This window comes from Tamandua tetradactyla, chromosome 10 (assembly GCF_023851605.1).
Source record: "Tamandua tetradactyla isolate mTamTet1 chromosome 10, mTamTet1.pri, whole genome shotgun sequence".
Taxonomy (NCBI): Eukaryota; Metazoa; Chordata; class Mammalia; order Pilosa; family Myrmecophagidae; genus Tamandua; species Tamandua tetradactyla.
The window spans coordinates 92,190,657-92,262,745 of record NC_135336.1 but is presented as its reverse complement, the minus strand read 5'-3'; the positions used below and the strand labels follow the sequence as shown (position 1 = coordinate 92,262,745).

Below are 72,089 nucleotides of genomic sequence, written 5' to 3'. Positions count from 1 at the left end.
AAAGAGAGATGCCATTTTTCTTCTGTGGTTTATAAATGAATCATTCCTTTTGTATAGTCAGGAGATATTTTCAAAATCAACTTTAATAATACCCCAAATACAAACGTAATTTAAGCGTGGTTTAGGAAAAGAAGAATATGAATGAATTACCACATTTCAGAGTACAAATCAGAATGCTCTGGAAAACCCCTATCAGTGGTCTCATTTATTTTCTTTCTATGGATTGTTCAGTGGGTCCTAAATTGATAAACAGAGAATTTAGCTTAATGCACATTGCAACTTCAACAGTTCTGAATAAGGCAGACTATTTCATAAAGACCAACCACACAGAATGGCAATGTTACCATTTAAATATGCCAAGAAGATTTGTAATAAAAAGTGACAGTGAGAACTGTCCTCAACAAACAGAGCTGTTCTGAAGATTGGGCATCCAAACAGATCTGGAACCCCTTGGAAAATTAAATATACAAAGTGCCTTTAAAGAAAGTAAGTTTAGATTATACTTGGTTTAAAAAAAAAATACTGCTCTAAACTCATGTTTTCTCTGTATAAGAAAACATAACTCACTTTTCTTTTCACATTTACCAATATTTAGTATTTTATCTTTGCCCCCGCATTGAACTGATCCAAGTATGGAGTTCTTTTATTATTATTATTACTGGGTGTTCTAGTTTGCTAGCTGCCGGAATGCAACACACCAGAGACGGATTGGCTTTTAATAAAAGGGGATTTATTTTGTTGGTTCTTCAGAGGAAAGGCAGCTAACTTTCCACTGAGGTTCTTTCTTATGTGGAAGGCACAGGATGGTCTGTGCTGGTCTTCTCTCCAGGCCCCTGGGTTCCAACAACTTTCCCCGGGTGACTTCTTTCTGCATCTCCAAAGGCCTGGGCTGAGCTGCAAGTGCTGAGATGAGGAATGCCAAGCTGCTAGACTGTGCTACATTGCGTTCTCTCATTTAAGCACAAGCCAATTAAGTTAAACGTCACTCATTGCAGCAGACACGCCTCCTAGCCGACTGCGGATGTAATTAGCAACAGATGAGATTCACCTACCATTGGCTCATGTCCACAGCAACAGAACTAGGTGCTTTCACCTGGCCAAGTTGACAACTGAATCTAACTACCACACTGGGCATTCTATTACCTAATAACCATTCTGTTGTTAGGTAGTGGTTAAATAAGGGAACTCTGAACCCAGCACAGCTTCTGAAAAATGCACTGTGAGCAAGGATATGAGAAAAATCCCCTCTTCAAAGTATTATTACCATAAGGGAATTAAACAAAAACATTTTCAAGCCTGAAAGTTTTACAGACTATTATGCCCCTTTAGTTCAAAAGAAATTCAGAATTCAGTTTTGCTGTTGATCAAACCCATACGTATGCACGTACATCCAAGTTTCTGCACACAATTTGATAGTATACTTGTAAAGTACAACTTAAAGTTAACAATTAATCAAATCCACATCCTAATTAACTAGAGCAAACATGTCTGTTTGTAACAACCGAAGAATCTCAAGTTCTAAAAAGCTAAAGACTGGGACAATTGTAGTTATATATTTCCTGTATCCCTTTTTCTTAAAAAATATTTGAAGAAACTTGAGCAAATATCTGAATATAAAACTTCCACTATTTCTTAAATTAAGTCTTAAATTAAGAAAACCTAAAGTTTACAATGTAAACTCAAAATATATAAATAACTTTTAGCATTAAAAAACAGCAAATTTGAATCTTTCACTATAAATTGTATTTTTTTAGTGTAATTATTAATTCAAATTAATGTATGTATTCTTATCCCCTGCTCCCTGGTGGGAGCCATGTCTTCTATACCATATGCAGTTTTCAGAATAGTCAGAGCTTAAGTAAAAAGAACATTTAATGGAGCAAAACCAAAGCCCCCACAAAAAATCAATTTGTCCTAGATGATAAAATCTTGTAGGGGAAGAACCAAAAATTCATACACACATAACCCTCTACCCCATGTCTGTACAAAACTAAGAAACAGTCTTGGTCCTCTAATCATGTCAACTTGCAGTTTCTAAAGACAAAGTGAGGCAGATTAGAATAGGGAGGGCGTCGAAGCTATGGTCCCTGTTTTTCTTATTCAGCTCTGAAAGAATTAATGCACACTGGAAATTCCCTAAAACAAGAGTTTCCCCTAAAGCTCTGAAACCCCCCCTGTGTTAGTTAGAGACTGTTGTGTACCCTAGAAAAGCCATGTTCTTTAATCCTAATTTACTGTTGGATGGAATCTTTTTTATTGTTTCCATGGAAATGTGACCTGCCCAATCGTAGGTGGTACCTTTTGACAGTGGTTTCCATGGAGATGTCTCTCCACCTGTTCAAGATGGGGTTTCTTACTGGAATCCTTTAAGAGGAAATCGTTTTGGAAAAAGCTTTAGAGCTAACAGAGACCACTGGAGATGCAGAAAGAAAACACCCACAGGAAATCTTTATGAAACGAGAAACCAGCAGAGAAAGCTAGCAGATACCAGCCACATGCCTTCCCAGCTGACAGAGGTGTTCCAGATAGCATCAGCCTTTCTTGACTGTAGGTAATTTCTTGTTGGTACCTTAATTTGTATATTTTCATAGCCCTAGAACTATAAACTTGCAACTTAATAAATTCCCTTTTAAAAGCTGTTCCATTTCTGGTATATTGCATTCTGGCAGCTTAACAAACTAAAACACCTCCAAAGCCATAAAGCCTGTAAAACATGGGCCCTAAGTGGACTCTTGATTAATAACAGAGAGCCTGGGGTTATAAAGATTGTTAAACCATGTGCCCAAAACAAACTTTTAGTACATGAGAGAGCTCCATAAGTATCGATAGTTATTTCTTCCTGAAACAAATAAGATACCTGGCATTCAAAGGTGGAAATGCAAAACCTCTCTATAAAACAAGCTAAATCCACACCAGTTGGGGATGTCTCTTGAGCATATTCATGCTAATTCCTCTAAGGAGTACTAACCTTTCAATAAACGTTTCTGTTTACTGCTACTAGCCTTCTTGTTCCTGAGTTCTTTCTCAGCAAGACTCCAAGCCTGGAGTAGAGCTTAACTCTGGTGTTAGCGAAGCTGGTTACAAATGTGGTAACAGATGTAGAGCCCAGAAGGACCATGTCAGAGAACTTAAAGAAGTGTAAATATTTTTATCTGGGGAAAAAATAAATCCCCATTTTTCTAGAAAGTATTATCAATATCAAAGGGGAGTTTTTCCAAAATTTCAATGATGTAAAGTGTTATTAGCCTTCTCTAAATGCATTTTCTTGTTAACATTCATTTTAAAAATTTCAACACACTTTGCAATTTCAATTTTCATTTATAGGGTAAGCTGGGGACCCAAAATATTCAAAAAGAGAAATAAAGACTCTTAATGTACAATGTTTATAGACATTTTATTTAAAAACATTTTTAAACATGTGCCTCAAATGGTAAAGTAAGAAACAGCCCAGAATCAATGGCCAAGTTTAAGCATTGTAGAGAAGAATGTTGAGTGATTTTTACCAGAACCAAAGATATGGTTGCTACACACTTTATTCTGTATGCTTAAGCTTATTTTTTAAGCTTTCTTTCCACTTAAACATGCCAATATGTCTGATATTCCTTCTCCATTACTAGTCATTTTGATTATAGTATCATTGTGCACAGCATTTCCCCCATCAACAAAGTAGCAAACACTCTAGTTTCCCTATTGATTACAAGATACAATTAATTGCTATTTCATTTGTTTCTGTCTCCCTTCACTGGAAGATTGTAGAACAATTGATATACAAGACCTTTGGTTAAAAACAACCTTTGAGAAAATAGGTCGTTTGCACAATAAAGAACTGAAATAGTCACTTAACTGAGCTGAACTCATTGACTTGTGCCTTTATTCAGAAAACAAAGAATTAATCCAGGAAAGCAATTACACTCCAGTTTATTTAAAGAAACCCAATGCTCTTTTGCAAACTGGACTGTTATTTGTTTGGATAGGATATAAAGGTTAAGTGAGTTTAGATTGTTGGCCTTGTAACTACATTAATTTTCAAATAGAAACAATCTTTCTGTGTATGTTGAGGCTGTACTAGACAAAATGATCAGTTCCAGGTTCCTGATATTCCATTTCATCTCTCCTTTAGCACTGCTTTAGCTACAGCCCTTATACCAGTAAGTTTTGGTATTCTGTGTTTTTGTTTTCATTCAATTCAAAGTGTTTTCCAATTTCCTCTGTGATTTTATATTTGATCCATTAATTATTCAGGAGTGTGATTCCCCAAATGTCCTGGTTATTGATTTCTAGCTTCATTCCATTGCGGTTGGTGGAACATACTTTGTATAATTTGGATCATTTTAAATTTACTGATATCTGTCCTATGGCCCAACATATGGTCTATCCTAGAAAATGTTCCATGTGCCCTTGAGAAGAATGTATATTCTGGAGTGTTCTATAGATGTCCATTAAGTCTAGTTAGTTTATAGAGCTGCTCAAGTCTTCTATTTCCTTGTTGATCTCCAACTACTGTTGTTGATTTGTCTTTTTCTCCCTTCATATCTATTCATTTTGTCAGGTTTAGCTTGTATTTTGGGGCTCTATTTTTAGGGGCATGTATGTTTATAATTGTATGATTTTGATGGATTGCCCTTTTGTCATTGAAAAATGCCTCTCTTTATCTCTGGCAACAATTTTTGGCTAAAAGTCTATTTTGTCTGATATTAGTATGGCTACTCCACTCTCTGTTGGTTACTCTTTGTATGTTTGTGTTTTTCCATTCTTTGCTTTCAACCTATTTGTGTCTCTGTACCTAAAGTGTCTCTTGTAGATATCATATAGTTAGATCTTGCTCTTTTTATCCATTTTGCAAAACTGTGTCTTTTGATTGGAGTGTTGATTCACATTTACATATGCTATAATTATTGATAAGTTGGATTTATATTTGACATTTTGCTATTTGGCATTTGTTCCTCTATTCCTCCATTATTGTCTTTTTATGTTAAATGGATTTTTTTTTTAGTGAACTGATCTAATTCTCTTATTGTTTTTTTAATTATACATTTTAAAATTATTTTCTTATTAGTTGCCGTGGGGCTTACTTTAACATCTTAACTTACCCCAACCTATTTCAGATTAATGCCAGTAGTATACCATAACTTTATTTCTATGTAGCTCCATTCCTGTAACCAAGAAATTAGGATTAAGGGATGATTATCATTGCTGGCTCATATATTGGAGTAGACATAGGCAAATACCTGAAATCTTTCAACTGTAATCCAACTGCCTCGATCTTTGATGATTGTATAGTCTTTATCTTGTGCCCTTGTGATGGTAAAACTTTGTGGCTGAACCTCATTTGACCCATTTTATCCAGTTTTGCAGCACTGAATACTTGTGATCACCAAAGGCAGCACCTAATGTTTATTAATGAAGGCCCCAGAACTAACCTACTCCAAGTCCAAAGTTATCTTGATATTGAAGCTGGATCTTACCAAAATGGGCCTGCCTGACATGCGTAGTAGCTTAGATTTTAACCTATAAGTCATCTATGCCTCATTAAAATACTAAAAATCATGCCCATCATTATCTTGAGGCTGCCATTTTCTTCCATATATTCTGTGACTAAGCATGTAGTCAACCTGCACATACTCAGTAATTAGATCACCTCTAATTACATTATCTAAAATCTACCCATCTTTTGATACTATAAAATTATCAAGATTACTGCTGTTCCCATAAGTATATGGATTTTTGAAAAGGACATGAGATTTTGTTGTTTTGTCTAGGTTAGTGTGATGCCCCGATAAATTCCAGAGTGATCTGGGTAGTGAATAAAGAAGTATTTGCAAAATTCCCTTTGGGGGAATGGGAAGAAAGGAGGAAATATTCAACTTCCCCATTTGGAGAATTTCTGATATTCTTGCAAGGAGTGGGGATAACCAAATCAATAGGCTGAACCCTTGATCTTGGGTTTCACCCCTATGAAACTTAATCGTACAAAAGATAGGTTACATCTACTTAAAATGAGACCTAAGAGTCACCCTCAGAGAACCTCTTTCATGGCTCAGGTGTGGCCTCTCTCTCTAAGTCGACATGGCAGGTGAACTCACTGCCCTCCCTCCTACATGGGACATAACTCCCAGGAGTGTAAATCTCCCTGACAATGTGGGACAAGAAGTCCCAGGATGAGCCAGGTCCCAGCATCAAAGAATTGAGACACCCTTCTTGATCAAAAGAGGGGAGAGAGAAATGAGACAAAATAAAGTTTCAGTGTCTGAGAGATTTTAAACAGAGTCAAGAGGTTATCCTAGAGGTTATTCTTGTGCATTATATAGATATCCCTTTTAAGTTCATGGTATATTGGAGTGGCTGGAGAAAAGCATCTGAAACTATTGAGCTGTATTCCAGGAGCCTTGATTCTTGAAGACAAGAGTATAAAGATACAATGTTTAGAGTGTAACTGTGTGTTCTAGTTTGCTAGCTGCTGGAATGCAACACACCAGAGACGGATTGGCTTTTAATAAAAGGGGATTTATTTAGTTAGTTCTTCAGAGGAAAGGCAGCTAACTTTCCACTGAGGTTCTTTCTTACGTGGGAAGGCACAGGATGGTCTCTGCTGGCCTTCTCTCCAGGTCCCTGGGTTCCAACAACTTTCCCTGGGGTGACTTCTTTCTGCATCTCCAAAGGCCTGGGCTGAGCTGCGAGTGCTGAGATGAGGAATGCCGAGCTGCTTACTCTGTGCTACATTGTGCTCTCTCATTTAAGCACCAGCCAATTAAGTCAAATGTCATTCATTGCAGCAGGCATGCCTCCTAACCGACTGTAGATGTAATTAGCAACAGATGAGGTTCAGGTACCATTGGCTCATGTCCGCAGCAACAGAACTAGGTATGTTCACCTGGTCAAGTTGACAACTGAATCTGACTACCTCACTGGGTGATTGTGAAAACCTTGTGTCTGATGCTCCTTTTATCCAGGGTATGGACAGATGAGTAAAAAATTATGGATAAAAAAATAAATAAATAATAGGGAGAGAAAGGGTAAAATTAATTGGGTAGATGGAAATACTAGTGGTCAATGAGGGGAGGGGTATGGGGAATGGTATGTATGAATTTTTTCTTTTTATTTGTTTTTCTGGAGTGATGCAAATGTTCTAAAAAATGATCATGGCAATGAATAGAAAAGAAAAGATTATTGCTGTTTGGGGAGACAGATTTTTAGGCTGATAGGCCATCTGATCTTCTGTTTCATGCCTAGCAATAAGCTTATCTCTCTTTGAAATCCTGGAGTCTCAGGAATTGGTCATTTGAATGTACTGGGAAAAGAATCCACCACCTCTGTCCAATAACATTTCCACCCTCTTTTGTGCTTTTATCGTCCTCTTCATATTATGTGTGCCCATCAGTGCATGCTTATAATTATTGTTTCATGCAGTTGTCTTTTGAATCATGCAGGAGAAAAAGTTACAGATAAATACATTTTACTGTCTTTTATATTTACCTATGAAGTCACTTTTATCAGTGTTCTTTATGTCTTCATGTGGAATTTGAGTTTCTGCCTACTGTTCATTCATTTCAGCCTGAAGGACTACCTTTAGTGTTTCTTATAGGGCAATTTGCTGGCATAGGTCTTTGAGTGCTGTTTATCTAGACTTAATTTTGCCTTCATTTTTTTCATATTTTAACACTTTTATTGTGAAATATATATACAAAAAAAAAGAAAAAGCAATAATTTTCAAAGTACATTTTAACAAGTGTTGCAGAAGAGATTTCAATGTTTGGTTATGAGTTACCGTTCCACAATTTCAGGTTTTTCCTTCTAGCTGCTCCAAAACACTGGAGGCTAAAAGTAATATCAATATAGTGATTCAGCAGTCATACTTATTCGTAAAGTTTTATCTTCTCTGTTATAACTCCTCCTTTTTCTCATTTCATTTTATTTTTTTAATTTTTTAAATTGTGAAATATAACATATATACTAAAAGCAGTAAATTTCCAAGTTCATTTTAACAGGTGGGTATAGGATGGATTTTAAAGTTTGGTATAAGTTATAGTTCCACAATTTTTCTTTCTTTTTTTTTTCTAGCTGCTTCAAGACACTAGAGACCAAAAGAAATATCAATATAATGATTCAGCAGTCACTCATTTGTTAAATCCCATCTCCTCTGTTATACTCCTCCTTCTCTTTTTTCCTTATTTTTTTTTTTGTGAAAAGTAACATATGTACAAAAAAGCAATACGTTTCAAAGCACATTGCAACAATTAATTGTAGAACAGATTCAGAGTTTGATATGGGTTCCACAATTTTAGGTTTTTACTTCTAGCTGCTTTAAGGTACCGGAGACTAAAATAAATAATATAATAATTCAGCAATGATACTCACTTGTTAAACCCTACCTTCCTTTTATAACTCCACTATCACCTTTGATCTTTCTCCCACTCTTTAAGGTTATTTGGGCTATGCCTAGTCTGACCTTTCATGATGGAAGGGGCTGTTGATAATATGGGGTAGGGAGATGGAACTAGCTGATGTTCTGGAGAGGCTGGATCCTCTCGGTTTCAAGACTCATCTGATCCAGGGACTCATCTAGAGGTTATAGGTTTCTGGAAAGTTACCCTAGTGCACAGAACCTTGGTAGAATCTTATATAGTGTCCTAGGTGTTCTTTAGGATTGGCTGGAATAGTTTTAGTTGGGGTTTGACAAATTATAATAGGTAGCAATGTCTAACTGAAGCTTGCTTAAGAGCAACCTCTGGAGTAGCCTCTCGACTCTATTTGAACTTTCTCAGCCCCTGATACCTTATTAGTTACACTTCTTTCCCCCCTTTTGGTCAGGATAGAATTGTTGGTCCCATGGTGCCAGGGCATGACTCATCCCTGTGAGTCATCTCCCGTGCTGTCAGGGAGACTTTCACCCCTGGATGTCATGTGCCACATGGGGGGAAGACAATGATTTCACTTACAGAGTTGGGCTTAGAGAGGAAGAGGCCACATCTGAGCAACAAAAGAGGTCCTCCAGAGGTAACTCTTAGGCATGCCTATATGTAGGCTAAGCTTCTCTGCTACATACATAAGCTTCACAAGAGCAAGCCTCAAGATCAAGGGCTTGGCCTATTGATTTGGATGTCTCTAATGCTTGGCATGATATCTGGGGTTTCCCCAGTGGTAAAGTTTAATAATCCCATATTGTTCTCCCATCCCTCAAAGGATTTTTTTTTTTTATACTTTTTTAAATGCAACTTTATTGAGTCATATTCACACACCATAGAAACCATCTGAAGTATACAATCACAAGGTAACAGAATAATCATAATCACATAACTGTGCATTCATCCCCATTATCAATTTTAGAACATTTTCATTGCTTCAAAAAAGAAATAATAAGAAAAACCCTAATCCTCCCATACCCCTGTACCCCTTATACCCCCTACACACACACACACCATAATTGACTCATTGTATTGGTGTGGTACATTTGTTACTATCAGTAAACGAGTACTGTTAACTATAGTCCATAGTTTACAGCAGGTACATTTTTCCCATATATCCCTCTACTATTAACTCTTTATAATAAATGTGTTGTACGTTGATGTAGTTCATGAAAGAACTATTTTGTATTTGTACAGTTAATCATGAACATTATCCACAACAAGATTCACTGTTATACATTCCTATGTTTTAATCTCCAACATTCCATCAGGTGATCTGAACTTCCCTTTTCCACCATACTAACACACCATTCAGCACTGTTAATTCTTCTCACAATAACGTGCTACCATCACTGCTGTCCATTTCCAGATGTTTAGGTTCACCCCAGTTAAGCATTCTGCACATATTAAGCAACACTATCCATTCGTTAGCCTCATTCTATATACTGGTAACCTGTATTCTGGATTTTGTGTCTATGAGCTTACATATTATAATTAGTTCGTATCAGTGAGACTACAATATTGTCTTTTCTGTCTGACTTATTCCACTTAACATAATGTCCTCAAGGTTCAGCCATGTTGTTGCGTGCTTCAGAATTTCCTTCTTTATCACTGCTGAATAATATTCTATCATACGTAAATACCATATTTTTTTTATCCATTCATTTGTTGATGGACACTTGGATTACTTCCATCTTTCGGCAATTGTGAATAATGTCACTATATACATTGCTGTGCAAATGTCTATTTGTCTCCCTACTTTCAGATCTTCTGGGTATATCCCAAGTAGCAGGATTGCAGAGTCATAAAGGCAACTCTATATTTAGCTTCTTGAGAAACTACCAAACCATGACCATATCATTTTACATTCCCAATGGCAGTAAATTAGTGTTCCAGTTTCTCCACATCCTCTCCAACACTTGCAGTCTCCTGCTTGTTTAATGGTATCCATTGTAGTAGGTGTGAGACAATATCACATTGTGATTTTAATTTACATTTCCCTAAAAGCCAGTGAAGCTGAGCATTTTTTAGATGCTTTTTAGCCATACGTTCCCTCTTTAAAAAAAAAAATGTCTATTCAGGTCCTCTGCCTATTTTTAATTGGTTTGTTCAGCTTTTTATTGTTGAGTTGTATAATCTTTATATATACTAGATATCAAACCCTTATCATATATGTGACTTAAAAATATTTTCTTTCATTTAGTCAGTTGCTTTTTCACTGTTTTGACAAAGTCCTTTGAAGCAATGAAGTATTTATTTTGAGGAGTTCCTAATTACCTATTTTTTTTTCCCATTGCTTCTGCTTTGGTTGTAAAGTCTGAAAAACTACTGCCTATCACTAGATATTAAAGATGTTTACCTACATTTTCTTCTAGGAGTTCTATAACACCGGTTCTTATATTTAAGTCTTTAATCCATTCTGAGTTAATTTTTAAATAGGATTTGAGATAAGGGTCCTCTTTCACTCCTTTGTTTATGGGTATTCAGTTCTTCTAACATCATTTGTTGAAAAAACTGTCCAGTTTATTGGAAGGGGGGGCTTATCAAAAATCATTTTTTTTTAATTTTTTAAATTTTTTTTATTAATTAAAAAAAGAATTAACAAAACAATTAGAAATCATTCCAATCTACATGTACAATCAGTAATTCTTAATAACATCACATAGTTGCATATTCATCATTTCTTAGTACATTTGCATCGATTTAGAAAAAGAAATAAAAAGACAACAGAATAAGAATTAAAACAATAATAGAAAGAAAAAAAAACAAAAACAAAAACAAAAAAAACCTATACCTCACATGCAGCTTCATTCAGTGTTTTAACATAATTGCATTACAATTGGGTAGTATTGTGCTGTCCATTTCTGAGTTTTTATACCCAGTCCCGTTGTACAGTCTGTATCCCTTCAGCTCCAATTATCCCTTCTCTTTTTTTTTTTTTAATTAACAGAAAAAAAGAAATTAACCCAACATTTAGAGATCATACCATTCTACATATGCAATCATTAATTCTTAACATCATCACATAGATGCATGATCATCATTTCTTAGTACATTTGCATTGGTTTAGAAGAACTAGCAACATAACCGAAAAAGATATAGAATGTTAATATAGAGAAAAAAATAAAAGTAATAATAGTAAAATCAAAACAAAACAAAACAAAACAAAACAAAAACCTATAGCTCAGATGCAGCTTCATTCAGTGTTTTAACATGATTACTTTACAATTAGGTATTATTGTGCTGTCCATTTTTGAGTTTTTGTATCTAGTCCTGTTACACCGTCTGTATCCCTTCAACTCCAATTGGCCATTCTCTTACCCTGTTTCTACCTCCTGCTGGACTCTGTTATCAAGGACATATTCCAAATTTATTCTCGAATGTCTGTTCACATCAGTGGGACCATACAGTATTTGTCCTTTAGTTTTTGGCTAGACTCACTCAGCATAATGTTCTCTAGGTCCATCCATGTTATTACATGCTTCATAAGTTTATCCTGTCTTAAAGCTGCATAGTATTCCATCGTATGTATATACCACAGTTTGTTTAGCCACTCTTCTGTTGATGGAGATTTCGGCTGTTTCCATCTCTTTGCAATTGTAAATAACGCTGCTATAAACATTGGTGTGCAAATGTCCGTTTGTGTCTTTGCCCTTAAGTCCTTTGAGTAGATACCCAGCAATGGTATTGCTGGGTCGTATGGCAATTCTATATTCAGCTTTTTGAGGAACCACCAAATTGCCTTCCACAGTGGTTGCACCATTTGACATTCCCACCAACAATGGATAAGTGTGCCTCTTTCTCCACATCCTCTCCAGCACTTGTCATTTTCTGTTTTGTTGATAATGGCCATTCTGGTGGGTGTGAGATGATATCTCATTGTGGTTTTGATTTGCATTTCTCTAATGGCCAGGAACATTGAGCATCTCTTCATGTGCCTTTTGGCCATTTATATTTCCTCTTCTGATAGGTGTCTGTTCAAGTCTTTTTCCCATTTTGTAATTGGGTTGGCTGTCTTTTTGTTGTTGAGATGAACAATCTCTTTATAAATTCTGGATACTAGACCTTTATCTGATATATCATTTCCAAATATTGTCTCCCATTGTGAAGGCTGTCTTTCTACTTTCTTGATGAAGTTCTTTGATGCACAAAAGTGTTTAATTTTGAGGAGTTCCCATTTATTTATTTCCTTCTTCAGTGCTCTTGCTTTAGGTTTAAGGTCCATAAAACCGCCTCCAGTTGTAAGATCCATAAGATATCTCCCAACATTTTCCTCTAACTGTTTTATGGTCTTAGACCTAATGTTTAGATCTTTGATCCATTTTGAGTTAACTTTTGTATAGGGTGTGAGAGATGGGTCTTCTTTCATTCTTTTGCATATGGATCTCCAGTTCTCTAGGCACCATTTATTGAAGAGACTGCTCTGTCCCAGGTGAGTTGGCTTGACTGCCTTATCAAAGATCAAATGTCCATAGATGAGAGGGTCTATATCTGAGCACTCTATTCGATTCCATTGGTTGATATATCTATCTTTATGCCAATACCATGCTGTTTTGACCACTGTGGCTTCATAATATGCCTTAAAGTCAGGCAGCGCGAGACCTCCAGCTTCGTTTTTTTTCCTCAAGATGTTTTTAGCAATTCGGGGCACCCTGCCCTTCCAGATAAATTTGCTTATTGGTTTTTCTAATTCTGAAAAATAAGTTGTTGGGATTTTGATTGGTATTGCATTGAATCTGTAAATCAATTTAGGTAGGATTGACATCTTAACTATATTTAGTCTTCCAATCCATGAACACGGTATGCCCTTCCATCTATTTAGGTCTTCTGTGATTTCTTTTAGCAGTTTTTTGTAGTTTTCTTTATATAGGTTTTTTGTCTCTTTAGTTAAATTTATTCCTAGGTATTTTATTCTTTTAGTTGCAATTGTAAATGGGATTCGTTTCTTGATTTCCCCCTCAGCTTGTTCATTACTAGTGTATAGAAATGCTGCAGATTTTTGAATGTTGATCTTGTAACCTGCTACTTTGCTGTACTCATTTATTAGCTCTAGTAGTTTTGTTGTGGATTTTTCCGGGTTTTTGACGTATAGTATCATATTGTCTGCAAACAGTGATAGTTTTCTTCTTCCTTTCCAATTTTGATGCCTTGTATTTCTTTTTCTTGTCTAATTGCTCTGGCTAGAACCTCCAACACAATGTTGAATAATAGTGGTGATAGTGGACATCCTTGTCTTGTTCCTGATCTTAGGGGGAAAGTTTTCAATTTTTCCCCATTGAGGATGATATTAGCTGTGGGTTTTTCATATATTCCCTCTATCATTTTAAGGAAGTTCCCTTGTATTCCTATCTTTTGAAGTGTTTTCAACAGGAAAGGATGTTGAATCTTGTCGAATGCCTTCTCTGCATCAATTGAGATGATCATGTGATTTTTCTGCTTTGATTTGTTGATATGGTGTATTACATTAATTGATTTTCTTATGTTGAACCATCCTTGCATACCTGGGATGAATCCTACTTGGTCATGATGTATAATTCTTTTAATGTGTTGTTGGATATGATTTGCTAGAATTTTATTGAGGATTTTTGCATCTGTATTCATTAGAGAGATTGGTCTGTAGTTTTCTTTTTTTGTAATATCTTTGCCTGGTTTTGGTATGAGGGTGATGTTGGCTTCATAGAATGAATTAGGTAGTTTTCCCTCCACTTCGATTTTTTTGAAGAGTTTGAAGAGAATTGGTACTAATTCTTTCTGGAACGTTTGGTAGAATTCACATGTGAAGCCATCTGGTCCTGGACTTTTCTTTTTAGGAAGCTTTTGAATGACTAATTCAATTTCTTTACTTGTGATTGGTTTGTTGAGGTCATCTATGTCTTCTTGAGTCCAAGTTGGTTGTTCATGTCTTTCCAGGAACCCGTCCATTTCCTCTAAATTGTTGTATTTATTAGCGTAAAGTTGTTCATAGTATCCTGTTATTACCTCCTTTATTTCTGTGAGGTCAGTAGTTATGTCTCCTCTTCCATTTCTGATCTTATTTATTTGCATCCTCTCTCTTCTTCTTTTTGTCAATCTTGATAAGGGCCCATCAATCTTATTGATTTTCTCATAGAACCAACTTCTGGTCTTATCGATTTTCTCTATTGTTTTCATGTTTTCAATTTCATTTATTTCTGCTCTGATCTTTGTTATTTCTTTCCTTTTGCTTGCTTTGGGATTAGTTTGCTGTTCTTTCTCCAGTTCTTCCAAGTGAACAGTTAATTCCTGCATTTTTGCCTTTTCTTCTTTTCTGATATAGGCATTTAGGGCAATAAATTTCCCTCTTAGCACTGCCTTTGCTGCGTCCCATAAGTTTTGATATGTTGTGTTTTCATTTTCATTCACCTCTAGGTATTTACTAATTTCTCTTGCAATTTCTTCTTTGACCCACTTGTTGTTTAAGAGTGTGTTGTTGAGCCTCCAGGTATTTGTGAATTTTCTGGCATTCCACCTATTATTGATTTCCAACTTCATTCCTTTATGATCCGAGAAAGTGTTGTCTATGATTTCAATCTTTTTAAATTTGTTAAGACTTGCTTTGTGACCCAGCATATGGTCTGTCTTTGAGAATGATCCATGAGCACTTGAGAAAAAGGTGTATCCTGCTGTTGTGGGATGTAATGTCCTATAAATGTCTGTGAAGTCTAGCTCCTTTATAGTAATATTCAGATTCTCTATTTCTTTATTGATCCTCTGTCTAGATGTTCTGTCCATTGATGAGAGTGGTGAATTGAAGTCTCCAACTATTATGGTATTAGTGTCTATTTCCCTTTTCAGTGTTTGCAGTGTACTCCTCACGTATTTTGGGGCATTCTGGTTCGGTGCGTAAATATTTATGATTGTTATGTCTTCTTGTTTAATTGTTCCTTTTATTAGTATATAGTGTCCTTCTTTGTCTCTTTTAACTGTTTTACATTTGAAGTCTAACTTGTTGGATATTAGTACAGCCACTCCTGCTATTTTCTGGTTGTTATTTGCATGAAATATCTTTTCCCAACCTTTCACTTTCAACCTATGTTTATCTTTGGGTCTAAGATGTATTTCCTGTAGACAGCATATAGAAGGATCCTGTTTTTTAATCCATTCTGCCAGTCTATGTTTTTGATTGGGGAATTCAGTCCATTAACATTTAGTGTTATTACTGTTTGGATAATATTTTCCTCTGCCATTTTGCCTTTTGTATTATATATATCATATCTGACTTTCCTTCTTTCTACACTCTTCTCCATACCTCTCTCTTCTGTCTTTTTGGTTCTGACTCTAGTGCTCCCTTTAGTATTTCTTGCAGAGCTGGTCTCTTGGTCACAAATTCTCTCAGTGACTTTTTGTCTGAGAATGTTTTAATTTCTCCCTCATTTTTGAAGGACAATTTTGCTGGATATAGGAGTCTTGGTTGGCAGTTTTTCTCTTTTAGTAATTTAAATATATCATCCCACTGTCTTCTAGCCTCCATGGTTTCTGCTGAGAAATCTACACATAGTCTTATTGGGTTTCCCTTGTATGTGATGGATTGTTTTTCTCTTGCTGCTTTCAAGATCCTCTCTTTCTCTTTGACCTCTGACATTCTAACTAGTAAGTGTCTTGGAGAACGCCTATTTGGGTCTAATCTCTTTGGGGTGCGCTGCACTTCTTGGATCTGTAATTTTAGGTCTTTCATAAGAGTTGGGAAATTTTCAGTGAAAATTTCTTCCATTAGTTTTTCTCCTCCTTTTCCCTTCTCTTCTCCTTCTGGGACACCCACAACACGTATATTTGTGCGGTTCATATTGTCCTTGAGTTCCCTGATACCCTGTTCAAATTTTTCCATTCTTTTCCCGATAGTTTCTGTTTCTTTTTGTAATTCAGATGTTCCATCCTCCAAATCACTAATTCTATCTTCTGTCTCTTTGAATCTATCATTGTAGGTATCCATTGTTTTTTCTATCTTTTCTACTTTGTCCTTCACTTCCATAAGTTCTGTGATTTGCTTTTTCAGTTTTTCTATTTCTTCTTTATGCTCAGCCCATGTCTTCTTCATGTCATCCCTCAATTTATCGATTTCATTTTTGAAGAGGTTTTCCATTTCTGTTCGTATATTCAGCATTAGTTGTCTCAGCTCCTGTATCTCATTTGAACTATTGGTTTGTTCCTTTGACTGGGCCATATTTTCAATTATTTGAGCGTGATCCGTTATCTTCTGTTGGCGTCTGCGCATTTAGACAGATTTCCCTGGGTATTGGATCCAAAAGTTTGGAAGATTTTTCTGTGAAATCTCTGGGTTCTGTTTTTCTTATCCTGCCCAGTAGGTGGCGCTCGTGGCACACGTTTGTCTGCGGGTCCCACCAGTAAAAGGTGCTGTGGGACCTTAAACTTTGCAAAACTCTCGCCGTCCGGGAGGTTCGCTAGCCGAAGCGGCTTGAGCCGGCCTGGGGTCCGAACGCAGGGAGGGTTGCTGGCCGCCGCAGCCTGGGAAAGAGCCCGTCCGAATTTCCTAGTCGGCCCGGGGCGACAAGCGTGGCGGGAGGGCGCCAGCGGCAGCGACCCCCCTGGGAGAGTGCACGTTCCCGGTGAGTCACGGGTTTGGAAGGGGCCTCCCTGACCCGTCACCGTTCTCCGCGGCCTGGGGATTTCCGATCCAATTCTCTCAGTTGGTCCGGGGGACCGCGCGTGTTGTGGGTGCCAGCCGCCTTGGTTTCAGGGGACCGCCTCTCCAATTCTCCCAGCCGGCCCGGGAAGGGGGAAGGGAGTGACTCCGGCTGCTTGCCGCCCCGCCCGGTGAGGCCCGCGCGCCTCGGTGATCTCACCCGAGCTGCTTCTCTCAGCCAGCCAGCTGTTCCAGGATGGGGTGCGCTGTCTTTTTTATCTCTGTTGTGGCTTTGGGCGCTTTCTGTATCGTTTCTACTCCCCTAGTAGCTGTCCTGGAGAAGAAACTAAGATTCGCGCATCTTACTAAGCCGCCATCTTCCAGGAAGTCTCCCTCAAGGGATTTTGCCAATACTTTTTTATTATCTGCTTAATATATTCTAGGATGTATCCTGGCATTACATTAAGCTATACAGGATTAACAGCTCTCATTCTTATTCTGGGCTCCCTGTGTTTGGATTGTTTTAATGATCTATCCAGACAGGTTGAGTTGGATTATGTGCTACAGAAAATTTAAGTTCTGGACAAAAGAAATCTTTCTTCCTATGGTCTCAAAGAGTAGGTTGAGTTCTAAAATACTGACAATGTCTTCCTTACCCCTGTATCTTTTGCCTTCATTTTAGAAGGATAATTTTGGTGGGTAGAGAATTCTTGGTGACAGTCTTTTCCATTCATCCCTTTGAGTATATTATCCAAAGGCCTTTTGGTCTCTGTGGTTTTTGATGAGAAGACAGCTGTTCACTCCTACTGAGGATCCCTTCTGAATCAGGAGTCTCTTCTCTCTTGTTTTCAAAATTCTCTCTTTTCTTTGTCCTTCGAAAGCTTGATTAAGCTATGCCTAGGTGAGGATCACTTTGAATTTATCCCACTTGGAGTTCATTGAGATTCTTGGATATACGGATTCATGTCTTTTAGCAAATTTCATTAAGTTTTCATCATTATTTCTTCAGCTATTCTTCCTGCTCCTTTCTTTCTCCCCTCTCCTTCTGGAACTCATATTACGTGTATGTTAGTATACTTAAAGGTTTCTCACAGGTCTCTCAAGCTCTGCTCATTTTTTTCCCATTATTTTTTCTTTCAGTACCTCAGAATGAGTAATATCAACTTGACATATTTTCAAGTTCATTGATTATTTTTTGTTACCACTCAAATCTGTTAACCCCCTCCAGTGCTGGGAAACTACAATCTTTTCTTTTTGGGAACAGCCAGTGGAAAAACTTGTAACAGTCCGCCTGGAGCCAGGGACATCTCCAAATGTTGTCCCTCAATGTTGCCTCTGTAAGTTTTGGAGGAGGGTAATGATTCAGCTCAGAGAAAGCAAGTGCAGTGAGAGATGCCCTGTTGGGAGGAATTAGAGGGCCATTGGAGCAAACCTGCATGATAGACTGCTGGCTGGCTTTGTTGTGACTCTGCTTTGCCATGTCTTTTTCAGAAGATTTCAAATCACATTAGGTTCTGTTGTCACTGACTTGATGAATAATGTCAGAACTGCCAAGGGCTTTTCTGCTTGGCCTCACCAGGTGGGGTAAAACCACTGGTGTCAAAGCTTATAGGCTCTGGGCACTGCTTGGCCTGTTTCCCTTCCCATGTGCTCCCCACCTGCCTTCCCCAGCTGCCCGCCTGCTGACAGACTTCTAGGTGTTCTTCCTCACCTCCTTGACTTGATACCAGACATGGGGCTGGAGTATTCTCTGCTGGCCGCTAGACCCTATCAAACCGGTGGTCTCAACCCTGGCCTCATCATCTTGGGAACTTTAAAACATACGAAGACCTGAAACCCATTCTGGGATTACTAAATTAGAGACTCTAGGAAGTGGCCTGTGATTTAGCAACCAGGAGACTGAGTCCCTGAGAAGGTATGTGACTTACTCTATTTGCACAGCTAGTGAGTGGCAGTGTTGAGACTGGACTCCAAGCTTCCTGACTGTTAGTGCAGCATCCTTGCACTATTTTTTCTATTGTTGTTGTCACCTCTATTATTTATATATTCAGATTTCCCAACCTAGAGTCTCTGGACTGTCAAGAATTTTATTCTTAAATATGGCAATGGAAGTCTGTGTGCTTCTTTTCAGTATTTTATGTGGCTTAATGGAAATGATGCTTTTTTTTCTGTTCTGAGACCACATGGGTTACTATTTTAATAAATATGAATTGGTTTGAAGACAAAACCAATGGGTTATAAAACCCAAGAGCCTTTGGAAGAAAAATAGTAAGAGATTACTTATATGTGGAATAAATAACTCTGGGAAATGGGCCACTAAACCTGCCTCACTGGGACCTTTCCAAACTTGCCCAAATCCTAACACTCACTCTGACCCTCTACGGTTCCAGCCAACAGACTTTCTGGGCCTGGTCTCATCAACTCTCAAGATGTTGGACTACGAAGGAACTACCAGGTTGGGGAATATGGAGCCTCTCGGGTTCTGACCCAGGATAGAGGTTTCCCAGCAACCATGCTTTAACACTGTGACCCCTCCGCTGGTGGGCTATGTGGATGTCAGGAGCCCACGCATCAGATATTCAACCCCTTTCCTAGAGGGCAAGTGAGGAGCTAAAGGGTTTCCTTCCATCTTCCCTGTGATGGGCTGGATTATGGACTACCAAAGGTGTCCACATCCCAATTTCTGGAACCTGCAAACATGTTACCTTACATGGCAAAAGGGACTTTGCAGATTGACTGATTATGCTAAGAATCTAGAGATGGGGGAGATTATCCTGCACTATCCAGTATAATCAGAAGTGTCCTTATAAGAGGGAGACAGGAGGGTAAGAGTGAGAGAGAAGGAGAGGTGACCAGGGAAGCAGAGGTTAGAGTGATGCAGCCATGAGCCAAGGAAATCTGGCTCCTGATGCCAGAAAAGCAAGGAGACATTGTCTCATAGACAGAACCTCTAAACCTGCCAACACCTTAATTTTTACCCAGTGGCACTGATTTTGGATTTCTGATCTACAGAATGTTAAAGGAGTTCATGGTTATAGACCTCCTAGTGCTTTTTATAACAGAATGTTTTTTTTCCCAGTTTTTATAAAATGAATACTTGAATATGGTCCATACTGTAAAAGTAGAAAAGGGTATGTAAAGCAAATAAACTCTCTTTCCTCTCCTGTTATCCAGCTACCAGCTTCTTCTCCTCCCTTGGGGGAACACAGCATTGATGTATGTAAATATACAGTTTTTATGTGCAAATAGTATCATACTATGTGCAATATTGTGTTCTTTCTTTTTCACTTTATGTTATTGTGAAGCTAATTCTATATCAGAATGTATAACAATGATTTTTTTTCTGGCAGCCTTGATTTCCTTTGAATGTATGTGGCATCATTTATACAATCAGATGTTAGTGGCGGACCTTTGGGTTGTTTATGGTGTCTTTCTTTTCAAACAATACTGTGGTGAACATCCTATTAATACTACATTTTGTACATGTGTAAGCCTATTTATAGAAAAAATTCCTAGACATGGAATGACTCTACCAAAGGGCTTCTGTGGTTTTTGTTTCGATAGACTTTGCCAACTTGCCCACCTTAGAGATTGTCCTAATTCACACTCACAGTAATGATGTCTGAGAGTGTCTGTGCCACTCTCAGAACCCGTGGCAATGGTGCACTTTCACACTTGACCTTCTCTAACAATCTGAGGGGTGAAAAACTTGGAGACCTCTGATCAACCTTGAAAGAGAGGCTGGAGAAGAAGCTGGTCTCTGGGTGAGTCATCTGTCCTGTGTCCTCACACTGCCATATACCTGCAGACCCATGGGGCCTCTGAACTGGGACCTGCACCTACCCCTGCTTGGTCCTTAGCTCCCTTAGGGGTGTGGGTGTAAGAGTCTGATTCTTACCAGGAAGCTCTCCAGCTCCTTCTTAGGCAACAGCATCCTTTTTGACTGGGTAAAATTTAGGGCCTTGCAGTTGGGAAGCTACATCTGGGGTATTCGGGACAGAATGGCAGCTGTGGGCTGCTCCATGTTCCTGCCTCTGCTGAGAAGTAGAAAGTCTAATGCATGACTGCATTTTCAGGACACATAAGTATCATGCTGTCCTCTGGCTCTGCATTTGACACTTATCAAACCTCTCTTAGTAATCTGAATAACAATTTCATATAAGTGGAAGTCATCCAGTTACTCAAATAAATAATGTACCAGCTCACCTTCAATGTTAGCCCTCCCCCTCTGATTTGACTTACCTCTGCCCTGCCTCTCTCTGTAGGTTTATTTCACAAGTAACATATCTAGTCTGCTCATCCTCTGATAGATAGGCTGTATTCATTTTAGACTTTCCCTCTTACCAAAGGCTTCTCATTCACTAAGTAGTTCCTGAAATGCATGCTTTATACTAAAATCAGAATGGGAGAGGAGAAGACAAATGGAATGGGGCCTTGGGGAATTCTCCTTAGAGGTGTGAAGGTTGAGTTTTGGACCTTTACAGATATTTAGTGTCTGAAAAATAAAAAGGGCATCTCTCAATGCGAAGTAGAGGCTCTTTGTTCATAGCATTGGCAAATGGAATGGGAGCTTGGGGAATTCTCCTTAGAGGTATGGAGGTTGAGTTTTGGGCCTGTACAGATATTTAGTGTCTGAAAAATATAAAGAGCATCTCTAAATGCTAAGTAGAGGCTCTTTGTCCATAGTATTGAGGTCATTTTCTTTTCCTTCTAATTTTTGCTATTGCAGTTTGCCTTATTATGACATCCAGCCAGAAGCATCTGGCCTAATGGTCAGCAACAGGAAGGAAATTAGGAGTTGAGAAGTTTCTAATCCATGGTCCCAAATAAATTCTCTGCCAAGGATTTTCCTCAGGTTATGCTTCAAAGGTGTTAGAGGGTGTTGGGCTTACTTACCTCCTGAGCACCTTACAGACAAGGCCCTGAGGAGGTAATAGCTGGCCCCAGAAACAGATCCTGCTATTCAGAAAGATGTCTTTTGGTGAGAAGTATCAGCAAGTGCCTCAAGAATGCAGCTAGAAGGGGGTGCACGTAATTTCCTGGTCAAAATTGTGAAAGAAAAAAGAGAGGTATGATTTGGTGGAACCACTGAACATTTCCTCCTTCTTCAGTTCCCTAATAAAAATCCTCCCCATTGGCTGGATTGAATGAGCTTTCAATTGGCTGGACAAAGAAGTATCAAAACAACCTCCATGCTACAGTGGCTGGAAGACTTAGGGAAGTTTTCTTTTTCTGTGATTCATTGGATTAATGGAAGGGAAGAAAATTGGCCAATGAGGAGGTGAGAATGAACAAACATGCTGCAATTCTGACCCAAAGGGAGACAGGAATGGCAATCCCATAAAGGGGCAGCGGATTTGCACAGGAATTGAAGAGTCATCTTTAAAGGAATAACGGTAAATCTAACCTTTAATTCTCTGTTAAAGATGAATGTGCCATATTTTTCATCTTCATACGAACCACATGGAAACTGTTCAGGCTCCGAGTTATCAGGGGAAACATCTCTGAGCCCCAAACACTGTACCAAGTGAACAATGGACTTATTTTTCAAGACTTATGTGCGCATGACATCATGGTGTCATTGTTCAATGAGCAGATGAGGAAGCGGACGGAGGCACATTAAAACACATTTATTCCATTCAATGGGCAATGTCAGCCTGCAGCCCTTCTTGGCTCTGCATCAAAGATGCACTAGGACACGAAGAGAAAACGCACAAGATTGGTGCAAGTGGCTAATAAAGAAAAAAAGAGTTCCCCTCCCTAGTAATCCAAGCAGTGCAAATCAAAACCACACCAAAAGCCTTTCTGCCTCATAAATTGTCAGAGCTATTTTTAAATGCTAATTCCCAGTATCGGTGAGATGCAGAAATAATAGTTATGTTCATAGTAAAATAATAATAATGACAAACAATAGTGCTTGGTATGAAACAGGACTTTAGAAGACTGTTTTGCAAATGACAGCTCATGCAATTCTCACAGCAGTTCAAGGAGGCAGCTGTTATTATCTGCCCCCCCCCACCCAGCCCCATACTGACACTGAAGTGTGAGGAGGTTAAGGAACTTGGCTGAGGTCGCACAGCCAATTGGGGGCACCCAGATCCCACTGGGTGGCCCTGCCAGCACCTCCCAGGAGAGCCCGTGGAGCAACCCAGCGAGGCTTTACAGAGAGGTCATTTGCTAGAGGGTCGCTGCCAAGGTGACACCTAGACTTGGTCAAAGAATTCTATGTCTGCCACTCCCCATCCTGTGGCTTCACAGGTGGCCTGTAACTTCACTGAGCTTTGATTGTGTTTTTTTTCCTCCTGAAAATTGGGATTGATGAGACATGCCCAGAGAATGGAAAAGATCAAATAATCTGAGCATGTGAAAGTCCTCCGGTAATTCTAGAGTCCCAAGCAAGATGCTAGAGCTACGTTTCAGCCCCCACCTCCCACTTTTCTTGATTTCTTGGCTCTGTGTTTGATGAAGAAAGATCTCAAAGGGTCCATTTAACCTGTCAAGATCACAAGACTAAATAAACTTTGGCAAATTACTCCTAAACTGTTTTAACATATGCTAAGCTTTCTGTGCCAGCAGTTCCCGGCTGCCTCTGGGGTCCCATCCTGCTTCAACATGCTATGATTCTTTTTTTCGGTTTGTTATTATGTAGAGGCTTCCATTAAAAGCAAGAAAATTCTTAAAGCCACACTGCACTAAATGGATTTTCCTTTGAATGAGCTGCCCTTCATAAATAAAGTGGTTTCTTCTAGAAGAAGAGTCACACCAAGAACTTTGCTTTCAAGCACCTGCCCTAGTGCCTGAGAGGACAATCTGCTTGCAGCTGTGCCATTTGCAACCATTTTAAACAAAGGCAGCTTGGTCTCATTTTCTCCATTTGAAAGGGACTCCTGGTGATGAGAAATGTAAGCATATGGCTCAGCCCACAGAATGAGCAAATGATTTAGTTATAATTTACATGCCACCTACTACCAACAAGCTACTGAAGTGACAGAATAAAATATACGTTTATACTGACTTGTTCAAGAGGAGCTAGAAGATCAAAGCTCATGGAAATTTGCGGTTCTTAAACTGTTGGGGGCCACAGAACTTTGGAGAAACTCCAAAGAGCTAAGAAGACTTTTGTCAGGAAAATGCATGTCCACAGAAAAGTTTGCATGCAATTTGGGTGGCTGTCCCCAGATTCAGAATCCTTGATAGAGACAGGGAGGAGAAAATGAATACACTAAACTTGACGGATGGGATGTATATGTTTAAGCTTTACATATAGTCCTAGGCCATTAGGCACATGCAGATAATTTGCAGGACCTAGGACAAAGTGGAAATGCAGGGTACCTTGTTTAAAAATTGTTAAGAATTTTAACACGGTGACAGCAGATCATTCAACCAAGCATTGGGCCCTTCTAAGCTGAGGACCCTGGAAGGCTGCACTGTCATATCCATGAAGCTGGCACTGCATACAGAAGGCAAAGAGCCACAAAGGACCCTTCTGGTCTGCTTTTGAAACCACTGCCTCATAAAATGTAATATCCTGCATTGATAAATGTTGGTTGACTTGGCATTATAATTTCCTTTTAAACTTCAGCACGATGGCCATATTTATGGTAGATAAGCCAAAAAAAAAAGCCAGTCTGTTTCCCTACTTATGCCAATGTTGAACTGTTAGCAAGAAATGCAGAAGCCACTTTATCATAGACAGCTGTGCGCAGATTAGCAGAAAATGCATAATTTGGAAAGGGGTTGCCTCCTGGCACGTGGCTGTACCAGGACCAGCTGCACTGGGGCGTCTGAGGTCCATCATCTTCTAAAGTTTGATGTGTGTGGTGTGAATACAACCACTTTACCAAAGTTTTAGATTTTCAGAGTATCACATGTACATGGTGTAAAAAGAAGAAGAAGACCAATATTTTCTAAAGGCTTACATGAAAAAACAGCTGTCCTTTAACCTGCCACCACCTACCTCCATCCTTCTTCCCAGGACTTTCAACACTTGGGCAGTTATGTCTGGTCTGCAATTTTTGGATTTATCCATTTTAAACATTTGTTGACTTTCTGAAGCTGACATTTGTTATTTGTAGAGGCCCAATATACATATATATTTTTCTATGATGTTTTTTGAACTCTGTCATATTCTGGTAATTTCCTGTATTCCCAAGATGGAAGCCATACAAAATGGCTTCCATCTCCCTGACAACTGGGATAGGTGCAGGATTCAGACTTAGCCCCAGTCAGACACACTTGTCCAGGACTTTGATTCTAAGGTAAGGACATGAAGAAAGGGGTACATAGGGGAAAGAATCTTCTGGCAACCATAGTGGCAGATGGTTGGGCTCTTGCAGTGGGTGGTTGGGCTCTTGAAGTGTAGGTTTGGGCACTTGTGATGCCCAAGAGGGAAAGCTGGTAATGCATTCTCTGGGTCAGTGGTGTGAGCTGTTGGCTGCAGTGTTTCTTGGGTTGGCTGCGACACTGGTGCTGGGCTTGGGCGACCATGGTGTGTTTCCCCTTGCAGCTTGTACTCAGTGTCCTTTGGCATTGCGCCCAAAATTCTGGAGAGCTACCCACTATCCTTTAGCAGCCTGATTTCTTGCTTTAGCAAACCAGAGTGAAGTCCATTTTGGGCAACTAGGAGCCCTGACTGACACTTTTGGTAGACAGAGCTGTGGCTCTCTCACTCTGCTGTTGGCCTCCCATTACGGTCAGTCACCATTTTCGGTTATCTCAAGTCTTCAGCTTGACATTATTATGACCATATAAATGTTGTTTCAAGTCGAGTCAACTTGTATATTATGTGAAATAGGATGTTAAAATGGAACTCTTTTTTTCTTCTCCATTTATGATGAAACTCTAAGACAAGAGATACCAGTGATTTCCACATTCTAAAGTGAGGAGCCCACCTGAGGAAGTCTGGCCATGGAGAACTCAATCACTAGACTTTCCATAGCTGACCACCCATCTCCAGCCTATTAAAAGAGGATGTAGAAGTCTACGGAGGTGGAGATTAGATGAGTATCTTTGGAGAGAGTTGCCCGAGTGCTGGGAATCCCAAGAGCAAGCCTTCCCCTTCCTTAACCCTCACATGGGGGTGATGCTTAGAAATCCTTTGGCCTCACTTTCTTCGTAAGGAAAATGGGTCCCCTCAGAGCTTTTCATGTCTCTAGGAGCTTGGGGGACCTAGTAGGTGATGTCTGAACCACTCCTAAAAAACCTAAAGGTGACAGTCTGTGACTGACAAATTGATCTGGTGATGGAACCAAAAGAGGTTGCAGCACTGGGGATACCCTACCCTCTCAAGAGTTTGTCTGAGCAAACGTTGCGGGAGCATGTGGAGTGAGTTGCTACAATGTTGCATGATGAATACACAGGTTCAGGGCACAACCTGCATTTTCAGCAAATGATCCCTTTATTAGTTGCACAGACTAAAGAGTCCAGAAAGGGTAAATAATCTCTTTGTCACTTACACAGCACAAAGAGTCCAGAAGAGCAGGGGGAAAGAGTCCTGATCGTGACTGGTTTCCATGGGTGGCTGAAATGTGCTCCTGGTTAGGGTCAATAGATGGCAGCTCTGCACACCCCGCTTCATGTCAGAGAAGAGAGAACAATCTATACAGTTTGAGTGCAGTTTTGAGGGATGCGGGTGGGAAAAGGAGGTCCTGCCACTGAGACTCCTCTTCCAATAAGCATCTGGGACTGGTTGCTCCCACTTTCCAGGTTTAAGGTCTGGCTGGTCCTTTTCATTAGACTTAACATCTCCCCCAGGCTTGGAGTGACCCACAATAGAAAAGGAGGTGAGGGTAGTCAGGGGATGGCCCTTTAGTGAGTGTTCATGTCTACCCCATAGAAGGAGGTGGGGGCAGATAAGGTCTGGGTGATGGCCACTTAACCAATGTCTGTGACTTCCTTTACAGAAGGTGTCCCCTATAGCAGTTGGGGCCACATGAGGGAGAAAACCTGGGAGTCATCTTAGGTCTAAGAGGACCGCCTATTTGGTGACCCAAACAGGTGATATAGACCATTGGATCCCTAAGAACCCAAGAGGAAACAGTAAGTGACCAGCTAGGAAGGCGCATTTGTCTGTATCAAGACAACTACAGGTGAGAATCCCCCAGAGTGGTTGGGGTGGGAGTGTCTTTAAACCCTCCACGAAAACACTTCTCAAGGGGAGACATCGCCTTTAAACATGACTCAACCCAGAAACAGCTTGGCTGTTTCATGACAGCTCTCATCAAAGAAGGCCTATCTTGCCCCCTTCCTTCTCCTTTCCTCCCCAAGCTGAAAGAAGAAAGCAAGTCTTACTCCCCCATCCCCAGTACACCTGCCCCACACCTGAACTGCCAGAGGCTTTAACTTTAAATGAAAGAATATGAGATAGGTCTGAACTTGTACATTTTTACAATTACAGAGGCTTGAGAAGCTTTTGAATTATTTAAGAAGATTCTCCACCAACTATAGGACTGGCCCCTAGATTTAGGAGCCTTCAGTTGGCCCTTTCAACTGGAAATGAATTTATTTAAGTTTTGGTAGAAAACATCCCGCATTGTTTCTTTAATAGTATTTTTCCTCTTTATTTTCTGTATTCTGTCTTTCTGAAACTCCTCACAGTGGAATTTTGAAGCTTCTGGATTGATATGTTATTTTTTTTCCACTTTTCTATTTTGTTACTAGTCTCTTCTGGAGAGTTTCTGTCATCTTCCACACTATTTTGAAGGTTTTTTTTTTCTTTTTTCTATTACTTCAAAAAAAGTTCCAAAAACTTTTTTCTGGTCTCCATTGGTTTTGCACAGCATCTTGTACTTGTTTCACAAAGTCAAAATCTCCTCATCTCTCTGAGGATAATTTTTTATTCCTTTGAAGTTTTAAAAAATTTATAGTCTTCTGTTTCCAATGTTAAAATTCATGGTTTTCCTCATCTCTGACTTGTTTGTCTTGGTATTTGTCTTTCACGTTGAGAGTTTTCCTTAAATATTTGGTAAACTCAGCTTTCTGTTCTTATTTGAGTGAGACACTGCAGAGTTGAGTGGGGATTTTCTGTGGTGGAGGGCTTCCCTTTGATGGCCGGGTGCCACTGCAGGATCAGGGGCCAGTGAACAGCCTTTTTAACTGGGACCCCCTAAAATGCTAATATCTCCTGGTCTTTGTTCTTGGGCTCTTCATCATCTAAAGAGAAAAGTTATTAAATTGCCTTTCAGAGTTCTGGGAATAAGTGTGTGTGGGGGTGGTGGGTGGGGGTGGAATGAGGATACCACCATTTTGGAAACAGACTTTCACTTTATCCCCATATTTACAGCCCTATTCCCTCAATGACTTCTTACTTGCTTTGTACCCTGAGTTTGAAGTCTCTTTAGTTCAGTCTCCCCACAGAATATATTTCCAGTCTCAGGTCTCGGAGACAGAGGTGTGAGAAAATAGAGATCCAACTGTCTTTTGTACCCTTTTGAGAAACCTTCATTTAGAGTTATTTCCAATTGTTGTCTGTGTGGTTACTGCAGTTCCTGGGCTTTTCCATGGTTCTGGGGAATGGGCATTGGCTCACTTCTCCTCTGCATCCCCTTCTGAAGCTTTCTTTGCTCTTCTCATCACTTGCTACTTCTCGATCTTCCTTCTGTCTATCCAAAATTTGTTAAAATCTCCTGTCCCATTTTTCTTGCCATTGTGGGTTTATGATTTTAAAATGTCCTCTCTTGTCATTTTCATAGAGTTGGGAGGAAGAGGAGAAAATATGCGAAGTTTATCTGTTTAACCAGGAGTTACAACTGCTGACTTAAAATAACCCATCTGCATTAGTGAAAAAAATGTCATTCTTGCTTCTGATTCATTACCTTGAATTAATCACATTTGTGACCCCGTTTCATAGAGACTGGACACACTTATGCAAATGATGGGCCAATGTCCAAACTGACAAAAGAAGCCATTTAACTGACCAACAAATGGTGTGGCATTTGCAATAGCAGAGTTTGCCCTAGTTAGCTGTCTACCCCAAAGAAATTTTGTCTTGCTTGGAATACATTCTCTTCTCTTTGTCTTCAGTTCAAAACCTCTGTGGTTTTCAAATGTTTCCTATGATATGAATAACTATACTTTTTTCTTTTTCTTTTATTCTCAAGTTGGTATTCAACAGCATGTTGTGTGCATGGAAAACATTTTGTTTCAGATGTTGTTAATTTCCTACCCAAAATCTCTCTTCCACTTCTTTACCAACAAAAACTCCATTTTGCTTATAGCAGCAACATGGCCATATTTAAAATTAAATGTATATTTTCCTGTCTCCACTACAGATAAGGGTAGCCCTGTGACAGGATTCTGACCAATGAGATATAAACTGAAGTTTCTGGGTGGGACTTCTGGGAATGGAGTCCACTCAGCTGGCATGAATCTTTTGACCTTTGTCTTCCCCTCTATTCTTGCCTAGACAAAGGACAGGATGTTGGGGCAGCAGCAGCCATTTTGCATCCATGAGGTAATCAGCATGAGGACCAAAACCACACAATAAAGATGGCTGATATCAGAGAGAGGTGGCTGGGTCTCTGATGTAATAGGCTGCCATACCAGTTCTAGTCTACTTGCCTCTGGATTTCTTGTTATATGAGAACAGACGACCTCTAATATATGTAAACCGCTGTCTTCACATTTACAGCTACTTGCAACTGAATGCAACCTCTGCTAACAGAAATTTCCTCTGTAATTTTTATTATGAGTCTGTGCTGAAGGGGTGGAATAGAGACTGGGGTCTATAATGATGTGACCCAGGGGCTGCTGGTGCCCCATCCACAGCCCCTTGGTGTTCACTGATTTTCTACATGCTGGGCTGGTTTCCACCAGCCAGCTCCCTTTGGGAGCAGCTCCGTTTACATTCCGGTCAGGCTGGGAGTTCCAGAGAGCTCAGGTGGATTCCATCTCCTGTCCCCACTACCTGGGAGCAGCCTTCAACCAATGGCCAATAGTGTATAAATACCCCCTTCAGGGGCAAGCTTATACACTGGCCTACACAGTGCTCCCCCTCCCAGAGTGCTCCCCATCCCCACTGGCAGGATTAAGTTCCGGTTTCTCACAGTAATAACTAGATTAGTAATGCACACATTACTGGCTTTCTTCTTTTTTTCTACCTAATGTCTCCACTCCCTAGGAGTGTTCTCTGGGATTCCCCCCCCCACACACACACACACAAACTATTCGCACTAGAGTCTTTGTCTCAGGAAAGATTCCAAACCAAGGCAGTAGGATTTTACCAAGGTTTGCTTTGAGATCAAGAAAGTAAAGGGATGTGTTTGCATATAGTGACCCAAGCTCTGACGTGCTTTCTCAAACGATATTCTTGCTGAAACAGCATTGCAGGCCCTCTTCTGACTGTGGGTCTGGTTTGGGAGTTTGCTTCTTTCTCCACAACTTCTTGCCACCCAGATCCCCCATGGAGCAGACTGAGAAAAGGCATTGGTGCAAGACACAGGCTGTGGGAGAGCCTGATGGGAAGTGGGCAGCAGAAAGGATGGGACATGAAAAGAAAACATAAAGAAAGAGGATCTCAAGCCCAACTCTGTAGTTAAAGCTTAATAAAATGTTTTCAATATATGGTACATGCTGTGGAGTTTGCCTTGGGTAGATTGACTTCTTTGTCATCTGGTTTTCCTACCCAACTAAGGGTCATCTCAGAAGATAATTAGAAGTGCTCTGAGTAGCCTGTGCAATAACCTGAGTTTTTAGCATTTTCAGAATAGAGTGTATGCTTGAGAAATTGAGCTAGATCACAAGTACCTAATTTTCAAAGAAAAATCCCCTATTTAAGGTATTCTCCTCATTGCCAGAAGTAGGTTCAGAAGTGAGCCAGAAACTAGGGTGTCTCAGGATCAGGTATAATCAAATGCACAATTGGCCTAAAATATTCCACACTGTGGACATGTTTGATCCCTTAGACCAGGCAGGAGTCAGCAAACTACTGCTCATGAGCCAAATTGAGCCCAGCACCCGTTTTCATAAATAAAGTACTGTTGGAACACAGCCACACCTGTTCATTTACATAATGTCTATGGCTGCTTCTGTGCTACTGTATATAGTTGACTAGTTGTGACAGAGACTATGCAGCCAGCAAAGCTTAAATATTTACTGTCTGGACCTTTAAAGAATAAGTTGGCCAGTGCATACCTTAGTCAACCACCAAGCATCCCACCCAAATCTGGCTCTTTAGGAAACACCTCCTTCAGCCCTAGCCCACACCCAACCCACCCCAAACTCGAGTCCATTCAGCTTCAACTCCTGGAACGGTGCTTCTAAAACATTAGGGGTGCATGTGGCCATCAGTTTTTTAAAATGCAGGTTGTGATTCAGTACATCTGGGAATGGAGCCCAAGACTGTATTTCAGACAGCTTTTAATGTTGCTTCTGCGGGTTTGAGGATGAACACTGTCCTGCACATTCACTCACACACACACACACACTCACTCACACACACAGCTAGGTACAGAAGTGCGAAATTATATCCGGGCCTTCCCAGTGAGTTCTGGTCTTCTGTGTGAGGAGCAGCTTCAAGAGTTAAAGAGCTATGAAGCCAACAACAGGAAAGATGCCAGGACTCTAATTAGTCTCCCTTTTTATATTTAGTTTGCCATTAGATAATGCTTGACACCTGTTCACTAGACAGCTCTGTTTTTAATCTCTTCCATTTCACTTTCTTGCTGCTGAACAGACATGTTGCACTGCATGAGTAATGGAATGCAAGCCAAAGAAAATAGCTCTTTCTTTGGGATTAGAATCATGAAAAGAGAGTAAAAACAACCCAAACCTGATTTGGGCCAACCATGAGGTGCTGGTGGAGAGAATAGCTTCATGGCTGGAATTTGCCCTCCTAGAATTTAGGCATGGACTGCTTATCTTTCCTTGACTCAAAGTTCCAGTGAGTCTTTGAAACGTGTTTCCCACCCTCAGAATGAAAAGGGAAGAGCTTACAAGGAGATTATTCCTCTGTCGTGCTTTTATCAGAGACCCAGCAGACAGTTTCTGCAAAAAGGAGCCAAATGTAGATTTTCTTATTTCATTTGTGTGAGGTTGCCCAAAATATGCAGTTTCAGTCTTAGGGATCCTAAGATCTTTTCCCAGGTACTGCAAGCGAACCACAAATACTGAACCCATTTTAAAACATTTCTCCTTGGATCATTGGGCTTATTGTCTGTCTGGCAGGGTCTGGAACTGGCAGATGTGGATATTTGAATCTGCACATCCAGCAATACTATAGACGGGCAGTGGGTGCCTAAATGTCAGTGGAGAGGAAGTCACTGGCAAAACCTCTGAGAGCTACAGCTCTGGGGATGAATTTGAAAGTGTGACATGAGAAACCCCATAGGATAATTTCCTTTTTGAACTAGAGGACAGATGTTGTTGAAAAGAATGCTTGACCTGGAAATTATCTTCTTTCCAAAAGCTATCCTGAGCCCAAACTTCCCCAAATCTGACATGATAAAGAGAAGTTAATCCTGGATGTTAACAAAAAGCTAGAGCAAGTGATGTTTCAGATGGTAAATGTCAAGTTAGGGCATATCCTTAAGTTGCCTTCCTGGTCCTAAGTTTCCCCCAAAGTTTAGAAACTTGTTTTAAACTCACAAAGTGAAAATACAGTATTGGGTGACTGTGTCAGATTTCACAACATTTTATTTCATTTCAATTTTTTAGCTTTGTGTTTTATCTAAAAGGCCAGAACAGGGCCAAATGCTCTTTTGGGAGGGTGACACCAATTTACGTAGATTTGTGCAGTAGCAAATCAGAACAGGAAGCCCTAAAGAACTATGGAAATACTACAGGTGATGAATCTGGACCTTGGAATCTGCATTTGTATTTATTAACAAAAGGGAGATTAAACAATGTTTTAAATAGAGTATTTCTAGGGCAGTTTTAGGTTTATAGCAAATGTGTGCGGGAAGCACAGAATTTTTATAACTCCCCCCATTCCACCTTTGTGCACAGCCCCCCACTCCCCAACCCTTCTACAGTTTCTCTTATATAATTACCATCTTGACTTAGTGTGGTTTATTGGTCACAGTTGATGAATCATATTGATAAATTATTATTAATGAAAATCCTTAGTTCATATAAGGGTTTATTCTTTGTTTTCTACAGTTCTATGGGTTTTGACAAATACATTATGTCATGTAGTCATTGAATAGTGCCAGTGTCCTAAAAATCTCCAGTGATCCTGTTCATCCCCTTCTCCGACGCCCCCTCCCCAGAACGCATGGGGTTATAAAGTAATCGTATTGATAATAAACTGAATTCTACAGAGACTGAGGCAAATATGGGCTTTTCTGGATGCTCCCCTACCCCCTTCCAGGCCCGCCATCCAAGTTCTCCTGGGATTACTGGCTGGATCTGGAGAGGCTAAGTATTTCTGCTATCAGTGTATCAACACCCACCCTGCCCCCCACCCCAGAGAAAAGCTTCAGATCCTGAACTTGCTCTGGCTAAGGGGCAGTGAATGATGTCAGTGGCCAAGCAGAGGTCTCCCATCCCTCGTCCATGAACTGCAGCCTTCCTTGCAGCCACCAGGCTGTGCTGGGGTCAGAGAGACACCCACAGAGAGCAGCCTCTGCTCTGGGATTTCACCTCCCACTCACTCTCCTGACCCTTATCCCTTTGTCCAGCCTCCCAGGCCTTGTACCACTTCTCCACGCTCTGGTTTAGAAGCCTGCTTCTTTCCTTTTCCCTTTACCCACTTTGGTTTCTTGCAGCTAAGACACACACACCTTTGCAAAACCAGGCCTTCAGCTCCACAGCCCCTCCTGAGGAGGCTGGCTGCCTCCAGGGGCAAGGAAGGCAGAAACCAGATAACGAGGGAAGCAGGGGCCTGTCAAGAACCAGAACAGAGTGTACCTTAGTACTTCTGTCTGAGGAGTTTCCCAGCACTGGGGCATGGATGGATGGGAACTTAACCTGGAACCAGTCAGTAGGTTTTGGAATATGTATTTGCCACACAAAGCTGACAAAATGCAAATAATAGAAATGGGTTGGCTGTTACAATGGGGATTTATTAACTTATAAGTTTACAGTTCTGAGGCATGAAAAATATCCAACTTAAGACATCAGCAGGACAATACTTTCTCCCTGAAGATAAGTTACAGGTGAGCTTGGGGTGCTCTGTCAGACAGCAAGGCACATGGTGATGGCTGCAGGTCCATCTCTCCCATGTTTCGTGCCTTCTAGCTTCTGGCTTCAGTGGCTTCCTCTTTGAGTTTCTCTGTGTTTCTCTTTTTTAGCTTTTGTCTCTCTTTGCTTCTGTGATGAGTTATTTTTCTCCTCTTATCAAGGACTGCAGTAAAAGAATTAAAACACGCCTTGAATGAGGTGGGTCACATCTCAGTTGGAATGACCTTATCAAAAGACAATAGGTCAGGTGGGCTACGATGGCTCAGCAGGCAGAGTTCTCACCTGTCATGCTGGAGACCCGGGTTTGATTTCCCGTGCCTGCCTGCTAAAAAAAAAAAAAAAGAACAGTAGATCTGTACCCACAGGAATGGATTAAAGGAGCATGATCTTTTCTGGGGTACATACAGCTTCAGACCATCACAACAGCTGGGGATGAAAGGGTTGTTACTGGCATTGAATGGGAAGAGGCTAGAGATGCAGCAATACATCTTACACTAGGCAGAATAAGCCCCCACAAAAAAAAATCATCCAGTCCCAAAGGCCAATTGTGCCAAGGTTGAGAAAACTCTATTCCTGAATTTCATGACAAAATTGCCACTGAATTTTGGTTGTTTCTTGGCCATGTGCCAAAGCACATGTCAAAGTGAAACCAGGATCAGGCCAAAACCAGTTTGTGGGGTGGTGAGGGTGGGCAATGGACTCTTTTCCTGTAACTATTTCTTCTGAGTTTGTTCTATTGCAGGTCATATAACCTGAGCATGCACAGAAAATATTGACTCTTGCCCTTCAGATGACCTTTGAGACATCAGAAACAGAAGTCAGCTCCATCAGAACCAAAATTATGAGGACAGGGAGACATCAGAAGAAAATCAAATGTGACAGGTCCTTCAATAAGGAAGATATGGCCTGAAATCCACTCTCCCAATGTATAGACAACTCTATAATTAATCGATTAGTCTATGCCAAGTCAAACCTTCCCTCTTCTGTTCCCTTTCACCTCCTATACCCATAAAATCATCCTTTACTCTCAGACTGGGGAGATAGATTTGAACCTTGTTTCTGGTCTCCATGCCAGTCGAGCTTGCATTGAAGCTCTTTCTTTTCTCAAAGTCCTGATGTCATAAATTGGCCTCTGTGAGTGTTGGACAGGGAGACCTTGCTTGGAAACAAAAGTATCAGAAAAATAAACAAGATAAAACCTAAGTAGTGACAAATCTGCTGTCTCAAAAGAAGAAAGAAGAAATCATTTAACATCACAATGGAAAGCAGTGAACCTCTTAAACAAAATACATTTTGTACAGAAGGAGAATGGCTATTGATTGAGGGCAAAAATGAAATGGAGACCATTGCTCAGATTTGTTATCTTAAAGAAGTTATTTATGCAATTCCAGAATTTGTTATGGTTTCAGCTTGGCTGGATATCTATGCATCATTGATCTATCTAGCATCTATTTACTATGTCAAGGACAAATTACTTGAGGTTTGGTAAAAATGGAATGAGATAATTTTTCTTTGAGCCAAAACATATGGGCTCCTATTTACACTGCTGGTGTGGAGACTAGCTATGGCTTTCTAATTCTCAACTGCGGTGATCAGAAGTTCCAGCTAATGACTAATGAAGACCTTTGTCCATGAGCTTTTCAGGATTTGAGGGACATTTTCTCCTTACTGCTAAGTCAGAGCCACCTCTGGGGAGTTACAAATGGGGCCTGGTCTCTGATCCCTTCTCCCCTTGCTGGGTTGGCCACCCCTGCTGGTAGTTCAGAGGACAGAGATGGCCAGGAAACTATTTCAACTGATGTTAAAGCAAAACAAAATAAAAACCTAAACAGATTCTGAGTATGAGAACTTTGGCAAAGGGAAATGTGATGCTCTTCATCTTCTCTTTGCCCACAGGTGGATTTGGATGCTGATTTAATCTGACTTTATCAGGTAAATAAGAGATGGGGCAGAGTCAACCTGGAAGCCAGGACACAGCTGTCTGCCTTGGAGCTCCTTAAAGATCCTGGAAGCAACCCTGGTAAAGAACTGCAGAGCTTTCTCTGTGAGCTGATTGGGTGACTGTTCCTACCTTCTAAGGGACTGATTGCACAAGTGAGTTATCTGGCAGATCTTGAGATTTTGCACTAAAAGAGGAAGGAGGAGTTTGGAGTCACTTGAAATGGGAAGGGAGAAGGGATGGGAGCACAGTGGAAGCATGGAAGTGAATGGTAGGTTTTTATACCATGCACTCCCCCTACTCCCTATGGATGGATGGCCTGATGCCTCTGAGAGGGTGAGCTCAGAACAAGAGGCTGAGGGAGGTAAATTCATGAAAGACCAAGTAAGACTATGGGAAATTCCAGATGACAGAGTTGAAGAGGGAGCTAGTCTCTGTCCTTGCCCCATACCCCTGTGTGGCTTTGCTGTTCTGAAGGTCCGGGAACTCCCAATAGAAGATACAAAGCTCCTGGGAGGCTGGAGGGAGGGCGATCAGGTGGTAACAGACATGACGGAGGCCCTGTGTGGAGATTAGTGTGGGGGAGAACTGAGTGAAATAGTTCCTGAGCAGAAGCGAGACGTCGTTCCCCTGAGGAAATCCTGGGTTGGGTTGGGTAGGGGCTGCTGTCCTGCAGCCAGGCTGGAGTGTCTGGCCTGAAGGTCTGTATGACTGCATGTGTGTATCAGATGGTTGACCAACATCTGGGGCATACAGTTTGGTAAAGTACCCAAGGGCAGACACAGGGCTACCCATCCTGCTTGGGGCATCTTACAGTGACAGAGGGGACTCCACTAGGGCAGTGAGTAGGGGGACAGGGTGGTTCTGAGTATGGGAGTCACCAGAACCCAGAAAGCACAACGTAACTAAATCAATTAGTACTGTGGTTGATGGCTGAGTGAGCTCATCGGGTACCTTTACTTCCCTGTGATGGTTTTCATTCTGTTCTGCCCCTGAAACATTCATGTTCCCCTTAGATTGAGGGAGAAAAAGCATGGGTCAAAGTGGGGAGCATGAATTTTATTCTGAAAACTTGTAGATCTCAGGATATGGTATACAGTAAATTTCTATGTTAGGAGGGAAAAAATACTGTGGGAGCACCAGCAATTTATGGTGAACTTTAGGCTGTAAATATCTGTTCAAATATTTATTTATCAAGCATTTATTTGTTAAGCATATATTATATGATGAGTGCTGGTCATGCAGGTATGAACATGATAGGGTGCTTACTCTCAAAAAGCCAGATGGAATAAGCAGGTGGCTATGACTGAAATCAGATTAAGAGTCTGAAATATAATGTGATTTGCTCTTACTTACCCTACCTCTTCTCTCTTGCTCTCAGGTCAACCTGTGTGCCCAGGAGGATGAAGGAGCTAACACTGGGAATGTATTTATGGCATGTATGATTCAATTTTGCTGGTTCACCATAACTGGCACTAGCAGGTAACATTGAGGTGTCCAGGGCCAGAAGGAGGTAGAATTAATGAATGCAACATTTCTAGGTCAAGCTGACTTTCATAGGTCTCAGATTATTGGAGACTATTTTCCCAACTTCTCTGCCTATTTATCACCTGCATGCAGTGAGGCCAGAGTCATCACACCATCACATACCATCTGCTCCTCCATCCCTTTTGTCATATCCTATTGTTGGCCCATTTTACAAAGAGCTCCAGGACCTCAGCTGTCTTCTGAAAGTGTACATTCCAACACTTTGGAAACTTGGGGCAAACTAAAATTACAGTAGTAAGGGGATTCTTTGTGGGGAATAATTTGAATATCTTGTTAAGTGTTGTTTACTTTTTAACTGAAAACTCCCTGTCCCTGTAGTTATTTGAAAAAATTTGTGGGTAGGTGGGCATATACATTTGGGAATGGAGAAGGTGCATGCATTTAAAAATTTTTTTTATTATTTCTTGCATAATATAACACATATACAAAGCAAAGAAAGAAAACAGCAATAGTTTTCAAAGCACTCTTTAACAAGTAGCTACAGGACAGATCTCAGAGTTTGTCATGGGCTACCATATCATCATCTCAGATTTTTCCTTCTAGTTGCTACAGAACATTGGCAGCTAGAAGGAATAAATACTTTTTTATCATTACAATCAACTTTTTTTTCCTTTTTTTGGTGAAGTGTGTGTGTTTTATCAAATATGCAGGGCTGTCTCTCACCAATATTCATTACCAACTCTCAAAACAAAAACAAAGCATTAGGACTTCCATTTGTCATTTTTCTCTATAGAACAGGGAAGGTGGGGGTGGCAGGAGGGTGGAGAGAGGTGGCCCTTTAATACTACCAGGATGGTTCACAGCACCCTTGCATGCTATTGGAATAATCTTGAACCAACAGAAAAGAATAAAAGGGGGTAAAAGAGAGAGGGGAGAAAGAGTGAAATGCAGCTGCTGCAGTTGATTGTGTTTCAGGAGGAGAAAAAAATAAATGAATAATAATGGAGAAAGAGAACTAAATTTTACAGCCTTGTAATCATTTGGGGACTATTTGAAATTCACTGAGTTTTCTCTGGCACATGGTTGAGTTCTGTATTCACATTTGCTAATGATTCTTTAGACTTTCATAGACTCAGACTTGTGATGTCAGGGATGGTGTGTTAGTTTGCTAGAGCTACTATAAAAAAATGTCACAGGCTGGTTGGCTTAAACAGGAATTCATTTTTCTCACAGTTTTGAAGCCTACAAGTCCCAAATCAAGGTGTCAGCAGAACCATGCTTTCTCCAAAGTCTGTAGGGTTCCGGTGGTAGCTTGCCAGTCATCCGTAACTCAACCTGTCCTTCTGTCACATGACTATCTGTCTCCTCTTGTTGCCTACTGCCTCTTACTATCTGCCCAAACTTCCTCTGCTTATAAGGACTCCAGTTACATTAAATTCAGTTTGGTCTCACTGTAATGAATAGTTTCTACTTACAAATGTGTTTGTTCACAGAACCAGTGGTTAGGACTTGAACATGTCCTCGTGAGGGACGTGATCCAATCAAGAGCAGATTGGGGTGGAGAAGAAAGTGAAAGTCATCATTTTAGGGAATATTTTTTGGGTAATTAGCTGGTGCTGTGTGCTATGATGACAATGCAAAGAGGAAAAAGACATTGCTCCAGATATCCTAGAGCCTGGTAGGGAGAAAAAATATGCAAAGATAACTAAAAACAGCATGGAAGGTCAGTGATAGAGATGGGCATAATGAATTATGGGAAGCACAGAGGACAGCAATCTGAGATGATCTAGGAGGACTTCCTGCAGGAGGCAGTATCTGAGCCAGATCTTGAAGGATGAGGAATGAGTCAAATGAACTGAGATTTTGGATGGGAAAGACAGGGAGTGCTGCATGATCATAGGTAAAGTGGTGAGAGAAACAACAAGGTGTGGAACCAAGACCAGAGGACTGGGAGATCTGAGGTAACAAGACAGGAAGTTGCCAGAAACAAAGCCTGGGGAGGTGGGCAAGGGTCAGATCATGAAGGGCCTTGAATGCTTCTTCCTGCCTCACTTCTGATACACCTGTGCACTGTTACATATTCCCTTCTGTACAGAGATTACAGCTAAGAGTTTTACTCAGGTGATGTCACTCTGGATTGTATTTTTAAAGATCCTATAGCTAGTTCAACCAAAGGACAATGAAACCTTGAGAGATCTGAACATATTTTGGTCTTTATAAAATCCTTTGATGGGGAACTGACATCCCTTGGTTTGATGGCCTCCGCTGGAAGACAATCTCCATGGTTCTCTTGCATTTCTGAACATCTGTGTGCAGAGGCACTCACTGCCTTGTTTAGGACTATCTTTTCCAGGATAGAAAAAGAGACAGTGGGAAATAGAGACAATGTCCCCTCTACACAAAAAAACAGGCGTGTGTACTGCCTGCTATAAAAATTCGGGTTCCCTAAGCTCAGGGTTCCTCTCTTGTAACATAATTTATAGAAGTGTGTACAGGTGTCATGTGACCTTTTTTGTGGTACTTTGTGGGAGCTGGGCTCAAGGTACAAGTACAAGGGCTGATACTCTGGCTACTGTCAGTGCTGTGGGTAATAAACTCCTTTGTCTATAACCTAAGCTTTTTGTGTTTTCTGTCACCATCCATGAAACTGGCCTGCTTACCCATTAGCTGGCAAATAGGGTAACACTTCAACTCTGACCCCATAGCAATTTACACATATTCCTATTATAGTTCATATCACATTATGAGGGCCTCCTCTGCTTGCCTGTTGGCTGTGGACCTTAAACTGATGGGCTGCATTTTAAATAGTCTCATTTTTATATCCCCAGCATGTAGCTTGATATATGGGACATAACAGGTGACCAATAATGTGTTTTGGAGTCAACTGGTTCAGAAAAGAGGTGACAACCAGGAGGCAAATTTCTCCTACCCCTCTGGACCCAGAATGGCTAATTAACTTAGTGCAAGTGAGCCCCAAATCCCAGACCACCTGAAAAAATTCCTGTCTACTTCCATTTGGGGCAGATTTATTGTTGAGTCACCTATAACCAGCCTGCAACTGTCCTAGTCTTTGCACCAACTTCAAATTATAACAGTGGCAGGAGGAAAACATTCCAAGTTCAAGCCCCAGGAAAATAAAAATAAGTAAATAAGAACTCAACACCAGATGGCCTAAGAGGACAGAGCTGGAGGGTAGGATTAACAGGCTGGTAATAAAAGCTGTCATTACAGAGTGTCATCGTTGGTGGGTTATTTATTAGCTCTTCCCTTTAGATACCAAATGTCAAATGTGCTAATGTGCAAAAACCAAGCCTTCTCCTCCCAGCTGCTCTGGTGTCAGGCTGCCAGCTGCATTGTCTCCTTTTCAGGACCTGCGTGTAGTTTAGAATTCATATGCCATGTTATGCATACCATATTGCACTTAAAAAAGGCCAGATGAGGCCAAGGCAGCCTAATAATCTGCCTGTCAATCATTGTGCTGCATTGTGCATGGCATTGCTTTCCCCAATACCTTTGCTCTTAGTTAGAATGGGCTTTCTTAGAGGACCCTGCACAAGACAGGAACATATGGTTTATTTCACCAACCATTGCCCAGAATAAAGGTGGTATTTCTAACCTTTCAGTACCCATGGAGGCTTAGGGAATTGCAAAGCAACCGTAATAAGAAAAGTTTTGCGAATATGACTGGTACTTTGCTTTAAAAACTAATTTTGTTACCCTTAATGTTTCTCTCTCTCTCTCTGCACACTATAAATTAGCTTTATATGCATCATTCTCATCTTTCTTTTATTGATATCTTCTATTAAAGCATAGCATTTAACCTTAAGTAAGAAAATATTGTATTACATAAGCATGGAATGAACATCAGCTTGATGGCAGAGTTTGGGGACCATTTCCATTGTTGAAAAATAATCAGGCCAACAAATGTTTTCTGAGCACCTACCTTGCACACAGCACCGTGCACTACTGGAGAGACTAAAGGAACTGGTCTCTTGGTTCCTGTTCTTAAAGTGCTTTAAGCTTATAGGAGATGCAAAGCTACCATGCCTGCATTATGTGCATCCTACCTTGTAGTTTTGCAGTATTCAAGGCAAAATTATTTGATATAGAATAGAACTATTTTCAGAGAAAAGGGTCCCTGGAAATCTCCTAAGCCAATGTGATAATTTCCTCATTTTTCATATGGCACGGCTGCCCAAGATCACATAAAAAGCATCAGAAGTTAAGAGGGTCACACTAGTGTTGCCCTGAAGGCACAACCTGGATCTCCACAGTGTCTAGGGCTGAGAAGAGAAGGTGAGAAAAGAACCATGAATGGTCAGCGGACTAATTAAACAATGCAGTCACCCATGGCTTACTTTAAGCAAGACCCTATGCAGGAGGTGGGAGGCTAGGAATCATGATGAGGCTGAAGGGATCGCTTGCCAGGGGGGCAAAACATAACCAGGTGAGTATTCAACCAACATGCAAGATGACTTTATAAGGACTGTTATGTGGCACTACATGATTGCTAAGTGGTATAGCCAGGAACCATAAGTTCAGAGGAAGAGGTCTGGGGAGGCTTCATAGTAATGTGGGACTTAAAGAGGGTCTAGAAGGAGGGTAAAAATTAGACAAAGAGAGAGATGGATTAGGTAGTCCAAGGAGAGAATAATGTGCAAATAGTTAGGATACAACTATAAAATCTGAATGATCAGTCCCCACAAGTTCCCCAGGACCACTGTTTTAGCTTGTAAAAGCTGCCAGGATACAATGTACCAGAAACAGAATGACTTCTAAAAAGGAGAATTTATTAAGCCACAAGTTACAGTTCTAAGGTTATGAAATGTCCAAACTAAGGTATCCAGGGAAAGATACCTTGACTCAAGAAAGGCTGATGGGTCCAGAATACCTCTGTCAGTTGGAAATGCACATGGTGACATCTGCTAGTTTTGTCTCATTTCATAAGGCTTCCCCTGTGGCATTTTCCTTCTGCATCTCTAAAGTTCTCTGGCTATGTGGGCTCTGTTGTCACTGAACTTTTTTGAAAATGGTTCCCTCTTAAAGGACTCCAGTAAGCAACCCCACCTTGAATGAGTGGAGACACATCTTCATGAAAAACATCTAATCAAAAGCAACCACCCACAATTGGGTGGGTCACATCTTCATGGAAACAATAAAAATTATCCCACCCAGCAATGTTGAATGAGAATTAAAAAGAACTTGGCTCTTTTGGGGTATACAACAGATTCAAACCAGCACAACCACCCTCATTTCTGACCAGCTGGCTGCATATTTGGGGATCCCATGATCACCTTCAGGTTCAGCAATATGCTAGAATGACTCACAGAATTCAGGAAATGCTATATTTAGATTACCCTTTTATTACTTAAAAAGGGTACAAATCAGAACGAGCAAAAAGAAGAGATCCAGAGGGTGAGATCTAGGAGGCTTCCAAATACAAAATTTCTGTCATCCTCAGGGAAGCATTACCCTCTTGCATGGATGTGTAGCAGTCTGCACAGGGAAGCTCATCTGACTTTGGTGTCCAGAATTTTTATTGAGACCTCATTACTGAAGCATGCTTAGTTGAATTATTGCCCTTGTGCTTGAACTCAATCTTTAGCTCCCCCTCCCCTCCTCAAATGTCAGACTGATACCACATGGCCCAAAGCCTCAACCCTCTAATTGTGTGGTTGATCTTTCTGGCGTGGCCCCACCCTGAGCCACCCCATTAGCATAAATTATAAGTTGTGGCCCAAGGGTCCCACCATGAAGACATCTCTATCACTAGGGAAATTCCCAGGGTTTAGAGGTTACCTCCACCCCCACCCCCACCCAGAAGCAAGGACAAAAGCCGGAGCTCTCTTTGAAGGCCAAATCCCGTACTATGCAGAATGATAGGGGCAAAGACAGAGGCTGGAAAAGTCTAGTTTGTTGGGGCCAAAGAAGCCCAGTAAATACCTCCCTCTTTCTTTTTTTAAGTTCTGCACCAACTGAGAAATAAAACCAAAGAACAAGGAAGATGGGAGGCAAAAATAATCTATCACTTTTTTTACTGAAAAATCTGCCATTGAAGGATGTAGGTCATACTGGCAGCAAATATTTCCTAATGCAATCACAGGCAGTGCTGGACCACCTCAGCCTCCCCCCAGGAAGGGGCTATCTCTGTAAATATCGGCCTGGAAGGGCATGTGGGCAGCTCGGCTCTCAAGAGAAAGAGGAAAGAGAAGAATGCTGGGTTATGGGTGTCCTGTTTCTTCTCCCAAACTAAACACATGGTTAACTCACTCTTCCTGCCTTGGGGAGGAGTCAGTAAAGAGGCAGGGAGCCAGGAAGTTTAGAGAAATTTCCTCCCTGATGGAAACCAGTTGCAGGGAAGATGAAGTCCCTCTAATAAGAGTGCCCAGGAAGTGAACAGAGCTGTCCAAATTGGTGAGTTTAAACCAAGACTGTTCTAGTTTCCTAGCTGCTGGAATGCAACACACCAGAGATGGGTTGGCTTTGAATAAAAGGGGATTTATTTTGTTAGTTCTTTAGAGGAAAGGCAGCTAACTTTCCACGGAGGTTCTTTCTCACGTGAAAGGCACAGGATGGTCTCTGCTGGTTTTCTCTCCAGGCCCCTGGGTTCCAACAACTTTCCCCGGGGTGACTTCTTTCTGCATCTCCAAAGGCCTGGGCTGAGCTGCAAGTGCTGAGATGAGGAATGCTGAGCTGCTAGGCTGTGCTACCTTGCGCTCTCTCATTTAAGCACCAGCCAATTAAGTCAAATGTCACTTATGGCAGCAGACACGCCTCCTAGCTGACTGCAGATGTAATTAGCAACAGATAAGGTTCACGTACCATTGGTTTATGTCCGCAGCAACAAGACTAGGTATGCTCACCTGGCCAAGTTGACGACTGAATCTAACACAAGGACCAACCACAAAGGCCCTGACTAGCAAGCAAAAGCCCATGGGGTTTACTTTGTAGGAAATAGGTAGTCATTGAAACTTTTGGAACATGTTTTATGCAGCGCTCTGGGGAGATTGATCCATAACTGAAGTGTGGGTAGATTTCTCAGGAGAAGAGAACAGGAGAGAGAATGGCCAGGTGATAGGTCGGCCTTGGGTGGGCCAAGAGCAACATGGGGAGGCCAAATCACTGGGAATAGTGGCTGGTTGTAAGTGAAAAGGAAAGGGAGGAGGCAAAGAGAGGCCCTAGGTTCTGTGCTCAGATGACTAAGAGAATGGTGCTACATGAATAGAAATGAAGGAATTGGCAGTGGGAGCCAACCTGTTCTGGGGGTGGGGATGTTCGCATTTGTGCATATAATTTGAAGTGAAAGTGGGACATCCAAATCATCATATGGGACCAAAATGCAGTAGAGAGAGAGGAGTTGTCTATGTCAGAAGGGAAGCAGGGACCAATGGGGGGGGGTAGGTGTCAAATGCTGCGGAAGTCAGGCCGGATGAGGACAGATTGGAAACTATTAAGGGTGGTAATTGTGATGCCATTGGTGACCTTTTCACAGTCAATGGAAGGACAGAAATGGAGAGAAGATTTCAAATGTCCTATTTCCTAAAGAGGAGCCGATCTAACCTAGATTTGGCATTCTCTATTCAGCCAGTTGGTAGAATTATGAGTAAGAAGATGGCATTTGGACATTTTATTTGTCACTTCCTCTTTTGTCCTCTCCGAATGGAAACAAAATCTCAGTTTGTTCTCTTCCCCTGATGATGCCTTTGAAAATGTCTTGCCTCCCAGTCTTTTATACTGTAGGTAGGAATATAAATAAGCAAATCATGTTCAGCGGACAATATCAGATGTGCAAATATCAGAATTTCTTGGCCCAGGATGACAAGCTGGTGGGATATCAGACATCCCCACGTGGCAGTTATGATGCTGGGGACTCTCTGAATTGGTGCTTTTGACCTAGCTATTTTGATAAGTGTGGGAAAGGAGGTGAGGCTCAAGAATGGGTATATTTAGAAAAGGGGGTTAGGGATTGAACACATATAACTTGGCAATTTTAGCAACCCAAATGAATGCCATCCCTTTAAACACAGTCCCTTGAAGGAGGTTATGAATATATTCTATGGACGTTGCCAAAGTCTAAAATATTTTTGACTTGTTCATGAGGAATTGTCTTCAAATCAGTGTGCACTCTTTCCAGTAACTTTAACAGTGGTCAATTTTCTTTCACAGAGTGTAGATTTGGCTTGTGGGAAACAACAGAGTAACTCAGAGCCAAGTCTCTGTAAATGGTTTGTGAAACTTGAGTTGAATTTTGTAAGGTGAATGATGAATCTGGAAAATATTGTTTTGGGTTAAAAAAGAGGTGCACAGACAATTGGGCCTGGTTTCCTTCCTATGATTGGCTCTGGAAAGCAATTCCTAAGGAGAAGGGCCAAAAGGGACCTAAAATAAGGGACAACCACTCCCAAAGTGGTTACTTTGAAAGGAACATGCCTCACTCAGAAGATCAGGATGGTTATTAAAAACCATTCCTATGAGTTTACATTAATACTGTATGATATGTTATTGTTATTACATTTGAGTAAGGACAGGGACAAAATTCATTATGGTTTTGGGAAATTATTATGACATTTTTAGTTTATAGCTGTTCGTAAAAGGATCTGCACGTTTTATTATTTTATTTTCTTGATGCTGTATTACTAAAACATACTACAGAGAAATGATTATCTGGTACTTTATATATTTATATGCAATAGAAACTTCTTGGAGGTGAATTTAAGAGTTGTAGTTTCTTAAATAGATAGTTAGATAGAATCATAACTACAATCTGTAGTTGTACTTATAGAGGTCCATGAAATGTAGTTTTAGTTTTTAATTTTGTTGAAGTATGACTTTGATTTACATGGGCTGAGAAGTTACTGTGTTTGAATATATGTGTGTAGGGCTGGGGGTGGACAGCAGGGACATAATGCATAGTACATGAGGTAGCTCCTCCCCGAGTCCACTTCTCAAGGTAACTTGTTCTCTAAGTCATGCTTTCATATAATATCATCTTTTCTACTGATAAACCCATTTTTTCATTGCCTAAATCTCAACTCCAGGAGAAATCTGGGCTATAGTACCACTTCACCATTTGGGAATCTATGAAAATGTTGCACTATGCCCTTCAAGAAGGTTGGGATCTACTACTGTCCACATATACACATCTTTGCATATTTCTCTCTGTTTCAAAAATATAATTAATATAAGAAGTAGCTTCTCTTTCCTAGAATAAAAAATAAAATTGGTTGGGACCTAAGAGATCATTTACTCCACCCATCTTTTTAAAGAAACTTGTAGCGAGGTCCTTGAGAAGTCACTTGACTCACCCAGCCAAAGCTGGAATATTGGCCTTTGCATCACCTGAGCTTTTTCCATTGCACTGTGTTCCCACAGGATCTAGTTCCATACTTGGGCTCTCTGCTTTTGTAGTGCCAGCTGTTGAAATCTAAGTGCCAGCTTCTCCTTTGATGAGTCCATCTGAGGCTTACCCACCATTGCAATGCAAGTGGGCAAAGCAGTCAGGAATGATGAAATGGAAATTCTATCTATCTATCTGTCTATCTATCTATCTACCTATCTATCTATCTATCCTGATATGTGCAGTTCCTTATTTTAAAATCTTCCTTTTTTGGTCAGTGTCTAGGTTCTCTCTTGGAAATTTGAAATGGGACCATTCCCGAATTAAGATTCCCTACTGGATGAGTTGTGAAATGCATAGCATGGCACATTTGCCACTGCTTCGCGTCTTGAGCCATGGCAGACATTACCTTTGGTCACAGTATACTGCTGCTTTTGGATGAACCTGATGGGGACTTTGGAGCCTTTCTCAACAGGCAGCCACTACCATTTGAGGCACAGGATGAAAACCAGCTGCCAGTTTGCAGTCTGCTCTGACAGAGCTGTTCATAAGGTATGATTTGAAATAACAATAATGATGGTGATAAGAATAACAGCTAGCATTTGTTGAGTCTTTTCCATGCACCAGTATTTAACTTGCATTATCTTATTTATTTTTCATGGCAACCTGATAAAATATATAATAATATTCCCATTTAACAGTTAAGGAGCCTAGAGCAAGAGGACTAGTGAGTAGAAAATCTCCCAGATTATCTACTTCCTGAGACTGGACTTTGTGCCTCTAGATGCTGACAAGTGGAATGACAGATCCAGATATGCACAGAGATTTACCAGAACATTCATTTCCATCATTTCTTCTCTCCATGCCCCTTTTTGCTTGCCCTCCTTTGGACTGCCAACAGAGTCAGCAAAAGGCCAGCTGTCTCCCTGACCTTTGTCTATAGGACCTGAGATTCCCATTATCCAGAATTTATGCCTGAGACAGCAGGAAGACTGACTGGAGGGCTGGTGCCACTGCTGACCTCATCCCCAAGACCTGTTACTGGTAAACAGTATAAGTGACTGCCCAGATTTTCCTAGCTCACAAAGCCTTAGCATTCCTTCCTTTTCTCATTGATGTGTATTCTCACTCAAGGCAAGGTTGAGCCAGACCAACACCTTCCTCCAGTCAGTTGCTGGGAGGAATCAATCTTCACTCTTCAGGAAGGATTATGGACTCCTGCTCTAAGATTCAATGTCCAGAAGATCACAGGACAATGCAAACTGTTACCTGTTACCCACTAGCAGGTCAAAAGGGAGGAGTTTACTGGATTGACTTGTAGATAGGTCCTGAGAATTAAAGTCTGATGATACCACATTGGCAAGAATATGGAACACCTGGGATCACTCATGCCTTGTGGTTGACAATTTGGTGGGGCGATTGGTAAGCCACTTTGGAAAGCCTTTTGACAACATCTAGGAAACTGGAAAATATGCATATCCCACCAGTCCCAGTTTTTGGTATTTTTCCTGGAGAAACTTACACTTATGAATAAGAACGTTTATTGCAGCATTTTTGTCATGGTGGAAAAGTAGAAATATCTTAATGCATTGACAAAATCATGAAGGAGAGGGCTGGCTATGAAAGAGAGGGACTCAGGGGAGGCTTAATGGAAGAAAAGGATAAAGAAAGGTCAGTGATGGAAGAGAGCAGGGTTTGATGCAGCAGGGACACAGGAGGAAATGAAGGTGGCATGCTGGGGTCCAGCAGCAGAAATCTTAGAAATTGGGCTTCTGCTCAGTAAAAGCTGAGTTTCACCTTGGCTGTCTTCCAAAATTGACGTATGGTAGAGTGTGCTTTATTTTTTCACCTGTCTGGAAGCAAAGAACTAGCCTAGGTGAGTCTGGTACGTGAAGTTCCTGGAGGAGGGGAAACGCCTGATTAATTTTCCAGTTTAATAATCTGGTCAGAAGCATTTTGCTGAATGTATAAATTCCTGAATTCTTTACACTGCAAGCCAGTTCTGGAATTTGGGGGAGCATCCCTGTTGGTGCTCTCGTGGACAGTGTTCTGCCTGTGTTTTCTGAGGAAAGCTGTCAGAAAGCCTACACCAAGAACCGACCTTGGGAATCAGATGTGGATTTCATCCCTAACTGCATCCTAGGATTCTGTGTGTCCAGCTCCACAGGAAAGGCTCCTTTTCTCCCACTTCACTCATAACCCTTCTGAGATCTATGGGTCCCCCACTGCTTGTTAAGTCACATTGCCACAAGTCATTTGGCTCAACAGTATGCTTTTTCTCATTGATGAAATGGAAAGCCTAAACAATTGAGAATCTTCATGTCTGGGGAGAACCCCTCAGTACAGAGCATCTAAAAACACTGAGTAAAATAGAAGAAAAATTAATGCCTCAGTGACCTGGCCTTAAGGTGAGGAAACTCTTTCAAGCCCAGATATGAATCTAGAAGAGCAAATGAGTGTCCATGCTGGCATCACCCTGGACTCATCTACAGGCTGGAGTGTGAATATGTGCATGTGCACAGATGTGCATAAAGGAACATATAGGAGATGAAGTCTGGGGCTCACGGAAGGTACAAGGATGATTCAGAAATGGCAGTCCCCTCCACAAAACCTGAGACCTCCCTCCAGAAAGCTAAGACATCTAGAAGCAGGGGACCGCGAAGTAATCCTGTCTTGTGCAGGTAAAAAGTGGGGATTCTTAGCAATGTAGGCCTTGCTTCTGAGTACAAGGAAGAAGAAAGATAAAAGTCTGGAGAATTCCTAACTTTGAGCTGCTCTTACGTGGATTTGGAACTGGAATTCATTCTATGTATGATGGCACTGAGATCCATATTCCAGATGATGGAATTATTGAGAATATAAAGTGTATATGTATATGATTACAGAAACAAAGTACTGAAAGTAAAACTAAGGGACAAGACCAGGAAGATTATAAAAGGCCAGGAAGATTAATAAAATTCTGCTTATGAAAAACGTAATAATTGAGAGTAGGAACTCAAGCAACTGGGTTAAACAGAAATTAGACAGATAAAGATAGATATTGAGAAATTACTCAGAACATGGCAGAGAGAAGCAAAGAATGAAAATAAGAAAGATAAATTAAGAGGTATGGAGGGCAGATTGTAAAGGCTTTACATGGGTATAGTAAAAAAGAGAGACTGAAGAGAATGAGGGAGACGCAATATTCAAAGACATAATGGCTTGGAATTTTCCTCAAAGAAGGAAAGACACGAATTCTCAGATTCAGCAAGCCCAGTGTATACTAAGCAGAATCAATGAAAAGTATGTTACACTTGGTAGAACACCAAGAAAAAGAGAAGATTTTAAAAAGAGAATACATAGATTATCTACAAAGGAGTGACAATTAGATTGATAGCTGACTTCTCAAAATCAGCAATAGAATCCAGGAGAAGGTAAAATAATACCTTCAAAATGCTGAAGGAGACAATTATCACCCTGGAACTATTGAGCCAGCTTGAGTTAGTTTACCATGCAGACATTTATTAGGGACTTTTAATAATAAAATTCAGGAAGAAAAGAAATGAACACAGAAGGGAAGTTTGAAATGCAAAAAGAATTAGGGAAAATAAAAAAAGAAAATATACAGGTGAACTTAAGGGGACACTGATTGCATATAATTTATTCTTCTAAAGTACCATAGCTTTTTTGTCCTACATTTCCACATAAGTTTTAGAACCGTGCATGAATTTCTAGAAAAAAAAAAAGCTGAGATTTTTATTTGGAATACATTGAATATATAGACCAATTTGGAAATGACTGATGTCTTTGCAATATTCCACCCGTGAACATAATCTATCCAATTAATATTATAACATTAAAAACAATGTTTTGTGGTTTCTGTGCAGAAATTATGTTTAGATTAATTCCTACGGTTTTGATTTTTGAAGCTATAGTAAATGCTATTTTAAAATTTCATTTCCTAACTGTTCACTCCTTGTATATAGAAATACAATTGATTTTTCTAAATCTTACATCCAATAATCTTGCTAAAATTACTTAATAGTATGATTGTAAGTTCTTTAGGGTTTTCTACTTATACAATCATGTAGTGATCATGTTGTGTGGGAATAACGTCAGCTTCATTTCTTCCTTTCTAATTCGTGCAGGTTTTCACAATGTTTAGGACTTCCAGAATGGTATAGACAGATGTGGTGAAATCCGGTATTCTCATTTATTCTTGATCTCAGGAGGAAAGCTTTCAATAAATGATTCACCAACAGTATCATATTTGATGTAGGTTTTTGTTTGTTTGTTTGTTAATGTTATCAGGCTAAGAACATTTTCTTTCTATTCCTAATTTTCAAAAACTTTTTATCAGGAACGGGTGTGGACTTTTTTTTTTTTCCTGAATAGGCAGGCACTGGAAGTCGAACCCGGGTCTCTGGCATGACAGGTGAGAATTCTGCCACTGAGCCACTGTCACACCACCCTGGGTGTGGAATTTTTTTTTTTTTTACCTGGGTGTGGAATTTTATCTTATGTTTTTCTGCATCTATGAAGCTGGTCATATAATTTTCATTATTTACCATGTTAATATGGTGAATTCATTAATTGATTCAATTAAATTTAAAACCAATTTTAAAATTGGTTAATAAAATTCTGCTTTTTAAAAATTGGTTTTAAATTTAATTTATCTGGAATAAACCGAGCTTTATCTTGAAGAAATTCTTTTTATTTATTCTTGGATCAGATCGGCTAAGATTTTGTTTAAGATTTTTTTTTCTGAAAACAAGTTTTATTTAAATAAGAGTTTAAATACATTACATAACATTAAACTGAAGAGGGGGGAATAAACCCCAAAACCAGTTTTATTCAACATGGCATTGGGCAGCTGCTGCTAATAAAATGCAAGCTCTACAGCTAGCTACACGACCAATACATCAGTTTGAAATTTGTTCCTTTGTCAAAAGTTTAACTCTGATAAAAGGTTGGCCTCATACCACGGTGGCTCTTCAGTTGGACAACTCTTAGCTAGGATATTCTGTCTGTCAAAAAGAACAAAGACCTTGGTGGCAAGCCACATGTCCATCACCTCACTAGAGGGAAGGTGGCCTAAGCTCTGCCTACCTGGTCAGCTTGGAGACACCAGATCTCTCTTTTGCTACCAAAAGGCTCCTTTCTCATGGTATCGCTGCTGTGGCTGTCTTACCCCATCTTTTCTCAGCTCCTCCGAGGGCTGGTCAGGTGGTGACATTCTCTCAGGGCAGGGAACACTGCAGAGGGATGGCCAAGGAGCTTCTGGCCAAACATAGCTGTCTGTGATCTTGGGGTTCTGGGCGTGGCTGAAACATCACGTTATTGCTTTGTTTCAGGCTGAACACTGCCAAGGTGCCTACTGCTTGACCTCTGTTTAAATGAGGGACTTGAAGACTAAACAGCATGTCTCTTTTCAGTTTATTGCATGAAGGAGTTACACTAGTCCAAGTTAAAAGCGGACCCCAAATGGTTACATTGTACAAGCTGTGAGGTTTTTAAACTTGTGACAAGGGACAGAAGGGAAATTTTCTATTCATTGCAAGGAAATCCTCACTTAAGCTTCAGTGAGCCACAAGCACTTAAAACCCATGAACCTTCAGCTGGTCATCCTTAGCCAGTCCAATCTCTACAAGGAACTGGCATATGTTCTTGCGCTGGTCACCCTGTAGCTGAATCACTTCTCCATATTCTGGATGCTCAATTACAATACCATTGCAGGCAAATTTCTTCTTAAACGGCTTCACTAGTTTCTTTTTATCGAAATCATCAGCGATCCCCTGGACAGTGGTAAGGGTCTTCCTGCCGTTTCTCTGTTGAATTCTTATATGGATATAATCCTCAGTCCCAGCAGGAAGCAGGTCATCACCCTTACTTGCATCAGCAAAGGGGTCGAAAGAGTGGAGGTTCTGGACAGTGGACATACGATACGATTCCTTTTCCTCGGTGGAAACGGCCTGCTGAAGGCGGCGGGCGGGAGAAGGCGGGCAGGGGGGACGGAGCGTCGGGAAGCGAGGGGGCTCGAGGGGGAGGTTGCTGAGTCCTCGGCGGCGGCTCAGTGACTGGGGCCTTAAGATTTTTGCATCTCTTTTCCTGAAAGAGATTTGCCTATAAGTTTTCCTTTCTTGTAAAGTCTTCCTCAGGTTTGATAGCACATTATTCTAGCCTCATAGAAAGGTTTTAAACATATCCTCTCTTTCTGCTCTCTGGAAGAGTTTTATCTAAGATTTATTCTGTTTCTTGTTTCATTTTTATTGGTATTTCCAATAACTCATTCTTTGACTTATTGCCATTCAATTGTTATACATTTGTTTTCTATGCCATTGACTTCTGCTGTTATCTTTATTATTTCCTTTGGGTTTATTTTGCTCTTCACTTTCTAACTTCTTGAGATGGATTTTTATGTCATTCATTATTTTGCCTTTATTTTCTAATATATGCATTTCAAATGCTATAAATTTCCCTTTACTCACTGGTTTAGCTACAACTCATAAATTTTGATATGTCATGTTCACCTTATCACTCACTTCAAAATGCATCTTTAGGAAATAAACCCCTACTTTCCAAGCATTTGGAGATTTTATCATCGTCTTTTTATTATTTACATCCAACTTAATTCTGCTGTGTTCAGAGACTTTAACTCTGAATGATTTCAGTCCTTTTACATTAGTTGAGACTTGTTTTGTGCCCAGGATATGATGTATTTTAATAAATGTTTTATGTGCCCTTGAATAGAATGCATATTCTGTATCACTGAATAGCATGTTCTCTATATATCAGTTCAGTGATGTTGGTAATCATATTGTTAAAATTTTCTATATTCTTACTGACGGTGACCGTTAATGACTCTTGTTATGATTATGGACTTTTCTACTATTTCTTTAAGGTCTTTCAATTTTTGGTTTAAATATTTCAAAACTATGTTGTTAAATGCATTCAATTATAGTTTTGCTGTATTTCCCTAGATGATTGATCTTTTATTATTGTGAAATGTTCCTCTTTATCTCTAGTAGTGTTTCTTGCCTTAAGATCTACCTTATTTGACATCTACGCCAGTGTTCTTTAGGTTAGTTTTTGCATAACATATAATTTTCATCTTTTTAATTTCAACTTTCTTATGCTTAAGTGTTTCATAAGCATCATATATATTTAAAAAATAAAGTCTGACAAATCTTTGCTTTTTAAAAAATATCAGCTTTATTGAATTATAATTCATATAGCATAAAACCAACCTTTTAGAAGTATGCAATTCGGTGTTTTTTCATATGTCCACAAGGTTTTGCAGCCATCACTGCTATCTAATTTCAAAATACTTTCATCACTCCCCCAAATCCTGTTATCTATGTGTGGTAGTTTGGAGGTGTTATGCACCCCAGAAAAGACCATGATCTTTTAATCTATCCCTGTTGGTACTTGATGAGGGTGGGGCCCATGCTTGGAGATGTTGGCCCCTTCACCCCAGTATTTGGACAGAGTGTTTGGACAGATCAGGGTTGCGGCCCAAGACCTTGGAAAGGATGGAGCTGCTACTCTATCAGACCCTAGGAGAAAATACCACTCCATAGATGATCCTCAGACCTGGAAATCTAATAAAGTATGCCCTACAGGTTTTCAGAACTGTTTGGGACTGATGATCCCTGTTTCCTTCCAATTTCTCCCTATGGAAGTGGGAATGTTCACTCTATGACTGTCCCTCCTTTCTATATTGGAAGCAGATGACTTGTTCTAAGTCTCACAGACTTAGAGACTGTGAGTCTCTAAGACTGAGAGTCTAACTCACAGGTCCACAGCCAGAGGGGAATTTTGCCCCACATCAAACCATGCCTGTAACTGATTCTGATGAGACTTTGTACTTAATATTGTTGCTGAAGTGATTTAAGCCTTTTGTGATATTGTGATGGAATAAATGTATTTTGCATGTGGAAAGAACATGTCTTTTTAGAGTCCAGAGTTTGAAGTATTATAGTTTGAAGCTGTTATAGATCCCAGAAAAGGCCATGTTCTCTTCATCCATTTCTGTGGGTGCAGACCTGTTGTAGGTGATGTTTTGATTAGATTATTTGAATTGAGATGTGATCCACCTCATTCAAAGTGGGTCTTAATCCTCTCATGGAGTCATTTAGGAGAGGGTAAAAGATACACAGAGAATGCAGAGAAACTGAGAGAGATAAAATTAAGAGACACTTATAGAGAAAAACCCTGGAATAGCTAAGAGAGGACCACAGAGCTTCAGTGGTTTCCTCTCTGAAGCCAGAAGCTGAAAGCAATGACCCAGGAGCAAAGGACAGACACTGGCCATATGCTTTACCATTTGACAGAGGTGTCCCAGATACTAGCAGCTTGTTTTCAGAGTACAGAAATCATCCTATTGATGCCTTGAGTTGGACATTTTCACAACCTAAGAGCTGTACATTAAAAGTTAATAAATCCCCATTGTAAAAGCTAACCAATTTCTGGGATATTGTATTTTGTCAACTTTACCAAACCAAAATGCTATGATCAGTCATTCTTCTTTTCCATGCATCTTACCAGGCCCTGGCAATCTCTAACTTATATTCTGTTGCTATGGATGTGCTTGTTCTGACTACTTCATATAAATGGAATCACACGATATGTGGGGTTTATGATTGGCTTCTTTCGCTTAATATACTGTTTTCAAGGTTCGTCATCAGTATATCATTCTTTTTATTGCCAAATCGTATTGTATGTGTTAGTATGAATATGCCACATTTTGTTTACACATTCATCAGGACTTTTTTATCCTTCCCACTTTTTGGCTATTATGGTTATTGCTTCTATGAATATTAGTGCATACATTTTTGTGCAAGCCTATGTTTTCATATAGGTCACATAGTGACTCTAGGTTTAACATTATGAGGAACTTCCAGTTTTCCAAAGATACTGTACCATTTTTCAATCTTACCAGGACTGCACAATAGTTCCAATTTCTTGACGTCCTTGCCCACACTTGTTATGCATCTTTTGGCTTATAGACATCCTAGTGGGTGAAATGTCATATCTCATTGTGGTTCTGATTGGCATTTCTCTAATGACTAATATGTTGAGAATATTTTCACTTGCTTTTTGTGTATTTTCTTTGGAGAAATGTCCATTCAAATTCTTTGTCCATTTTTAAATTGAGTTGTCTTTTTATTCCTTAGTCGTAAGAGTTCTTTATAAATCCTGGGTGTACATTCCTTATCAGATATATGATTTGCAAATATTTTCTCCCATTTTCCTAGTTGTCTTTTTCACATTGCTCTGCAAATATCTGTTTTTGCATTTTCCCTACCCCAGCTCTAGGATCAGCCATGTCTCTAAGACCCTGGTTTCTTTTATTAGAGAAAGGTATTGAGAAACCAATATCTGAGTGCTGATTATGCTTATTGCTACTTAGAAATTCTCAAAACGTTCAAGAAGCATGTTCTCAATTGTCAAGGGTACATTGCACTGAGCCCTTGCTGGGATTTTACACATTAAAAAAAAATGCTTTTAGTGAACAGCTATTGCTTGCTAAGAGCTCTTCTAGTTACTACAGATACACTGATTAACAAGACAAATAACTCACAATCAAGTTAACAGGCAATATTACTTGCTTGCTCCATGCAAAGCTAACATTATAGCCTCATCTCAGTTGCTCCCTTCCCACTTCCAGATCTGCAAACATGGTGGAAATTCTGGGATTAAAACTAAATGCAGAAACAGATCAGTGGCTCTGTGGACAGGAGAGATGGGGGGAATGATGACAAAGGTGATATACAGGGCAACTTTCTGTATGGTACTGTGGGTGGTGGATACATGACTCTATGCATTTGTCAAAGCCCATAGAACTTTAAAATGTATGCAAGTTAAAAAAAAAACAACTTGAAGGTTGGGGAATCCCAGGATAGAATGAAGACTGTAAACAAAGACTCTAACTGTATTACAAATGCATGGCATTATTACCGGACAAAGGTCATGGATTCTTTTGCCCAATATGCTCAATAACCAATTCCTGAAACTCCAGGGTTTCAAAGAGAGAAAGTGTTTATTACTAGGGGTGTTGTAGGAGAGGCAGATGACCTATTGGCCCAAAATTTGTCTCCCAGAACTCCAGTAATTCTGATAGTTTTAATAGAGAAAAGATGGGCAGGATTTAGGATAATGAGCACTGTGGCCCCAGGTGATGCAATTAGAGGTGATTTAATTGAGTGTGTGCAGCTTGATTACATTCTTAGTCACAGAATGTGTATAAGAAAATGGTAGAATGCGGTATAGGTTACTTATAGGTAAAAGCCTAAGCTACTGTGCATGCCAGGCAGGCCCACTTTGGTTTAATCCAGTCTCAGTTATCAAGACAACTTTAGTTAGTTCTGGGCTGTCCCAAGACCCTTCACTAATAAACATTAGGTGCTGTCTTTAGTGATTACAAGACTCTAAAGTTGCAAAATTGCATAACTGGGTACAAATGAAGGTGAATTACAAGGTTTTAACAATCACAGGGGCAGGAGATAAGGGCTATACAATCATTATCAGAGATCAAGGCAGCTGGATTACAGTTTAGAGATTTCAGATATTTCCCTCTGTCTACTCCAATATACCAGAAAGCAATAAGAAATATCTACATAATGATTCAGCAATCAAAATCATCCCTTAAATTCTGATTTCTCGGTTATAGCATTACCTCAGTGAAGGAGGTGAGCAAGCAATAATAGTACCTGTTAACAAGATTGAGAGTTATTTGTCTTGTCATTATTGTATCTGTAACATCTAGAAGTGCGTCTAGTTTGAAGTAGGCACACACTAAAAAGTTTTTTGGTTTTTTTCCAAATGAATAAAGTCCCAGTAAGGGCCCAGTGCAGTGAACAGTAGATCTTGACAATTGAAAACACGCTTCCTGAAAGTTTTGAGTAACTGAAAGTGGCTGCAGTGCACACCTGCACCAGCTCTACCATTCTCCTCAACCCCCATCCCCAAGCCTCCTAGCACTTAATAAAATATGTATAAGTACTTTACACTCCTTATCTTGTTGACCTTGAAAACAATAGTACAAAAGATTAGCTATTTTTGGACCTCTAATTTTAATCTAGAAATCTCAAGATTCTGCTATTTAATCTTCTATGTAACCAGCAGTGACTAAAAAGAACCTTGGGGAAGTAACACAAAGCCATGCAAAATGGCAGGAGGTAATATGGAGGAGGATACCAATTCCTCATCAAATCATACCTCCACTTCTCCTGGCTCCTATAGCAAAGAATGGCTAGAGAGTCACTGGTTGGATGTTGATATAAATGGAAAGGCAGGGTCATGAACTTGGCCAGGATTGAACTGCCAAACTTGATACCACTAGATTTCTTTTAGAATCAAGTGTGAAGGTAATTCTTCCATTGCTGAGTGCATTCCTCTTTCTCTGGTTGTTTTCTAAAATGATGGAGAAGGGTCAGAAGAGGGAATGGAAGATGTAAGACTCAGGATAGGGAGGGATTCACCAGGAGAATTAAGTAATTTGCTCATAAATGTATCTGTAGCCTTGGCACTGTAAATACCTAACAAAAAGTGAGGTGGGAATCTGGCAAATATGATCATTAATTACTTAATTTGGCCATTTATAACAGTCAAGTTAAATGATTAACTGCCAGATTTCTACTACACTTTGAATTGCTCTGGGACAGCCAAAGAAAAGGGAGATTAAACCATGCATGTGATTCTTTTACATACAGCTGATGAAAATAACTTTGTGGAATAAATATTTTGCCTAGAAGATACTTTATGATGAGAATTTTCCAGCATTTTCTTTGCAAAATGACCAAAGAAGTTTGGCTTGATTTCTTGCCCATTAAACTAACATAGATATTGAGATCAAGCCAATTCTTCACTCCAAGGTCCCTGACGTTACTTGTCCACGAATCCAATAAGAAGTACTTAATAGCAAGATGGAAAACTACCGGAGAGGTTGGCTATGCGCCCCTGGCCTTGGAGAAGGGAGTGTGAAGGTAGAATTCAGTACACTTTCAGGAGCTTTATGTCTCTTTATGGAAGATTATTATATTCCAATCTATATTCATTCATTCATTTATTCTTTCTTTTGTTCATTCATTACAGACCCCAGTGCCAGGCACTGTAGTAGATATGGCAGATATAATGAGAAATGAGATGCAATAACTGCCCAGAGGAGTTCAATGTCTAGTTAGAGAGCAAGAGCTATAAATTAATGCCGTTGTGGTATGATTCATGGCAAATGGAACAATGAACTATGAACATCAGACGCACAAATTGGAAGATGAAGACTGCTTGAATGGATCAGAGAAAGTTTGTTTTACAAAGTTAGAAGTTGAAATCGAGGGTTGATGTATGAATGAGTTTCCTCATTCCCAATGAAGGGATAAAAGTTTAGAGAGTATGGTGGTTTGAAACTATATCTACCACAGAAAAGATGTTCCTAGAGTTAATCCATTCCTGTGGGTCTGAACCTATTATAAGTAGGACTTTTGATGAGGCTACTTTAATTAAGGTGTGACCCACCTCATTCAGAATGGGTCATAATCTTATTACTGGAATCCTTTATAAGAGAATGAAATGCAGACAGAGAGAGAAATTCATGGAAGCAAGAAGTTGAGATCGATGAAACCCAGGAGAGAAGAGAGAGACCAGCAATATTGCCATGTGTCTTGTCATGTGGCAGAAGAGCTAAGAATTGCCAGCAGCTGGTCCTTGGGAAGAAAGCATTGCCTTGGTGATGCCTTGATTTGAACTTTTTCTATGCCTCAGAAGTGTGAACAAATAAATTCTCACTGTTTAACCTGACCCATTTCATGGTATTTGCTCTAAGTAGCTGTATTAGTTTGTAAGCTACTGAAATGTGCTATACCAGAAATGGAATGGCTTTTATAAAAGGAATTTAATAAGTGACAAGTTTACAGCTCTAAGCCTGTGAAAATGTCCAAACTAAGGTATCCATGGAAATATACCTTTATTCGGGAAAAGCTGATGCATTCAAGAATGTCACACCGGTCCCTTACTCCTGGGCTCCGTTGCTTTCAGCCTCTGTTCCTCTGAGGTTCCTCACTTTGTTTCTCTGGGGCTGGCTTTCATCTCTTGGCTTCACTTGGCTCTCTCCAGGTCTAGTTTGCTTAACATCTCATGACAATGTCTGCTGGGCTCCAAGCATATCCGAACATCTGTGTCTCTGTTTCCAAAGAACATCTGTGTCATCTCTGTTCTGAAGTTTCTGTCAGATCTGTCATTTTTGTGGTTTCCAAGGTTTCTCCAGAATGTTTTCTCTTTTAAAGGATTCTAGTAAATTAATCAAGACCTAACCAGAATGGGCAGAGTTACTTCTCCATCTAATTATAAAGTCGCACTCACAATTGGGTGTCTCACATCTCCGTGGAGATACTCTATTCAAAAGATACAAAACCTGCATTATTGAATCAGGATTAAAAGAAATGGCTGTTCACACAAGATTGGATCAGGATTAAAACATGGCTATTTTAGGGTGCATAATACTTTCAAACTGGCACAGCAGTCTAGGAAACTAAATCAAGAGAGAAGGTATTCTAAGCATGGAAATAGCATATATGAAGACACACGAAACAATGTGTTCTTTAGGAGAGCTGCCAGGTGCTCCCTGTGCCTGGTGCATGGGGTACAGGAAGTAAAGTGTGACATAAGGAAATAGTGAAGCAGATGGAATCTCATTGCTAATGCTAAGGGGTTTGGGGAATAGGGAGTCTCTGAAGTGTTTAAGGAGGAAGAATTACTTTTTCATTCCTTGAAAGGTCATTGTAATGGTAAGAGGATGAGCAGAAACTTTGGAGACAGCTGCAGTTGATTTCAATATCTGGCCACTTTTTTGCTGTGTAGCCTTGAAGAAGTTCTGAAATGCCTCTGAGCTTCTGTTTTTTTCTGAATGGAAAGCAGGATAGTAATTCATTACTTGAGAAGCAGACAACTTGAATAATACAATAAATGAACCAGACCTAACAGATTTATACAGAATACTGCATTCCCACACAGAAGGATAAATATTCTTCTCAAATGCATATGGAGAGATCACAGATTAGGTCACAAAGCAAGTCTCAATAAATTTAAAAACAGAGTGAAGAGACTACTTTGGAGGCTACTCTCACACACGCTTCAGCTCAATTGTGCTATATATCATGACTCGCCAAATCCCAAACAAAACCATTCCTCCCAACCCTAAAGTACACCTAAGGCTTTATCTGCGAGCCTACAAAGTTCCATGCACTATGATTACTTTCCAGAAAACTACAACTTCCATATGGGTTCCATATGGGTTAAGTCCAGAATCCCAGAGGGGCCAGCCTCTCCAGAACATCAGCTAGTTCTATCCTCCTACCTCATATTATCAAAAGCCCTTTCCAACATGAAAAAATTAAAATGAATATAACTCAAATAACCCTAACAATTAGGAGAAAGATCAGGAGAGAATTATAACAGAGAAGATAGGATTTAACAAATGAGTATGACTTGGAATCTTTATATTGATAATTCTTTTAGTCTCCAGTGTCTTGGAGCAGCTAGAAGGAAAAGCTCAAAATTGTGGAACTGTAATCCATGTGAAACTCTGAAATCTGTTCTATAAGTACTTATTACAATGTACTTTGAAATTTATTGCATTTTTGCACGTATGTTATTTTTCACACACACAAAAAACACCCACCCTGAATGAGTTGGGTCACATTTTAACCTAAGATCCTACTCACCAAAAGACCCTACTTACAATAGATCCACACCCACAGGAAATGGATTCATTGTAAGATCATTCTTTCTGGAGTTCATAAAGTCTCCAAACCATCATACCTACAGAACTGTAAGATAATACATTTGAGTAGTTTAAGCCAAATAAACCAGTCAATTTAAAAAGATTGAAATTATGCAAAGCATCTTCTCTGACCATAATGGAATGAAGCTGGAAATCAAACACAGGCAGAGAACTGGAAAATCCACAAACACATGGAAGTGAAATAACAAACTCTTAAACAACCAGTGGCTCAAGGAAGAAATCACAAGGGATATCAGAAAACAACGTGAGACAGATGAAAATGAGAACAATATATCAAAAACTTATGGGACACAGTGAAGGCTACTCTCAGAAGGAAATGTATAGCCCTAAATGCTTACAGGAAAAAAAGAACAAAAGAGCTCAAATAAAAAACCTAATATATACTTGGAGGAATTAGAAAAAGAACAGCAAACTAAACTTAAAGTGGGCGTAAGGAAAACAATTAAAAGACTAGAATAGAAATAAAGCAGAGAATTTTAAAAAAACAATAGAAACAATCAACAAAACTAAAAGTTGATTCTTTGAAAAGATCAATAAACTACCAAACTTTTAGCTAGACCAACAAAGAAAAAAAGATGTCAATAATTAAAATCAGAAATGTAACGGGGGATATTACTACAGACCCCTCAGAGATAATAAGGATCATAAGAGGATACTATGAACTGCATGCCAACAAATTTGACAACCTAGATGAAATAGAAAAGTTCCTTTAAATGCACAAACAACCTACACTGACTAGAAGAAATAGAAGTTCTCAATAGACCAATAACAAGTTCTCAATAGACCAATTGCTGAATCACTCAGCAAAACCTCCCAACAAAGAAAAGCCTGAGAAGAGTTGGCTTCACTGGAGAATTTTGCTAAACATTTCAGGAAGAATTAACATCAATCCTGCCCAAAATCTTTGAAAACATTGAAAAGAAGGGAACACTCCTTAAGTTATTCTATGAGACGAACAACACCCTCATACCAGAGCCAGATAAAGATACCACAAGAAAACAAAATTGCAGACCAATATCCTTCATGAATATAGATGCAAAAATCTCCCCCCAAATACTAAGAAACCAAATCCAACAGCATATGAAAATAATTATACACTATGAGCAAGTGAGATTTATCCCAGGTATGCGAGGGTGGTTCAACACGAGAAAATCTATTAATGTAATACACCACATTAACAGAATGAAGAGAAAAAAACATGATCATCTCCATTTATGCAGAGAAAGTATTTGGCAAAATCATGTGCCTTTTTTAATAAAAATATGTAAAGAACTAGGAATAGAAGGAAACATCCTCAACGTGATAAAGGGCATATATGAAAAACCCACAACTACCATCATACTCAATGGTGAAAGACTGAAAGCTTTCCCTGTAAAAAGATATAAGATCTTGATCAAGATGAGGATGCCCACAGTCACTACTGTTATTCACACTGTGCTGGAAGTTCTAGCCAGAGCAATTAGGAAAGGAAAAGAAATTAAAGCATTCAAAATGAAAGTTGAAGTAAAACTTGTATCTGTTGACAACATAATCCTATATATAGAAAGTCCTGAAAAATCCACAACTATACTATTATAGCTAATAAACAAATTGAATAAAGTGGCAAGGTACAAGATCAACACCCCCAAACCAGTAGAGTTCCTATATATTAGTAATGATCAACCTGAGGAGGAAATTAAGAAAAAAAAAATTAAATTTACAATTGCAAGTAAAACAATATATTATCTAGGAATAAATCTCACCAAGGATATAAAAGGCATATACACTAAAAACTACAAAAAATTACTAAAAGATATCAAGGAAGACCTAATAAGTGGAAGAACATTCAGTGCTCATGGAATGGAACACTTAATATTGTCAAGATGTTGATTCCACCCAAAATGATCCACAGATTCAACACAATTCCAATTAAATTTCCAGCAGCCTACTCTGCAATCATAAAATTTGTTTGTAAGGGGAAGGGGCCACAAAGAGTCAAAACCATCCTGTAAAAGATGAATGAAGTTGGAGCACTGAGACTTCCTGACTTTAGAACTTATTACAGATTGGAGGCTGGGCAAGATGGTGGCATAGGGGTGTGTGGAATTTAGTTATTCCTCTAGGACAGCATGTAAATAGCCAGGAATTGTTGGTAACAACTATTTGGGGTACATCCGTGACTGGACACACACCATACAACAGTCTGGAATGGTGGAAGGACCAAGATCACAGCAGAGAACTGTAAGTCTCCAAAACCATGGAGACCGCACCCCTCCCACATTGACATGGCAGGCTGTTTTGGAGACACAGCCTGTGGGAAAAAGAAACAGTCTCTGCTAGAAGTAAAGGAAAGTAACTCAACCAAGCTCCAATTGCAGTTTTGATGAACGGATTTGGACTGCTGAAAACAAGCTCCAAGCACAGATAACCCCAGAGCAAGCATGAATACAGCCCTGAGGTTTCTCTTGGCAGAGAGAAGGCAGGGCTGATGGAAAAAACAACAATAAAACAAAAACAAAGGCTTCTGGAATCACTGAGCTTAGAACACAAGAAAAGGGGCACATAGAGCCTTGAACAACTCCAGCTCTTGATTGGTGAGTCTGGGGCATTAGAGACTGACTCTGAAAAGGATTTGTTTTAACTATTCTTAGCAGCCCATTTAAGAAAGCCTCAGGCATTTTCAATTTTCTTAACTCCACCCTGAATCAGTCAATGGTGGAGTTAAGGTTGTCTGTGAGGCAAAGTAACAAGTCAGATGAAGGAGATAATTCCCTAAAGGGCCTATCACAAGTGGCAGCTCTCATTCAGAGAATTCAGACCCCAAGGGCTGGAAAACAGAAACAATTTAAGCCTGCCTTCTACCTCAGCCTCTTTCTCAACCACACTTCTGGCAGGGACAAGATCTACTGAGAATTAAAGGCACTGCACCAGTGTGTACCAGCTGGGCGCTGTTAGCTGACAAGCTCCACCTGCTGGGTGGGATAGGAAAAGTACAGAGTCAAGAGGCTTCATGGGAAAGATTGGTAACCTTGATACTGATTACACTCTTGTTCTGAGACTTGCATATGCCTTTTCTGGGAAAATCTGATTGGAGTAGATCTTATCTGGGGAGGCCCTCCTCAAAAAAAATGTTCCATATAGGCAGGGCAAGTACCAGAAAAACAAAAATTGAAAAATTCTGATCAGTTAAACAGAAGTTATGTTAGAGGTCTAGAATAAGTTGAGCTGAATGTCAAAGAACAGATAGAGAACAAAGCTAACCAACAAGAAAACCCTAGGTAAAAGGGAGAAAATGACCTCCAGAATAAACTAATCAAGACACCAGCAAAATATCATGAGTATATATAAAGATATTCAAACATACCTTCTAAATCAAATCAATGAGTTAAGAGATGGTATGGCAAAAGAGATGATGGATATATAGAAGATATTGGATGACCATAAGGAAGAACTCAAAAGCTTAAATAAATGACAGAACTTATGGGAATGAAAGGCACAATAGAAGGGATTAAAAAAAAAATAGGTATTAACAACAGCAGATTTGAAGAGGTAAAACAAAGGATTAGTGAACCAGAGGACAGGTCATCTGAAATCCTACACACAAAAGACCAGATAGGGAAAAGAATGGAAAAATATGAGTAGGGTCTCAGGGAATTGAATGTCAACATCAAATGCATGAATATACGTGTTATTGGTGTCTCAGAATGAAAAGAGAGGGGAAAAGGGGAAAAAAGAACAACTGAGGAAATAATCATTGAAAATTTCCCAACTCTTATGAAAGACATAAAATTACAGATCCAAGAAATACAGCATACCCCAATAGACCTGAATAGACCTACTCCAAGACATTTACTAATCAAATTGTCAAATGTCAAAGACAAAGGCAGAATTCTGAAAGCAGCAAGAGAAAAGTGATCCATCACATACAAAGGAAGCTCAATAAGATTATGTGTGGATTTCTCTGCATGGAAGCCAGAAGGCAGTGGTATGATATATTTCAGGTACTGAAAGAGAAAAACTACCATCTAAAAATTCTATATTTATCAAAACTTTCCTTCAAGAATGAGTGAGAGTTTAACATATTTTCAGACAGACATTGAGAGAGTTTCTGAACAAGAGACCTGCTCTACAAGAAATGCTAAAGATTGAACTACAGGAAAAAACAGGAGACAGAGGTCTGAAGAAGAGTGTAGAAATGAAGACTATCAGTAAAGGTAAAAAAAAAAGAGAGAGAAAAAAGTAAGATATTACATATCAAATCCAAAAGACAAAATGATAAAAAGGTACTGCCTTCAAAGTAATAACATTAAATATTAATGGATTAAACAATAGTAGGAAAGTAGAGGATAAAAACTGGGAGTGTATAACTAAGTGAAAACTAAAGTGGATAATTCTGGTGATTAAATGTACAAATATAAGAAAGTTTTTTAATGAGGGAGTACAAGTAAATGGCAATACTGCAAGGTGTTAAAAGTGGGATGGTATATGGAAAAAAATAACAGTCATTGGAAACTAGGGTCTATAGTTAACAGTAACATTATAAAATTCTTCCATTAATTGTAACAAGGGGAATATGCAAAAATTAAATATCAATAAAAGGAGGATATAAGGGAGGGCTATGGATTTCTTGGCGGTGGTGTTCTTTTTTAATTCTTGATTTTTCCTCTTCTTTCTTTGCAGAAGAAATTGAAATGTCCTCATATAGATTGTGATAGTGAATGCATAACTATGTGATCATATCAGGAGCATTGATTGCTTACTTAAGACTTGTATGGTGTGTGAATAAAACTTTTAAAAATAAACAGAAAGCTAAAAGTGCTGGAGAAAATGTGGTGAGAAAGATGTACCTATTCCCTGTTGGTAGGAAAGTAGAATGGTACAGCCCCTCTGGAGCGTAGTATGGTGTTTCCACAGGAGGATAAATATAAGGATATCACATGATCCTGCAACTCTATTATTAGGTATATTTGGAAGAATTAAAAGCAGGGACATGAATGGACATTTTCACACTGGTGTTTGTGATGGCAGTATTCATGAATTGCAAAGGATGGAAGTGGCCTGAGGGTACATTGATGAACAGAAGGGCAAACTGTGGTGTATACTTACAATGGAATATTGAGAGGCTGCAATAAGGAATAAAACAGAGTAAAGGATGATATTAACTGTATTTATTTATTTTTGGGTGCATGGTCCAGGAATCAAACCTGGGTCCCCCCCATGAAAGGTGGGCATTCTACCACTGAACCATCCCTGCACCCATTAACTGTATTTTAAAACTTCAATTTCTGTGTGAGACTGAATGAAGAGATGCTTAACCCATTAACTGTATTTTTAAACTTCAACTTCTGTGTGAGACTGAAGAAAGAGGTGCTTATTTGGTACAAAATTTATATTTTCTGTAGCACAGTATCTAATTTAACCTATATGGTCAGTTTATTCAAACAACATAATTGCATGGAACCTTGAATAGGGAATGAGATCTTCTTATTTTGTACAGGTTAATATAATACCTCAATACATCCCAGAATAATTTGGGCAGAAAATAAAAAAAAACTTTGCAAAGTCCCCTTGAGAGACCAGAAGAAAATGTGGAAATATTAAGCTTCTCCACCTTGGGAATTCCTGATATTCTCTCAAGCATTAGGGACTACAAATTTAATAAGCCAAGCCCTTGATCTTGGGGCTTATCCTTGTGAAACTTATTCCTGCAAAGGAGAAGATAAATCTACTTATAATAATGTCTAATAGTTACCCCCAGAGAACTTCTTTTTCGCTCATACATGACCTCTGTCTCTAAACCAACTCAGCAATTAAACTTTCTACCCTCCCTCCTATGTGGGACATGACTCCCAGGGATGAGCCTGTCCCTGACATCATGGGATTGAGAACGACTTTCAGACCAAAAAGAAGAAAAGAAATGATAAAAAAAGTTTCGGTGGCTAAGAGATTTCAAATAGAGTTGAGAGGTTATTCTGGAGGTTATTCTAATGCACTATATAAATATTCCCCTTTAGTTTCTAGTGTACTAGAATAGCTAGAAAGAAATACCTGAAATTGTTGAATTGTAATCCAGTAGTCTTGATTCTTGAAGATGATTGTCTATATATCACTTTTATGGTGTGACTGTGTGGTTGTGAAAATCTTGTGACTGACACTCCCTTTATCAAGGGTATGGGCAGGTAAGTAAGAAAATAAAGACAAAAATAAATAAATAATGGGGGCATAAGGGGTATGGGATGTTTGGGGTGTTCTTTGTATTTGTATTTTTATTTTTTTGGGGGGAAGTAATGAAAATATTCTAAAATTGATTGTGGTGATGAATGCACAACTAAATGATGATTATGTGCACCATTGATTGTATACTTTGGATGTTGTATAGTATATGAATGTATCTCAATAAAATTGCACTAAAAATTCATTGCAAATCTTCACTGGTCAAAACAGTATGGTTCTGGCACAAGGATTGATATGTAGACCAATGGAATTTAATTGAGTGGTCAGAAATAGACCCTCATATATATGGCCTATTGATTTTTGACAAGGGTGTCTACTCAATTGGGAAAGAATAGTCTCTACAGCAAATGGTACTAGGAGAACTGGATCTCAATTTACAAAAGAATGTAAGAAGACCTCTATCTCACACTATATGCAAAAATTAACTCAACATGTATCAAAGACCTAAATATTATAACAATGAGTATAAAACTTCTAGAAGAAAACTTAAGGGAAGCATCTTCAGGATTTGTGTTAGGCAATGAGTTCTTAGACCTTTATACCAAAAGTACAAAGGAAAAAATAAATGGGATCTCATCAAAATTAAAAACTTTTTGAATCAAAGGAATTTGTTAATACAGTAAAAAAGACAACCTGCAGGATGGCAGAAAATATTTAGAGCCATATATTTGATAAGGTTTTAATTTCCAGAATTTATAAGGAAATCTTACAACTCAAAAGCAGAGTGGCAAATGATACAACTAAAAATATGGTCAAAATATTTGAATATGCATTTCTCCAAAGAAGATAAACAAATGGCCAAAAAGCATATGAAAAGATGCTCAGCATCATTAGTCATTAGGGAAATGCAAATCAAAACCACAATGAGATACTACTTCACACCATTCCACTAAAATGATTACTATTAAAAAAAACAGATGGGTGGGCCATGTTGGCTCAGCAGGCAGAGTTCTTGCCTGCCATGCCAGAGACCCAGGTTCGATTCCTGCCATGCAAAAAATAAAAATTAAAAAATTTAAAATAAAAAGCAAAACAAAACAGAAAATTACAAATGTTGGAGAGGATATGGGGAAACAGGAACACTCACTCATTGCTAGTAGTAATGTAAAATGGAGCAACTGCAGTGGAAAACAGCTTGACAATTCTGCTGAAAGTTAGGCACAGAATTAGCATATGATGTGGCAGTTCCATTTCTGTGTATATATCCAAAAGAATAGAAAGCAGAGATCTGAACAGATGTTTGCACATAGGTACTCACAACAGCATTGTTCACAATTGCCAAAAGGTGGATGCAACACAAGTGTCCATCAACCAGTAATGGATAGGCAAAATATGGATGGAAAAACAATGGAATATTATACAACCACGGATATGAATGAGCTCTGATGCATGTAACAACATGGGTGAACCTTGAGGATCTTATGTTAAGTGAAATAAGCCAGACACAGAGGTGTATGGTTTTACTGATATGAAGTAGTCAGAATGAACAAATTCACACAGCCAGAAACTAGATTACAGGTTGCCAGGGGCTGAGGAAGACTAGGGAAGGGGGGAGTTAGAGCTTAATTGGTACAGAATTTCTGTTGGGCATTGTGCTAATTTGAAATCTGTTGTGTACCCCAGAAAAGCCAAGTTCCTTAAGCCTTTCAAAATTGCTGGGTGGGATCTTTTTTATTGTTTCCATGGAGACGTGACCCACCCAATTGTGGGTGATAACTATTGATTAGGTGGTTTTCTTGGAGATATGTCTCCACCTATTCAAGGTGATGTTCCTTACTGGAGCCCTTTAAGAGGGAACCATTTTGAAAAAGCTTTGGAACCAACAGAGCCCACACCTATGGAGATGAAGAAAGAAAACGTGCCTGGGGAAAATGTTTGAAATGAGAAACCGGAGACTCCAGCACATACCAGCCATGTGTCTTTCCAGCTGACAGAGGTATTCCTGACCCACTGACCTTTCTTGAACCAATGTATCTTTATCTGGGTGCTTTAGTTTGGATATTTTTATAGTCTTCAAACTGTAAACTTGTAACTTAATAAATTCCATTTTAAAAAGCCATTCCATTTCTGGCATATTGTGTTCCAGCAGCTTAAAAACTAAAACAGAGGTGATGGAAAAGATGTGACAATATATGATAATGATGATTGCAAAATGTGAAAGTAATAGCATTGAATAATATGTCTGAATGTGGTTGGGGGGGGATTTTAGTATGAGAAAAAACATAAGACAAATTCCAATAGTGAGGCATTGTACAATATGCCTAAGAAGTACTCCTCAAAACTGCCCAAAATATCAAAAACAAGGAAAAGTCTGAGAAATTGTCACAGCCAAGACAAGCTTAAGGAAGCACACCAACTAAATGCAATACAGTGTTCTGGGTGAGATCCTCGAGCAGAAGAAGGACATTAGGGAAAGGTTAATGAAATCTGAGTAAAGTATGAGCTATATAATAATTATTATATATTACAAGCAATATACCATTCTACAGTAAGACACCAAAAATTAGAGATGCTGTGGGGTGGGGGAGTGGGGAGAGTATATGGAAGCTCTTGGTACTACCTTCTCAATTTTTCTTTAAACCTAAAATCGGTTTAAAAAATAAAGTCTATGAAAAAAAGGCATGGCCCCTGATCTCATGGAGTTTGTTACCTATAAAATAGGAATAAGAAAACTGATTTCTTAGGGAAATTTTAGTTCTAATGATATACTTGTAAAGCAGTTTACACAAGGTTGATTCAGAAGAGCTGCTGAGTGAAAGTATATTTTCTTGTTCACTGATTTTTATTGCCCTTCGTAAATATTTAACAACTCACATCTGCACATTCATCTACATATTCAAGTGTTTATTGGTCATTTACTTATTATCCCATTTGCGGCAGTCATGCATAGTAATATGTTTACCAATGCTGGGTTCAGCTTTCCTTCTAGGCACATGATGGGACTGTCTTCATCTCCCTGCCATATGTGAAGTTAGGTGTGCCTATGTGATTTGCTTTGACCAATGAAATCTAAGCAGAAACAGTGTGCATCTGGAAGGGTGAAAGCCTTAAGCATAAATATGCATGTATTTCACCACCTAACTTTTCCTTCCTCATGTAAACCAAAGTACGTCAGGGCAGCAGAACTACTGTGACTGTTATGGGATAAGGGACTTGTTTCAAGAATTAGACCTTAGACAATAGTGGAGGGAACTGGGGAGGTGAAGATCTGGAAAGGAAAGATGGAGGATTAGAGATAAAATCAGTAATGGATCCTCCTGAAGCACTGGCATGGGTGGTTAGTGGAATTTGCATGTGATTCTGAGAGGCCAGGTACATTTAATTATGGAAGTGGGAGGGGGTTGTGGAGAGGTCTATGGGTAGATGATTGTCTGCCTGCCACGGCCACCCCTGGTGGTCAGACACTAAGAGTCTGGGGGTGAGCCTGGGGCACTGTTCCTCAGTGGGATTTATAGCCAGAAGTATGAGCTGGATGTGGTGAGAAGAGAGCAAGAATGAGCTGGGATCCACTGGGCACCTCAGTACCTGCTGTTTCTGCATCTAATCATGATGTTCTTCAGAGAGTAATGGCTGCTGCTTCACTTCTGCTTTCCAAATCTTTCTCAACTTTCCCTTTTGGCTGATTTTAACCCAGAACCATACAGAGAAGAAGAATCTGGAAGTGAAGTTTCTAATTTAACTAAGTTGTGACTAGAACTATCCAGAAAATCTACCCCATATCAATTTGATAACCACACACACTTTTTAAAAATTTTAATGCAATTTTATTGATATGTATTATATATTCACATAGCATGTAATCATCCAAAGTGTACAATCAGTGGTTCACAGTATCATCATATAACTGCACACACACCTTTTTGACCACTACTTCCTAATAAAGACAATGGAGAAATAACGTTTTTACCTAATATCATGCATAACTATCTTGTACAATCAGAAACATGCTACCTCTCCTCCAATCTCATTTTATCCATCTTCAGGTAACATTTGTTCTTCTTCTAGCTGTGAGTCCCTCTTTGAAAATGTTAAAAATGACTATGTTGTCATTTCTTTAACTGATCATGTGGTCATAGTTGTATTTATCACTTACTTCTACTAGTCAGTCCATGTTCTCTTTGTTCTCAGCAAGCACCCCAAGTGGTCATGGCTCCCCGATTGATGAAGTGACCCAAACCATCATTACTGAATGTTATGTATCTGTTTTGGTTTCC

General features: G+C 39.6%; 2 long non-coding RNA genes and 1 pseudogene across 3 annotated transcripts; 2 read left to right on the top strand and 1 right to left on the bottom strand.

Moving 5' to 3' along the window:
- Nucleotides 1–19,219: 19,219 nt before the first annotated feature.
- LOC143648600 (uncharacterized) lies at nt 19,220–31,192 on the top strand. 2 transcript variants are annotated; one of them, XR_013158655.1, is made up of 5 exons: nt 19,220–19,666; nt 20,176–20,217; nt 20,566–20,765; nt 25,848–27,089; nt 29,405–31,192. It is a non-coding gene; the product is annotated as an uncharacterized LOC143648600 (long non-coding RNA). The 2 variants fall into 2 exon arrangements; XR_013158656.1 differs by lacking the exon at nt 29,405–31,192 and having other exon boundaries at nt 25,848–27,683.
- A 2,196-nt stretch (nt 31,193–33,388) lies between these two features.
- On the top strand, nt 33,389–47,599 carry LOC143648598 (uncharacterized). The gene is made up of 3 exons (XR_013158654.1): nt 33,389–36,213; nt 37,440–37,540; nt 47,162–47,599. It is a non-coding gene; the product is annotated as an uncharacterized LOC143648598 (long non-coding RNA).
- Nucleotides 47,600–52,281: 4,682 nt separating this feature from the next.
- LOC143648065 (eukaryotic translation initiation factor 1 pseudogene) lies at nt 52,282–52,941 on the bottom strand (annotated as a pseudogene).
- Between the last annotated feature and the right edge of the window lie 19,148 nt (nt 52,942–72,089).